The sequence below is a fragment of the Coffea arabica genome, chromosome 8e, assembly GCF_036785885.1.
Source record: "Coffea arabica cultivar ET-39 chromosome 8e, Coffea Arabica ET-39 HiFi, whole genome shotgun sequence".
NCBI classification, from domain to species: Eukaryota; Viridiplantae; Streptophyta; class Magnoliopsida; order Gentianales; family Rubiaceae; genus Coffea; species Coffea arabica.
In genome coordinates this window covers 5,846,533-5,918,621 of record NC_092324.1, presented here as the reverse complement: position 1 = coordinate 5,918,621, position 72,089 = coordinate 5,846,533, and the positions used below count along the sequence as shown (strand labels likewise).

At 37.3% G+C, this 72,089-nt stretch overlaps 2 protein-coding genes, 2 non-coding genes and 1 pseudogene across 4 annotated transcripts; 3 read left to right on the top strand and 2 right to left on the bottom strand.

Annotated features, from left to right (window-relative positions):
- Positions 1 to 2,497: 2,497 nt before the first annotated feature.
- LOC113704447 (putative disease resistance protein At4g19050) lies at positions 2,498 to 4,222 on the top strand. The gene has a single exon (XM_027226348.1). The coding sequence runs from the start codon at positions 2,498 to 2,500 to the stop codon at positions 4,220 to 4,222; it is 1,725 nt and encodes a 574-aa protein (XP_027082149.1).
- A 21,954-nt stretch (positions 4,223 to 26,176) lies between these two features.
- Positions 26,177 to 26,283, top strand: LOC113705100 (small nucleolar RNA R71). Its single transcript, XR_003451748.1, has one exon. It is a non-coding gene; the product is annotated as a small nucleolar RNA R71 (small nucleolar RNA).
- A 5,642-nt stretch (positions 26,284 to 31,925) lies between these two features.
- On the bottom strand, positions 31,926 to 32,032 carry LOC113705102 (small nucleolar RNA R71). Its single transcript, XR_003451750.1, has one exon. It is a non-coding gene; the product is annotated as a small nucleolar RNA R71 (small nucleolar RNA).
- A 10,008-nt stretch (positions 32,033 to 42,040) lies between these two features.
- LOC113703207 (uncharacterized) lies at positions 42,041 to 44,182 on the top strand. The gene is made up of 2 exons (XM_027224497.2): positions 42,041 to 42,944; positions 43,108 to 44,182. The coding sequence occupies exons 1-2, from the start codon at positions 42,166 to 42,168 to the stop codon at positions 44,180 to 44,182; spliced, it is 1,854 nt and encodes a 617-aa protein (XP_027080298.1). The 5' UTR covers positions 42,041 to 42,165.
- Positions 44,183 to 48,759: 4,577 nt separating this feature from the next.
- LOC113704445 (anamorsin homolog) lies at positions 48,760 to 65,139 on the bottom strand (annotated as a pseudogene).
- Between the last annotated feature and the right edge of the window lie 6,950 nt (positions 65,140 to 72,089).

Sequence of the window (72,089 nt, the reverse complement as noted above, 5' to 3'; positions counted from 1 at the left end):
AACTAAAAGTAAAATAATAAAAATAAAATAGCCAACTAGAAATTAAATAACAATTTACTAAAATCAAAGGATCTAGCCAAGGAATAACTTCAACAATGGTTCACCTAATTGATCATCGAAGCAAAGGCAATCCCAATTATTTATCAATAAATAGGTTATAACTGCCAAACAAGCGATGACAGTCAACCCCTCCTTACTGTGTCGGTGATCAAGGTACGCCCGTTAATCACTGCTCTAATTAGAAAATAATCCTAAGTACGCCCGTAAGATTTAATTTTCCAATTGTCTTACGTATTAGAGGAGCCCTATTCTAATCAAATAACGCACTACCAGGGTTATTTCAGATTAGCCCGCGTATCCCCCTGACACAAACCTAATCGTGCCAGTTGTCACTAATTTAAGGCAATTAAACAATTACGGATTTAATACCCTAATTGACAATAGATTATCAAATCAATTAATTATCCGGATCTAAGACAATCAATTAATTAAATAACCATAAGCATAGCAATCAAGGAATATGCAAATACCGATAAATAAAAGAAAAAGATTAAATTAAATCGATCTCATAATTTTAGGCGATCCAAAGCATCCGTTGTTTCCTGACTAGAGAAAAGGGATTTAGTTCATCCTTGACAAGAAAGACCCACGCAAAATTGATGCAACATGCGCGGCCATCGCCTTCGTTTGGGAGAACCCAGTTCGTTCGAATAAATGAAAGGAAGAGCAAGCCACGGCAATTGATTCAATTGTTTCTAATTGTCCAGGCATGCGAGAAGAAAACTACACCAGGATGGGAAATGGAAAAGTCAAAGTGAAACAACTACAGAGATTCATTCAATTCTCCATTTGCTCCTAACATCCACGAGAGAAGAAAGAAAACTACTAAGAGGCCCCACTAAAAATGAAGAAGAAAAGTCAAAAGCTAAAAACTCCAAAGTATTGCCTCCTCTCTCCTGTGCGGCAGCCTCCCCTCAGGGGGAAGAAGAAGCAGAAGCCCCCGTGCGGCGCTCCAGCCCCCCCAGTAAAAATAGAAGACTCTCCCCTGCTCTCTTCTTTTGAAATTACCAAAATGGGCAAAAATCTTCCTTTGCCAATAATGCCCCTGGGATAAGCTCTGTTATTTGGGCTCTTTTCTTGTTAAATTGGCACTTGTTATCATATTTTCGTTCTACTCCCTGAAATAAATGTAAAATATCAAAAGTGAGTAGAATCTAATAATGAATCCACATCGGGTCAGGTAATAGGGGAAATTAATAATAAAATAAATGACAAAATCGCACCCTATCATAATGTTGGAAAAGATGGCCATTAATCATGTAACCTTTCTTTAATCTTAAATTAGTGCATTATTAAAACATAGGCAATAGTGGTCATTTGAAACAAGAATTAGTTTAGTTTTTGTTGTGGTACTTATTCGTATCTCCTGCACCACTTTCCCTCGAGCCTTGAAGTCACTTGCTTTAGCTATGCTAACAATTATATCCGGAATCCATGAGCTAGTGGAAAAGTATTCATTGCATTGATTTAGCATCAGTAGTTTTATCTTTTACATTATAATCTTCCTCTGTTTAAGAAGTTGATTAGGGGCATGATCCATGACTTTTATAAGGAACTGGGGAATATCTATACCAGATCGATGGATAACCAAAAGGTGCATGTGCAGATAAATAAAGGGGAGAAATAAAAACTTGGCATTTGATTTTTGTTCATGTACACACACTCATGAGCTAATAGGTATGTACTTTATGTTAATGTGCACATAAATGTTAGCATGTTACAAAGTATTGGGTGGACAAATAACTTGTATCAATTGGTCAGGCACTTGATCTGATGGTGATAATATTATTGTTTCATTCCTGAGCAGATTTCAAATTCATGCTATAGTATTACAATTACTTTCTTTCTTTCTAAAATGAGTAATCATTTATACCACCAAACAGGGGTCTTGCAGCGGCAATTAGGCCTGTCAATGGGTCGGGTCTAGACCCGGATCCGGACCGGATCCGTGAAATTATTACGGGTATGGGTAGGGATTTAATTCCGTTTCCCGGATCCGGATCCGGATCCGTTTTGTCAAACAAAAAAACGGGTCGGATACGGAATATAGTATTCCGACCCGTATTAGACCCGGATCCGGATATAAATGAATTAATAATTTAAAAAATATATATTTATCAATATAATTTGATTAGGGTGATGTATTTTAATAAAGTTAATTTGATTTCTTTTCTTATTTGGTTTTTTCTTTGCATTAGTTAGAAATTAGTTTACAAATATATTTTTTTCTCATTTTTATTAGAAATTATAAATTTTGGTAAATTTGTTCGGGTAGACCCGGATCCGGATCCGGGACCCGTCGGATCCGGATCCGGAACATATAATAAAAGACCCGTCGGATAAACGGGTCGGATCCGGATCCGGCATAGTAATTCGGGTCCGGGTCCGGAATAATGAATTCCGGCCCGGACCCGACCCGTTGACAGCCCTAGCGGCAATGGACCAGAATAGTGTGGAACTGCAGGCAGAAAGAATTCTTGAACTTCTCAAGGAAAAACATGTGTCAACAATTGTTCTTTCTGGGAAATCAGGAAGTGGGAAAACATGGATGGCAAGAAAAGCTGGTCTGCTGGCAGTCAAAAAGAAAGTAGTTGACATTACACTTTGGATTTCTCTGAGTATTAGGCATGATGAGACGTCTCTTTATGAGCATATTGCTCATCAGTTATCTCTACTTTCCACTTCTGTGGAGCTGGAAAACTATGATATCCAGGAGGTAGAGAATAATGTTGGTAAGGAGGAAACCTTGGAGAGCTTGAAAGAAAAGGTACGTGCAAGACTTTCAACTGATAATGTTCTTCAGGGGGTTCTTGTAATTTTGGATGATGAAGGAAACAAAATGAGGGAAGGGGATGGAGGCTTAGAACAAGTCCTTCACTCTATCCAGCAGAATTCCCACAACCATTCAACAACAGCTGCTGATGGAGATGGACAGCAAAAACTTAAGGTGCTGATAACTTCTAGAAATGAAGATGGAAGGCACCAAACCCAGGGAGGTAAGGAAGTGGTTGAAATGATGCCTCTAACTCCAGAAATGTCAATTATGTTGTTAAAGCAAGGAGCTGTGGCAAAAGTTTTTGAAATTCCAGGTGTAGAAAGTGTAGTTGCAAAGTTCATCAATAGAAAAACAGATCTTGCACCTGGTGAAGTATCCTTGCTAGCAAAACTATTAAGTTACCATCAACAAGTTTCTGAACTGCAGGGTCAGGAACACACTTTGGAAGAAGCATGGTATGGTGATAACTACAACTGCACCCAGCTGCTCTTAAGTGGATATGAAAAGGTGTCAGATGGTGTTTTAGTTGACTTTTCTGGGCAGGGCAGCCATTTTTTCCGTGATAATGGATCTATTCACTACAGTGAGTTGATATCATACTGGATACTGGAAGGATATCTTGGTCCTGTTAATAGTCTTGAGGAGGCTTATAAGGAGGGGCACCGCATTTTGATGCACCTCATGGACTGTCAAATGTTGAAAGAAGTGAATGATGATTTCGTCCACATGGTGAGAGTAACTGGAGATGTTTCTTATCGTCATCGTCGTGGTTATGGAGGAACAACTAATCTGGGGTTGGCTAATGTGCTTGTTAAAAGTAATGATTGGCAGGGTATTGGAAAACTCACAAAGGTGGATGGTATGATCAGAACACTTGGCAGTTATAAAAGAGTGCAGCAATCATTAACACTTTTACTAGATGGCAACTGTCTCAGCAGGGAAAACCCAAATAATCTCTTACTCAGCAATCAGGAGCTGCAAATTCTGGGTCTTTTCAGTCTCGAAATTGTATCCTTACCTCATTCTTTCAACAACTTCAAAAAACTGAATGTTCTTGTGCTCAGGGACTGTGATTTCTTAGAAAAGATCGATGACATTCGAGAACTAATGACATTAACTGTCCTTGAAGTATCTAGTTCTGGCTTGGTGAAAAGTATGCCAAAAAACTTTTTTCAGCACCTGAAGAAACTTCGTAGCCTCCACTTCTCCGACTTTCAGATTGAAGTCATGCCTGATTCTTTTTATCACCTTACAGAACTCAGCTGGCTCATTCTGAAAAGGTTTTCTCATTTAACAAAGTTGCAGAGCCTGAAAGAGTCTCAAAACCTTATGGTTATTGATCTTTCTGGTGCTGCCTCCTTGCCAACTTTTCCAGAAAGAACGTGAAATCATTGCCGAAACTTCAAACATTAAATCTTTCAAACTCCAAGATCAAATCTTTGCCTATTTTTCATGAAACTGGAGAGCTTACTCATCTATCAGTTAGCGGTTGTAGCAACATGGATAGAGTGCCCGGCATTCTGTCTCTAACTAATCTGCAAGTTCTTGATCTTTCATGGTCAACCATAGTGGAGTTCCAGGACAAGTCATTTCAAAATAATACAAGTCTGAAGGTCCTTGATTTATCTGGAACTGCTATTCCTTCATTACCTGTTAACATCGGTAAACCTCGTCAGTTCTATTTGAAAAATTGCTCTGAGATAAAATACATGAATTGTATTTGAAAAATTGCTCTGAGATAAAATACATGAATTGTGTGGAATCTTCCGAAGAACTAGAGATACTTGATTTTTTAGGTGCCTGTAATCTTGTAAAAATTGAAGGAAAGTTCTTTGAATGTTTAGAAAATCTCCGAGTTCTCAACCTGTCAGGAACAAAAGTCAAAGATCTACCATCCCTTTCTGCTCTCCACAACCTCCATCAGCTGTTACTTTCATCTTGTCTGAATCTGGAGAAGTTGCCAAGGTTGGCTTCAAGCAAACTGGAAGAGCTCGATCTATCTGGCTGTAAGGCAATGACAATGATAGAAGATAAATCTTTTGAGCACCTATCTCGCCTTCGTCGGCTTGTCCTCTCTCAAACAAAGATTGTACACTTACCAGAACTCAACTCCCTCTCAAATCTTGAGGAGCTAAATTTGAGTGGTGTGACAGGGTATCGAGCCTGTGCAATAATAATTACCTACTCAAGAAAAATACAAAATCTGTATATAGCGGTGAGCAGGGTCGAATCCACAGGGACTGGGGATAATTCGTTTCTTTTAGAGTCCAAAGTATGGGGGGTTTTTGGAGAGTATAAAATATCTAATTAACTAACTAATAAAACAACTAATAGAAATAAATAGAAATTAATCAATAACCAATTATGACTCTAGCCAAAAGTGCAACTTTTCAGACACGGTCCATGCAACTGATCATCGACGCAAAGATAATTCAATTACTCATTAATAGATTGGTTATAGTTGCCATACACGCGATGAACAACCAGCCTTTCCTTAATTTCTCGATAGTTAAGGTACGACCGTTAACTATTTCTCTAACCAAGAAATAACCCTAGGTACGACCATAGGATTTAATTACTTGACTGCATAAATAATTAGAAAAGCCTAATCCTAACCAACAAACACGCTACGGGGGTTTGTTTAAGTTAGATCATACGTTTTCCTAACATGAAACCAATCACGCTAGTCGTCACTGGTATTAATCGATAGAACAATTACAGATTAAATCAATTAATATGACAGTAGATTATTAGGTTAATTCGAATATCGGGCCCTTGACATTCAAATAACAAAACAATCATAAGCAATTAAATCAGAAAACGTACAAATACCAATAAATAAAAGAAATAAATAAAATAATTAGATCTCACAGATGTTCGGAACCGAGTTCTCAAATTGACCTTCAACTAGAAAAACTTAGCCACGCCTCATAAGAAAATCTCCAAGTAATTTAACTGAGATCCAGGCCATCAAAAGAGCCAAGAAAGAAAAGAAAACTAAAACTATGCTAAAAACTCCGATAAGAACTAATGATAAAAACTATTGATTCCCTGATCTCTATACGTCTGCTTCTTTTTAAAGCCAAAGAGGACTAATGCCTCTCCTAGTGCGTGGATCCCGCCGAATTAAGAGTCAAAGTCCAAGAAGGAAACTCTGCCGAATTGAGAGAAACCAAGTCCACAAGGTGTGTCCTGCCGAATTGCTTCTTGTTTCCTCTTGCCAGTAGGACTCCTACACGTACAAGTCAACTACCAATAAATAAGAGCTCTCCATCAGCACCCGAAAATGGAGTTTTTGTGGCACCATGCGGGCCCAACTTGTATATCCACTGGAGGCTCTAGTGTGTGCAGGATTTTCCTTAATAAAATCTCCTTTTTATCATTTGTCAGTTCCACTTCCTGTAGATAGGTCCAAATACCAAAAATAAGTATATATTAACAACTAAAACAATATTTGGCAAGGACAAAAGGGAAAATTAGCAATAAAATTACTAACAATTAGCACCCTATCATGGTGTTAAATCATTTACCGGAGCTGATTTCATAGAGCACATGAGCAAACTTCCGGTTCTAAACCTCTCCGAGACCTTGCTTGAAGAGCTACCGGCCTTAGCGAATCTCAAAAGCCTTAAGCATCTGTTTTTGAGGGGCTGTGGACAATTAGAGGTTCTCCCTCTCTTGGAAGAACTTCACAACCTTGAGACTCTTGATCTTTCTCAAACAGCACTGAGGCAACTGCCGTTTGTAGGAAGTTTGAGTAACCTGCATAAACCGTTTGACAGGTTGTCAGCCTGTGCAATAATAAAAACCTGCTCAACTAAAGTAAATTTCTGTAGATAGTGGTAAGCAGGGTCGAATCCACAGGGATTGGGAGTACTTGTTCCTTTCCAAATTTACAGTGACAAGAGGGATGTTTTTATATCAGGGGTGACAATTGAAACAATTCAACTAAAAGTAAAATAATAAAAATAAAATAGCCAACTAGAAATTAAATAACAATTTACTAAAATCAAAAGATCTAGCCAAGGAATAACTTCAGCAATGGCTCACCTAATTGATCATCGAAACAAAGGCAATTCCAATTATTTATCAATAAATAGGTTATAACTGCCAAACAAACGATGACAGTCAATCCCTCCTTACTGTGTCGGTGATCAAGGTACGCCCATTAATCACTACTCTAATTAGAAAATAATCCTAGGTACGCCGGTAAGATTTAATTCCCCAATTGCCTTACGTATTAGAGGAGCCCTATTCTAACCAAATAACACACTACCAGGGTTATTTTAGGTTAGCCCGCGTATTCCCCTGACACCAAGCCAATCATGTCAGTTATCACTATTTTGAGACAATTAAACAATTACGGATTTAACGTCCCAATTGACAATAAATTATCAAATTAACTAATTATCCGGATCCAAGACAATCAATTAACTAAACAATCATAGGCACTGTAACCAGGAAATATGCGAATCAATAAATAAAAGAAAAAAATAAAATTAAATCGATCTCACAATTTTAGGCGAATCAAAGCCTCCGTTGTTCTTTGACTAGGAAAGAAAATTTAGTTCATCCCTGATGCGAAAAATCCATAGGAAATCGAAGCAACAGTAGCGGCCATCGACTCCGAAAGTTGAGAAAATTCAAATCGTCCCAATCGATAAGAAAAGCAAACTACCAGAAGTGATAGCTAATTCCTAATTCTCCCTGACATGCGCAGGGAGCAAAGCTACTAAAGGACAAAAAATACCGAAAAAGAAAAGTCAAAGAGGAAAGCCTCCAATCTCCTGACATGCGTGAGAGCAAGCCAAAGGAATTCTAAAGGAAAGAGTTAATGAAATGTTAAGCTAGTACTCCTCATTGTTCTTCTCACAACCGTGGAGAATGCCTACAAAAGACTAAGAAGAAAAGTCAAAAAGTGGGCCTAAACTACAGGACGAAAAGCTCAAAAAGTGACCGCCGCCCTCATCCGCTGCAATCCCCCCTTTTGTATCTGATAGTCTCCCTTTCGCACTGTGCGGCGGCTCCCAGGGAAAGCAAGACGTCGGTCAAATGACCGAAAAGGGCTTGTGTCCATTTTTTCCAAAAATGCCCTTGCAAGCCTTCTATTTTATTTTGTTCCCGATGACGGTCAAAATAGCAGTAATTGTGGTAGTTTTGATCTACTCCCTGAAATAAGTGCAAATTAAGACAAATGAGTAGAATCCAGCAATTAATCCATATCAAATCAGGTAATAGAGGAAATTAATAATAAAATAAATGAATAAATTGCAACCTATCAATTCCCCCCACACCTAAACCATACTTGTCCTCAAGCATAAGAATAGTAAACAGATACCAAAATTTGATAATGGTCATTACTCTTTCTACCAAATTGCCAAGACACCAAGAAAAATAATAATCAAGCATCAATGGTCAAGTCCAAGAAACATCACTCCGGTTAGTTTCTAAACCACAAACTCCTCTAATTTCAGGTTAACTAATCTAAGAAAAAGGAATGACACACAACATTTATCAGCAAATGGTCCAACTATTAACCAAAATCTTAACATTAAATCCATAAATCGGCAAGCTGACTTTTATTATACACTAACACAACATTCACTTTTTTTCACATTTTTCTACTTTTCTCTTTTTTCTTTTTTTGATTTTTTTTCTTTTCTCCCTTTTTTTTTCAATAGTAACAAAAGACTAAGTCGCTAGCCATTGGAGTCTTTTGACGCGAACTCTGACATTTGTTAGATGAAAGAGTCCAGTTACTCAACTTCTATCGCCACGTGACTACGCACTCATAGCAATTACCATTTTTTGACGCGAGAATCAACACTTTTGGTGAAGATCCCCGGTTACTCGGTAGTAAATACTAGCGGAGTACAGTCAACTCTTATTCACAACCAAATAACACAGAAACTCAAAAAAACACAAAAATTAAAAGAGAATTTACATCAGCTAGCCTCATTTTCAAACATGGAGAACTAAGGTTAATAATCGGATCAACTCACATGAAAATGCCAATAATCATTCTCTATGCCTAGAAAAGTTAACCAAAAATTATAAGAGTAAAACAATCACCGATATTCACCAAAGAAATATTTTTGGACTCAATCACAGTAACTTGATACACTTTTATTATTAAAATTTGGCAATAGCAGAAATAGAGGCAACAATCCAACATCAAACTTGGCAGTCATAGGAGAGCTAGACAGATAAATGACAAAAAGTAAGCGAAAACTAGACAAATAACAAACTAAAAATAAAAGAAAAATATCTGAAAACTAAGAACTAGAAAAACTAATACCATAACTGCTCCCCCCCACACCTAAATCCTACATTGCCCTCAATGTAGCAAGTAAGCATCAAAAGTAGAAGAAAGTGCAACAAAACTCCCCTGTAATCGGGTCAAATGGGAGAGTGAGGTGATGCTGGGGACGGAAAACCCCAGTGCTGCATGAATGCCGCCACATTTCTGCATAAAAGCTGACAAAACTTGCCCATCCCAAAATCTCAATAAACGTCTCCAATTGGACACTTAATTTCTTAACTCAAAATCGGCAATTCCAGCAATAGCAGTATAGAAATTGGACAATAATCACACAATCACAACCAGGTAGCCAACCAAAGAAAATGAATAAATGTTAGGCAAACTATCACAACCAGTACCACTGGTGTACGCACAGGTAAGAAACAATTCAAACATGCAGTCCAAACGACTAAGACATCCCAACCAACACCACCAAAGATTAGAAGAAGCCAAATTGGGAATCAATTTGCAAAGAACTCCCAAATCAACCCCAACTAGCTCCCAAATAAATTAACTATCAGAGATGCTCCCAAATACCCGCCCCTATACCCCAAACATCAAAAATTTCAACAAAAATCAACGGAACTTGGGGCATATGATCTCTACGGGCTATATTACCTACCCTTTGATAGCGATCACTGATAGGGTGTTAATTGTTGGTTATTTTATTATTAATTTCCCTTTTGTCCTTGCCAAATATTGTTTTAATTATTAATATTTATTTATATTTGGTATTTGGATTTAATTTCAGGGAATGGAACAGAAACTACAAAAAAGGAAGGACTTTCTGAGCAATTTACTGCACACATGGGAGTCTTCTGCAAGGCTCACTCAACGTGGCCCACAAGAGAGGAAACAAATGGATTTCCCTTTGACCCTTATGGAGCTGATGAAGAAAGGGTTATGGGAGCCCTAGGAACCGAGGAAACAAAAAGAAAATTGAGCCGCAGCTTGTGGATTGCTTTCCTTGGCTTTCAATTTTGGTGGGGACCACGGAGTAGGAAGCATTATGTCATTGTTCCCTTTGGCTTTAAAAAGAAAAACGTAGAGAAGGTTTTGGGGATGAATTATTTTTATCTTTAGTTCTTATCGAAGCTTTAGGATAGTTTTAGTTTTTTCGTTTTTTTCTTGGCTCTTTTGATGGCCTGGATCTCAGTGGAATTACTTGAAGATTTTCTCATGAGGCGTGGCTAAATTTGTCTAGTCAAGAACAACGGAGGATTTGGTTCTACTAAATTTGTGAGATCGAATTAGTTTTTATTTATTCCCATTATTCACTGGTATTTGTCTATCTTCTGCTTTATGTTAATATGGTTGTTTTATTATTCGATTATCCAGGGCCCGGATTCTAGATTAATTCAATAACCTGAAGCCAATTAGGGTAGTTAAATCCGTAATTGTTTAATTATTCTAAACTGGTGGCAACTGGCATGATTGGGTTTGTGTCAGGGAGATAGGCAGGCTAACTGAAAGAGACCTCGTAGCGTGTTGATTGGTTAGAATTAGGCTCTTCTAATTATTCATGCAATTAGGGAATTGAACTTCTATGGTCGTACCTAAGGTTATTTCCTGATTAGAGAAATAGTCAACGGTCGTACCTTGGCTATCGACAAATTGAGGAAGAGTTGGTTGTTTATCGCGTGTATGACAACTATAACTAATTTATCAGATAGTAATTGAAATAATCCTTGCATCTGTGATCGAATTAAGTGAACCATCTCCGAAATTGTCTCTTGGCTAGAGTTCGTCCATTATTATTTTTATTGTGATAATTAGTTATTTGAGTTGTAGTTATTTTATTTTAATTAATTTATTCCAAGTAATTTAGTTACTATCATTTTCAAAACCCCCCATATCTGGAACTTGAGAAGAAATTAAATTATCCCCAATCCTTGTGGATTCGACCCTACTTACCGCTATATACAAAATTTGTATTTTATTTAAGCAGGTATTTATTATTGCACAGGTTTGACTCCTGTCAATTTTCGGCGCCGTTGCCGGGGACTGGTGCCAGATTAATTTGTTTCTTTTTTAGTTCATCTTGTTTTTATTTTTTATTTTTTATTTATTTTTCTCTTATTTTTTTTATTATAGTTTATGGCTTCTAACACTCCGTATTTTGGTGATAGACTGGATTTTGTTTCCCGGGAAGGCGATGAGACTAGTTTTTTTGCTAAGTTTGCATATTCAGAGGCAGTAAACTCTATTAGAGAAAGAATGGCTGCTGCAATCTGTAAAATTTGTTATGTCAGGGATCATTCGACCGGTATGTGCCCCGAATATCAAGATAATCTGAGTGTCCCACTCAATAATTATGGAAATTTTTCACCATGGTCTCAAACGTGGTATAACCCTAATCCAAACGGGTATGATCAAGGATGGTGGGATAACTCCAGTTATAATTATACAACAGGGCCACTAGATTTTCAACAGCTAGAGTCTCAAGAGCCGTCATCCATGTCAGGTATTGATACGAAATATGGGCCGCTTATGGGCCATGTTTTGGGCTGCAAGAGATTGAATCTTTTAGTAATAGTTAGTAGTTTATTTTCTAGATTTCTATTTTATTTGCTAGGAATAAATTCGGTCCAAGACCTCATGTTGAGTTGGATTCGATTTATAGAGTCTAGGCTCACTATAACTTAAGTTGGTTAATTAGCTTTTATTGGGTTATGTTGGGCCAACTTAAAGCTTTCATTGGATCGATTATAAGCTGACCATTAGATAGTGGATTTGAGTAGTGGAATCGGGCCAAAGGCCTAGCCTAGCCGAGTTAGGGTTTTCAAGTCACTTTAGGTTTTCAAGTTGTAAGGCTATATATAGCCTAGGTTTTCATTCATTAAAGAACAATTCAGATTTTATAAAATATATGTGAGTTATTTCACTCTCTCTTGCCTCAAGAGAATTTCCTTTGAATACTTGAGAATTAATCTCAAGCTGTTCATTGAACTTATCAATCAAGTAGTCTCCTTGATTGTGGCGTTCTTCTATCCATACTTTTGGTTCACTAAATTTGCTAGTCGTGGGTTAAGGAATCTCCTTAGTTCATGGCTCGTGATTCTAGAAGGGTCAAAGTTCCGCAAATCATCACAACTTGGTGTTCGTCTAGATCCGTCTCACATCAGTTGGTATTCAGAACTAGTCGACGACATCAAGTATATCCCGTTGAGTTTGTTCGTAAGCTTTCTAGTCAATTTTATTTTGCAATTCTGGTCGTGTCTTCCTTTGTGTCAAGTCCGGTCATTATTACAAAAAAAAAAAAAATTCTGTCCGCCTTGCTTGTTCTTGTTGCATCGCTCTTTGTTTTCTTTTGCTTCGTGTCCACTTCGTGCATTACTTGTGGTGTGATTCTGTCTTGAACCCTGCCTTCAAGTGTAACCGAGTTGTGTGCCTTGCATATTCTGTTTGGATAAAAAAAAAAAAAAAAACATTGTGACGGCTAGGGTTTCACTTGCAACTAGGGTTTCCTTGGGCGCAAGTTTCTTGCCAAATCTGTCCAAACTTTAGTTTATTCCACCAAGTTGTTTTCATTAATTTCCTAAACTGATTTTTGTGGTTAAACTTGTTTGGGGTTGGAATCTTGAAGAGGAACTACAATAATCTAGGGATTCTTGAGTTTCTTGAGAACAATCTTGAAGTCTCAAAATTTTGATACATGTTTTGATAGTTATTGGAGGATTGAAGGAGAACATTGGAGTGACATTAAATTCTGGAATTTTACCCAAGAACAGCCGAGTAATTGTGTGTTCTTAGAGTCAAAAAAAAAAAAAAAAGGGCATTCGGGTAACAAACCACAAAGGAGGAAGCCGCACTTTTATTTGCCAATTCTGTCTTGTTGCAATTGTTCCAACAAACCAGAAAATTATATCAAGAAAGGCATACTCAAAAGTTTTGACCAACCTCCTCTTGAAAATCTTGCACACCTTGGGTCTTGATCACTTGTATCACCCGTTGAGATTTTTGAGGAACTTGACCATCTTGGTTCTTGAATATTTGCACCTCCCTACGTATAAACAGTTTCTTGTACGTCCTTGCGGGGCTTTCTTGGCTTAGGAGTAAACCTCTTGGGAGTTTCTTGAGCAGGGCGCTTGGGGTATTCTTGGGTGACGTTGCTTGTGTCATCTTGTGAAGCCATTGTTTAGCACCAAGCGTCAAAACTGTCCTTGTGTGGAGCAAAGAGGGGAGGGCCAAATTGTTGTTCTTGAGGGAGAGTAAGGGACGAAAATTTTGAGGGGATTTAAGAAGAGGTAATTCTGGAAAATTTTGGGGTTAGGAAGCTACCAAATCTGGAAAAATTTTTAAGAAATTCCAGCCGACTTTGAGGGGAATTCAAGAAGACAAGAAATCTGGAATTTTTTCGTGGAAGCAATTCTGATTTGATAAGGTAACAAATCTGGAAATTTTCAGCGGTTAGGAAGCTACCAAATTCTGTTTTGCAGCCGACTTTGGAAGGTTTAAAAGGAGCAGAAATCTGGAAATTTTTTAGCTACCAAATTCTGTTTTGCAGCCGACTTTGGGAGGTTTCAAAAGAGAAGGAAATCTGGAATTTTTTTTGGGAACAATTCTGATTTGTTATAGCCGACTTTAGGAAGGTTTTTGGAGAGGGAATCTGGAAAAATTTTGGTAATAATTCTGTTTGGTTAGCCGACTTTAAGGAAATTTCCAAATAAGTCCAACACCTAACTTGTTTCCAAAAATCAATTGGGCAATTAAGTAAAGCACTTGGGAACTCCATCATCGTACTTGGACTTTCTTTTTTTTTCTTTGTACATCAATTCTTTCCTCTTCCATTCCTTATTCATTACTTGAGCTTTCCATTTCTACTTTTTGTTTCCTTGTTCTTTTGATACAATTGGGAGCTATTTTGATTAAAGTTTGATTGAACTTCCTTGAGAAAATTTCTGATTTCTTCAAAGGAAACAAACAAGTGGTTTGAGCAGTGAATTTGTGAGATCATTAGAGTGACATAAGCACTTGAGTGAAAACACGAGAGGAGTGAAACACGTAAGGGAGCGAGTGAGAACTGTTCTACTAATTTTTGTTGAGTTTTGCATGTAATAAAAGTATGAGACAAACGAATGCTCAACTGGAGCTCCACCATCTTGTGCCTAAAGGAGTAAATACTGTGGCATTGCGTGAGATAACTGAGCAATTGGAAATCATCAAAGCTCAAAAAAATGATTGGTTTTATACACGTTGCCATATCAAGGATAAAGTTTGCAGCTTAGCCATTGATAAGGGTTGTGAAGTTAATCTCGCAAGTACTGTCTTGGTTGAGAAATTGAATCTTCCAACCATTGATCATCTTCGACCTTACAAGTTGCAAAGTGATAGTGGTGATATTTGGATTACTAAGCACACACTTGTTCCTTTTCGTATTGGTCAATACGTGGATGAGGTGTTGTGTGATGTGGTTCCCATTCAAGTGACGCATGTGCTGTTGGGACAATGGTGGATGTTTAATCGAGAAGTCAAATATGATGGATATACTAATAAGTATTCTTTCACATTTAATGGCCGTCGTACCAGGTTTGTGTCGCTTAACTCTAAGCAACTTTGTATTGATCTAGCATACATGAAGAGTGAGCATGAGCGTTATAGTATGAAGAAAGAGCTGGAGGAGAGAATTGTGACTGAAGAGGTAAAATTCGAGGGAGTTGAAAAGGAGAAAGAGGTTGAGAATAATGAGGGGAAAAAGTCAGCTACTGAGCATGAAAAAGAGATTAAAAATTCTAAGAGTAAGCTGATTGTGAGAAAGGATGTGAGATCATATGTTTTTTCTAACGATCTTGACTCTACTTTGTTTAGTGTTTCTACTTTTATGCAGGTTAAGCAAGGAAAAATTGAGTTGATCTTGGCATGTTCTATGCCTAAATCCATTGGTGAATATCAAACTTTTCATGGAGTTTGCACCTTAAGTGTTGTCTCTCTTTGTCATCCACTTATGTTCAACATCAACCATGAGCCTGATTTGCTTGTTGGGAGGAATAATGAAGTTTCAGAGGGAGTTTCTACACTTGAAACTTGTTATAAATTCCCTTCTTATTTTGTTGGTGACAATCCTTTCCTCATTGGTCCAAATTCTGATTCCTTACAACCTGGTTTTATTCTTCAATTTGAGGGTTCAAAAGTTACCTATCTCGATCTTGTTCCATTTGTGCAAGATAGGCCATACCCACAACAACTTGCAATGAATTTTATAACTTTGCACAATCATGTCCGAGACTTTTCTAACCTGATTGAGTATCACTACGAAGATCCTTATCTTGTGAATGTGAATGGTAAGCTGTCAAGTGATTTTATACCTACAAATCCTAATCGTGTGATTTCTTGTGTAGGTCCAAATTCGACCATTCATGACACAATGCTGATTAGAGAGCTTTGGAGTGGTTGGAGTAAAGCCTTGAGTTTCCCATGGCGGATTGTGAGCATTTTCAAGCTAACCAAGAGACATGTGCAGCGAATTACAATAATCACGACGTATGCAAGTATCATCCATTCTAAGAGAGCCAATATGTGGATATTTGAAGTTTCATACTGCCAACTCTTGTAGTACCATTCATTTCCAAACACGATTTGAGGACAAATCTTTTTTTAAGAGGAGGGGAATGATACGAAATATGGGCCGCTTATGGGCCATGTTTTGGGCTGCAAGAGATTGAATCTTTTAGTAATAGTTAGTAGTTTATTTTCTAGATTTCTATTTTATTTGCTAGGAATAAATTCGGTCCAAGACCTCATGTTGAGTTGGATTCGATTTATAGAGTCTAGGCTCACTATAACTTAAGTTGGTTAATTAGCTTTTATTGGGTTATGTTGGGCCAACTTAAAGCTTTCATTGGATCGATTATAAGCTGACCATTAGATAGTGGATTTGAGTAGTGGAATCGGGCCAAAGGCCTAGCCTAGCCGAGTTAGGGTTTTCAAGTCACTTTAGGTTTTCAAGTTGTAAGGCTATATATAGCCTAGGTTTTCATTCATTAAAGAACAATTCAGATTTTATAAAATATATGTGAGTTATTTCACTCTCTCTTGCCTCAAGAGAATTTCCTTTGAATACTTGAGAATCAATCTCAAGCTGTTCATTGAACTTATCAATCAAGTAGTCTCCTTGATTGTGGCGTTCTACTACCTATACTTTTGGTTCACTAAATTTGCTAGTTTTGGGTTAAGGAATCTCCTTAGTTCGTGGCTTGTGATTCTAGAAGGGTCAAAGTTCCGCAAATCATCACAACTTGGTGTTCGTCTAGATCCGTCGCACATCAGGTATGTCTCTTGAAGAAATGGTTGAATTAATAGCTACTAACACATATCAAATTCAACAGGAGGTACATCAACTTCAACAGGAGACACAAAAGATGAGTGAAGAGATGAAAGAAGCAAGGCTTGAATGGGCATTTAAAACGAGCAAATTGATTTCTCCAGTTTATGAAGAATTGTCCTCACCGACTATTATCGACCATGAGGAAGATGAGAGTGCAATTATTCTGACAAATGATATGGTACTGCAAGAGTCTCGAGAAGAAGAATCTAAAGATGTAGTTGAAAAGAAAGTTGAAGAGCAAGAATTGAGACCCCAACATCAAATGGTTCAAGTGAATGAATCCAGTGAACTATCTCCAAATGCGGTGACATCTCCTCCATTTCTTGATCAATATTTTCCTGACTCTTATTCTTTAATTCCTGTTAGTGAGATTAATTTTATTATGCCAGACGATTTTGAATTTCATGCCAGGAATAAATTAAGAGTCATGATGGCAAAATATCTCGAACCAATAAGTGCTCTTGATGGAGGAGTGAGTGAAGATTTAAGATCATCACTTGTTTGTTTGGTGCCATTTACTAGTCCATGGAAGCCCGTAGCTCGTGTGCCCAAGAATTACTCTATTTACGAGGGCTATCAGGATTACATAGAAGATGAAGCACTGAAACGAGCCATAAGATTTTATCCTCCATGAATACACATGCAAATGTCTAGCCAAAGACATTAAAGAAAGGCGCTACTTGGGAGGCAACCCAAGACTATTTGTTTCAGTTTTCATGCATTTTTGAAGTTTTAGTTAGGTGTTGGTAGCAATTAATAGTTTGATGTTTGGTGACAGGGAATTCGCATTTAGGCGTGCCCACGCCAGGTGGTCACGTCTGGGGAAAAGGGTTGGAAGGCGAGAATCTGCGGACTCTAAGGCAGTTAGACGTGCCCACGCCAGGTGGTCACGCTTGAGGGAAAAAAATTTTCGTTCAAGATCTGCGGATTCTATAGCAGTTAGACGTGCCCACGCCTAGGACAGGAGTTCTTCGTTTACAAAAAAAAAAAAATTAAATTAAATTAAATTAAATTAAATTTTAAAAAAAAATTTTAAAAAAATTTTAAAAAAAAAAATTTTTTGTTTCACCGTAGCTTAGATTTTCAAAGTATAAAAAAAAAAAAAAACAATTTCTCTTTCTTTTTCTTTTTCTTTCTTTCTTTCTTCTTCTTCTTTCTTTTTTCTTTCTTCTTTCTCCCCTGCTCTCTCTCTGTTGTCTGAATCCCTTTTGCCACCGCCCACTCGCGCCGCCCACCTCACTCACGCCGCCACCTCGCGTCTCGCGTAAAGGACCAGCCAGCCATCCACTTCGCACCTCGCAGACCCTCGATGCTTCCACTCCAGGCCGCTCGCCGCTGCTGAAGCTCCATCGCCATCGCCGCTGCCACTCGAAGCTCGCGACGCAGCAGCCCACGGCTGAGCCCACATCTCCCCTGTCCGCCGCAGCCCGCATCCACGAGGAGCAGCCGCCGCCAGCGCCGACGACCACCACCATCCACTTCGCCCCTCTCACCAGCTCCCTGACTGCCATCGCCGCTCGCCGCCATCTCCCTCGCGCGCAGCTCCTGAGCTCGCGCAGCCTCCAGCACTCAGACGCCGCAAGTCCCCTCCGCTGCCAGCGCGCGACTTCCCTCTCTCTCTGCGCAGCCAGCGCGCGGAAGCTCCAGCACCAGCAGCCAGGCTGCGCGCCGCCGTGCGCGCGGGCCGCCAGCCGCAGTTCCAGCTCCTTAGCTCCACCGTGTGCGGATCCGGAGCCTCCTTCACCAGCCAAGCTCAGCAAGTAGCTGCAGCAGCAGCCGGGCGCCCTTTTGCGTTTCAGCCACTCGCGTGAGGTCCACGCACATCGCCTCTGCCCCTCCACTGTACCTGTTGTTGTGGCCGAAACACCTCCGGTGATCTCTTTCTTTAATTTACTGTCACTAATTAGCTGAGGCCAGATTATTAGTTCTAATTAGCTGAGGACAGATTTTTAAATTGTTAACTGAGGCCAGACATTTTTGTGGTTGATTTGAGTGCTGTGATATCATCTGTGGTTGGTTGACGGCTATTTGTCCAATTTTGGGGTGGAATCTGAAGTAATTTGGGGAAAATTTCATTGTTTCCATGTTTAATTAGTTTTTGAGTGAAATTTTTATGTGTTTATCTACTTAATTGATTTTTGGGCTGTTTAGTTTCTATTTGTTCAATTGTTGGTGTTTGGACCTGTGTTCGGAGACCCCTATTGCACCCTTAGTTGAGTAATTTTCTGGGTTGGTTTGTTGAATTAGTATTGCCATTGGTTGACTCTAAGTACCTTGTTTGGGGAGTATTCGGTTTTGTGATTTTAATTGCTAAGCTCATTGGAGCACTTGCCGAGATTTTGAGTTGCATGATTTCTGCATTGACTAATATTCGGACCACCACTGCTTATTGTTTGTAATAGCTGCTTTGTTGAGACTTTTGCCTAGTCCTTAGGTGCCTGAAGTTTCCATTTTCTTGATTGGGATGGCCGTTTATGTTGTTTCATTATCTGTGGGATGCACCAGTGGTACTGGTTGGGGTATTATAACTACATTTGTTGCCACTTGGTTCTAGTTGGTGGGCTACTTGATCGAAAACTGCCAAACGTTTTGATTTAGTTGTAGTCCAAAATTTGAACTACTATTGCTGGTTTTGACGGTTTCTTGGCTCATTTGCTAATTTCGGTTGGTTGAGTTGTGTAATTTCTTATCCAATTGGAACCATTTGGACAGATTTTGGGTGGGCAATTTTTGTCGTTCTCTGTTGATCTTTGGGAGGCATTTCTGACCGTATTCTACGTATTCAAATTGGTTGAATTCACTGCTTTGTCGGGGTTATTTTTGGTATCACTTGAGTTCTACTTTGCTGATTTCTGTCTTGCGTCCCTTGAAATGCCTTTGGTTGGGTATTTTCTTCATTTGTTTGTTGAATTGGAAGGCTACTGTGCCACTTCCATTGCTTATTGCTGTTGGTGGCGTCTAATTGACTTGCTGGAGTATTTTACCTATTGATTTCAATTGCTAAATCTTTAGGGCATTTGTTGGGATTTTGGGTGGCTATGAGTCCATTTGCTGAAATTCGTTGCTTTGTTTAATCAGTCGCATTGCTCCTAGTTTGCTTGAGTGAAATTGGTTGGACGTCCTTTGCCTGTGGAGTTTAACTGTTACATTGTTTGGAGTGGTTTTCTGGTACTGATTGACTTGTTGGGTTTAAATTGCTCAGGGCTTTAAATTGCTAATTTGGTGAGCCATTTATTATGCATTACCCTTTTGAATTGGGAGATACCTGTGCTTATTGGGTTGATTGTTGACTTCATTAGAGGATATGGATTTCTACTGATCTGCATTTACTTGTTCCTCTATATGTTGGCAATTTTGTTTCTATTGATTGGGTTACTTGTTAGCGGCAATAGTGAGATCAAGGTTCTCTTCTAGGTCCAGAATCTCTTGACCTTAGCCTACTCCAACCCAACTCAACCATTCCCCGCCTCACTCACTGCTGTGGCCCCGCCATGGTCCCCGTGATTTCAGGGAAGTACCGTTGCTCTTTTGCTTACTATTATTGTTTATTTATCACATTGAGGGCAATGTGTGAATTAGGTGTGGGGGGATCAGTTGGGGTGCTAGTATTTTTGTTTTTAGTTTCTAGAGGTTTTTCCTTTGTTTTAGTTTGATATTTATCTCCTTTTTCGTTTGTTTTCTTTTCTTTTCTTTTTCTAGTGGTCAGTCTTCATATGAATACCAAGTTTGATACTGGATTGTTGTCTCTAATTCTGCTATTGCCAAATTTTAGTAATAAAAGGATATCAAGTTGATGTGGTTGAGTTCAGGAACATCTCTTTGGTGAATATCAATACTTGCTTAACTTTTCCAATTTTTGGTTAACTTTTCTAGGCATGGGGAATGATTGTTGGCATTCTTCATGTGAATTGGTCCAATTATTAATTTTAGTTCTCCATGTTTGGAAATTTGAGGCTGGCTGCTGTTATTTTTGTGATATTTTCTAGTCATTGTGGTATGTTATCATAAATAAGAGGTGACTATACTCCACTAGTTGTTACTACTGAGTAACCGGGGATCTTCACCTAAAGTGTCGATTCTCGCGTCAAAAGGTAGTAGTTACTATGAGTGCGTGGTCCCGTAGCAATTAGAACTGAGTAACCGGGCTCCTCCATCTGTCAAATGTTGGAGTTCGCGTCAAAAGGCTCTAAGGGCTATAGACTAAGTCTTTTGTTACTCAAAAAAAAAAAAAAAAAAGAAAAGAAACAAAAAAAAAAAGAAAAAAAAAGGGAAAAATAAAATAAAGATTGTGTTAGTATGTGAATAAGTCAGCTTTCCGGTTTGTGATTTTAATGTCGAGATTTTGGTTAGTAGTTGGGCCATTTGCTGATAAATGTGAGTAACCATTCCTTTTTCTTAGATTAGTTTGCTTTATATTGGAGGAGTTGGTAGTTTAGATGCTAACCGGGGCGATTTTTCTTGGATCTTGACCTGTGTCACTTGATATATGATTTTCTTGGTGTCTTGGCAATACGGTAGTTGGAACAATAGTCATTGTCGAATTTTTGGTATTCAATTGATGTTCCCATGCTTGAGGGCAAGCATGATTTAGGTATGGGGGGAATTGATAGGGTGTTAATTGTTGGTTATTTTATTATTAATTTCCCTTTTGTCCTTGCCAAATATTGTTTTAATTATTAATATTTACTTATATTTGGTATTTGGATTTAATTTCAGGGAATGGAACAGAAACTACAAAAAAGGAAGGACTTTCTGAGCAATTTACTGCACACATGGGAGTCTTCTGCAAGGCTCACTCAACGTGGCCCACAAGAGAGGAAACAAATGGATTTCCCTTTGACCCTTATGGAGCTGATGAAGAAAGGGTTATGGGAGCCCTAGGAACCGAGGAAACAAAAAGAAAATTGAGCCGCAGCTTGTGGATTGCTTTCCTTGGCTTTCAATTTTGGTGGGGACCACGGAGTAGGAAGCATTATGTCATTGTTCCCTTTGGCTTTAAAAAGAAAAACGTAGAGAAGGTTTTGGGGATGAATACTTTTTATCTTTAGTTCTTATCGAAGCTTTAGGATAGTTTTAGTTTTTTCGTTTCTTTCTTGGCTCTTTTGATGGCCTGGACCTCAGTGGAATTACTTGAAGATTTTCTCATGAGGCGTGGCTAAGTTTGTCTAGTCAAGAACAACGGAGGATTTGGTTCTACTAAATTTGTGAGATCGAATTAGTTTTTATTTATTCCAATTATTCACTGGTATTTGTCTATCTTCTGCTTTATGTTAATATGGTTGTTTTATTATTCGATTATCCAGGGCCCGGATTCTAGATTAATTCAATAACCTGAACCCAATTAGGGTAGTTAAATCCGTAATTGTTTAATTATTCTAAACTGGTGGCAACTGGCATGATTGGGTTTGTGTCAGGGAGATAGGCAGGCTAACTTAAAGAGACCCTCGTAGCGTGTTGATTGGTTAGAATTAGACTCTTCTAATTATTCATGCAATTAGGGAATTGAACTTCTATGGTCGTACCTAGGGTTATTTCCTGATTAGAGAAATAGTCAACGGTCGTACCTTGGCTATCGACAAATTGAGGAAGAGTTGGTTGTTTATCGCGTGTATGACAACTATAACTAATTTATCAGATAGTAACTGGAATAATCCTTGCATCTGTGATCGAATTAAGTGAACCATCTCCGAAGTTGTCTCTTGGCTAGAGTTCGTCCATTATTATTTTTATTGTGATAATTAGTTATTTGAGTTGTAGTTATTTTATTTTAATTAATTTATTCCAAGTAATTTAGTTACTATCATTTTCAAAACCCCCCATATCTGGAACTTGAGAAGAAATTAAATTATCCCCAGTCCCTGTGGATTCGACCCTGCTTACCGCTATATACAGAATTTGTATTTTATTTAAGCAGGTATTTATTATTGCACAGGTTTGACTCCTGTCAATCACATAACTTACAGAACACATAGGCATCCTTAAACAATGAAGGCCAATAAAATCTACTTTCTAAAACCTTATGAGCAGTTCTCTTGGGTCCAAAATGACCTCCACAGGCAAAAGTACGACAAAAAGTTAAAATCGATTGAAATTTCACTTCACTTACACATCTCCTCATCACTTGATCTGCACATCTCTTCCATAAGTACGGGTCATCCCAGACGAAATACTTGGCGTCGCTCTTCAATTTATCCCTGTTCGGATTTGGCAAACCTGCAGGAAAATTATCCGTTACTAGATAATTGACTAAATCAGCATACCAAGGCAATTGAGAATTTAAGGAAAATAAATGCTCTTCAGGGAATGCATCTTTCAACGGTTCGTTCTCCTCCCCAACTGGTATGCGACTCAAATGGTCTGTTACCAGATTCTCTGAGCCTTTTTTATCCCTTATCTCTAAGTCAAATTCCTGTAGTAGCAATATCCACCTGATGAGCCTCAGTTTGGCATCTTTCTTGGTCATTAGGTACCTTAATGCTGCGTGGTCAGAAAATACAATTACTTTAGCACCTAGCAAATATGACCTGAATTTTTCTAAAGCAAAAATAACTGCAAGAAACTCCTTCTCAGTGGTGGAGTAATTCAATTGGGCCCCATTCAAAGCTCGAGATGCGTAGTAAATGACGTGAGCTGCCTTTCCTACACTTTCCCCCAACACAGCCCCTACATCATGATCACTGGCATCGCACATAATCTCAAATGGTAGACTCCAGTCTGGGGGCTGGATGATTGGGGGTGAGGTCAACAACTCTTTCAACTTGTCGAAGGCTTTCTCACATTTGTCATCAAATTCGAAGGTCACCTCTTTTTGTAAGAGTTGGAACAACGGGGCTCCAATTTTTGAAAAGTCCTTGATGAACCTTCGATAAAACCCTGTATGTCCAAGAAAAGAACGTACCTCCCGCACACTCATGGGGTAAGACAGAGCAGATATAATATCTATTTTCGCCCTGTCAACTTCAATACCCTTAGACTACACAACATGACCTAAGACTATCCCGTGGTCAACCATAAAGTGACATTTTTCCCAATTAAGCACAAGATTAGTCACTATACACCTTATCAGGATCAATTTCAGATTATCTAGACATGTATCAAAACTATCACCATACACACTGAAATCATCAATGAAAACTTCAATTATTTTCTCCACATACTCAGAAAAAATACTTACCATACACCTCTGAAATGTTGCAGGTGCATTGGACAACTCGAATGGCATTCGTCTATAGGCAAAGGTCCCTAACGGGCACGTGAAGGTCGTCTTCTCTTGGTCCTTTGGTGCAATTGCTATCTGAAAATATCCTGAAAATCCATCCAAAAAATAATAGTAAGCTCTACAAGCCAATCGTTCAACCATTTGGTCAATTAAAGGAAGAAAGAAATGGTCCTTTTTGGTGACGGCGTTTAGCCTACGGTAGTCAATACACTGCCTCCATCCAGTGGGTTTGCGCACTGGCACGAGTTCACCCGTTTGGTTGGCTTCCACCATCACTCCTGCCTTCTTTGGGACTTCCTGGACCGAACTCACCCAAGCGCTATCTGATATTGCAAAAGTGATCCCCACATCTAGCAATTTTAAAATTTCTTTCTTTACAACTTCCATCATTAGGGGGTTGAGCCTCCTTTGAGCCTGCCGAACAGGTTTAGCATCCTCTTCCAGTCTGATCCGGTGCATACAGATGGCCGGGATAATCCCTTTAATGTCTGCAATTGTCCAACCTATCGCCTCTTTGTGCTCTCTAAGGACCCGGATCAGTTTCTCCTCCTGGATTTTTGACAGTGCCGATGAGATAATCACCGGGAGTGTCTCGTTGTCACCCAAATATGCATACTTCAGGTGCTCTGGTAAGGGTTTCAACTCCAAAATAGGCGCCTGCACCACCGATGGCAATACCCTCTGGTGAGGTTCGGGAATGAATATAGGTGAAATTTCGTACCTTTTTGTGGAGGATGGCAATGAGTGTAATGCTCCTATCGTGCATTTTAAATCTTCACTCCAATCCACCTCAGGAGTTGTCTCCAACTCGAGGTGCTTGGTCATAGCTACCTCCAACTCATCCCTGCCAACAGTTTCAAACACTTCCTGCACCGCAGGGTCAATAGCACTCACAGAGAAAACTGAGCTAAAGTTGGAGTTTGAGAGATATTCATAGTATCAAAGATATTAAAGTGCACAATTTCCCCATCAAATTCCATAGATAAGGTACCCTTATTAACATCAATTTTTGTTTGTACTGTGCTCATAAAGGGTTTACCTAATAACAAAGGTGAGGGATCGGGTGAGTGATCATCATCCATATCAAGTACATAAAAATCAGCTGGAAATACCAAATCATTAACTTTTACCAACACATCTTCAAACAACCCATCAGGATATGCATTGGTTCGGTCAGCTAATTGAATAATTATTTCAGTTTCTTTTAATGGATCTAGTTTTAGAGAAACATAGATAGATTTAGGCATGACATTAATTGATACTCTTAGATCCAACATGGCCCTTCTAATCACAGTGTTGCCTATCCTACAGGGGATAGTAAACATACATGAGTCTCCGCACTTTGGTGGAAGTTTTCTCTGCAGGACCGCTGACACATTCTCCCCAACAATGACCCTTTCATCTCCCCTCAACCGCGTTCGATTGACACACAAGTCTCTTAGGAACTTCGCATATTTTGGTACTTGCTTGATTGCGTCTAAGAGGGGGATATTTATCTCTACCTTACGAAACACTTCCAAGATCTCCTTCTCCTTATCCTGCTTTTTTGATTTTTCCAACCTGTTAGGAAAAAGAGGCGGGTTAGTTTTAACTGTAATTACTGGGTCTGGAAGTACCTTTGGACCTGCACCATTGCTGTCCTCCCTCTCAAGCTCATTTTCGATCTTTTCCTCATCCTTATCCTTAGGGATCACAGGTTCAAGCCCTTGAATTTCCTTCCCGCTCCTTAGGGTCATTGCGCTCACGTTCTTCGAATTTAATTCAGGCTGAGATGGCAATTTACCTTGGTTTTGGGAATCCAAACGGTTGATTGTTGTGGCCATTTGACTCATCTGATTTCTTATGTCCTGCATTTCGGAGTCCGTCCTTTGCTGATTCTGCGTAATGGTTGCCATCATTTGTTTCATCATCTCCTCCAAAGATGGACCAGAGCTTGGGGGCGGAGGTGGTCGGGATTGGTATTGCTGCTGGTACCCTGGTTGCTTATTTGGCACGAAGTTAGACTGCCTGTTTGGTGCAAAGTTGGGCTGTCTATTTCCTCCATAACTGAAATTCAGGTGGTCCTTCCAGCCGGGATTGTACGTATTCGAGTACGGGTCATAGGGCCTTCTTGGCGCGGGCCCGTGACCAGCCATGTTCACCTGTTCTGCAGTTTCTTCATGAATCATTGGGTACATGTCTGCAGAGTGACCCATACCAGTGCAAACCCCACATACCTTGGCTTGTGATGCATTTTCCACAGCCAGTTGCCTAACAAACGAGGTCAACTCAGTTAGCTGCTGCTGGATAGAGGATGTCTCAACCTCATTCACTTTGCGTACTGGGACATCCTCCCTCGTACCGAACTGTTGTGAATTCTCTGTCATCCCTTCTATTAGCTCTCTTGCTTCCCGAGGGATTTTGTTCACCAGTGCCCCTCCACTTGCAGCATCAATTATGCTCCTGTCTCTGAAAAGAAGCCCCTCATAAAAATACTGTATGAGCAACTGCTCACTTATTTAGTGATGGGGGCACTTGCTGCACAACTTCTTAAACCGCTCCCAATACTCATATAGTGACTCTCTTAGGTGCTGCTTGATCCCGCAAATTTCTTTCCTTAGACTTTCAGCCCTGGACGCAGGAAAATATTTATCTAAAAATTTTTTCTTCAACTGGTCCCACGTGGTGATGCTACCTGGTGGTAGGTAGTATAACCAGTCCTTTGCAGAGTCCTTCAAGGAAAAGGGGAATGCCCTCATTTTTATTTGCTCTTCTGTAACGCCCGGGGGCTTCATACTGTTGCACACGACATCAAACTCCTGCAGATGCTTATAAAGCTCTTCACCTGGTAAACCATGAAAAGAGGGTAAAAGATGAATCAGTCCAGATTTTAGTTCAAATGGAGTGTTATCATTCAAGGTGGGAAAGGTAATGCATAAAGGCTGCTGATTTAAATCAGGAGCAGCCAACTCCCTTAATGTTCGTGCATTAGCCATAGTTCCTTCCTCCTGGTCAGAGTCATTCGAAGTGTCTCCAAACGAATCTGGTGGTTCAACTTCTGGCTCAGGTCTCTGAGATGTAGCACTGGAGTGCTCCTCTCGGAGCTATCTGGTCTCTTTTCTTGTCCTACGCGCAGTCTTCTCTACCTCTGGATCGAAAATTAATTCACCTGTACGAGAAAAACGAGGCATACACTTGAAAAGCATCAGAAAGTTAGATCAAAAATGAATTTAAAAAGAAACAAATAATAACGCCAGTCCCCGGCAACGGTGCCAAAAATTGACAGGGTGTCGAAGTCTGCACAATAATAAAATTAAACCTAATTGCCAGTTAAAATGACCAAAACCCAATTTCAAGTACTGGAGCAGGGACTCTAGGTGTGCAATGGGTTACTTGATTCACCCTATTCCCGAAGAGTTTGATTGATCCGATATACCCGAATGGGATGGTTATTTTTTCACAAATAATTATGAATTTGTAGACAGGGCAAGTAGGGTCGTATCCTCAGGGACTGGGTATATTTGTCTCTTAAGAAATCCAAGGTAACACAAGGGGTGATTTTGTAGGAACGACGACAATCAGATAAATTCAAATAAGGAAATAAAAATAAATAACTAACTAGAAATTAAACCACAATTCACTGAACTTAGAATAACAATAATTAAAGGCCTAAATCAATTAAGACAAGGAAACAATTAAAAATAAAATAAAGTAGGCAACTAAAAGTCAAATGGCAATTCACTAAAATCAAGGTAATATTAATCAAAGATCTAGCCAAGAAGTAACTTCAGCAATGGTTCACCTAATTGATCATCGATGCAAAGGCAATTCCAATTATTTACTGATAAATAGATAATAACTGTCAAACAAGCAATGACAGTCAACCCCTCCTTACTGTGTCGGTGATCAAGGTACGCCCGTTAATCACTGCTCTAATTAGGAAAATAATCCTAGGTACGCCCGTAAGATTTAATTTCCCAATTGCCTTACGTATTAGAGGAGCCCTATTCTAACCAAATAACACACTACTAGGGTTATTTCAGATTAGCCCGCGTATCCCCCATACACAAATCTAATCATGCCAGTTGTCACTATTTCAGGACAATTAAATAATTACGGGTTTAATTGCCCTAGTTGACAATAGATTACCAAATTAACTAATTATCCGGATCCAAGACAATCAATTAATCAAATAACCATAAGCATAGCAATCAAGGAATATGCGAATACCAATAAATAAAAGGAAAAGATTAAATTAAATCGATCTCACAATTTTCTAGGCGAACCAAAGCCTCCGTTGTTTCCTGACTAGATTGGAGAAATTAGTTCATGTTTGGTGAACTAAGTCCACTGGAAATTTTAGCAAAAGTCACTGCCATTGTCTGCATTTTAGGAAGCCGCAATTCGTCGAACAATTAGAAAGTAAATGAAAATCACAGGTAACAATTGAATCTCTTTATTGTTCCTAGCATCCGTAGAGCGAAGCCACTCAAAAGGTACAAGGTGAAAAAGTCAAAGAAGAAAGCCTCCAATCTCCTGACATGCGTGAGAGCAAGCCAAAGGAATTCTAAAGGAAAGAGTTAATGAAATGTTAAGCTAGTACTCCTCATTGTTCTTCTCACAACCGTGGAGAATGCCTACAAAAGGCTAAGAAGAAAAGTCAAAAAGTGGGCCTAAACTACAGGACGAAAAGCTCAAAAAGTGACCGCCGCCCTCATCCGCTGCAATCCCCCCTTTTGTATCTGATGGTCTCCCTTTTGCACTGTGCGGCGGCTCCCAGGGAAAACAAGACATCGGTCAAATGACCGAAAAGGGCTTGTGTCCATTTTTTTCAAAAATGCCCTTGCAAGCCTTCTATTTTATTTTGTTCCCGATGACTGTCAAAATAGCAGTAATTGTGGTAGTTTTGATCTACTCCCTAAAAGAAGTGCAAATTAAGAAAAATGAGTAGAATCCAGCAATTAATCCATATCAAATAAGGTAATAGGGGAAATTAATAATAAAGTAAATGAATAAATTGCAACCTATCACTGTTGCTCAGAGACTGTTCAAAATTGGAAAACTTTAAAAACCACAAGCTGCTTGACATGTCTGGAGTTGAAAATCTCCCTTGTGGAATCCCGAGATTGACACAGCTGCAACATCTTGCTTTACCCAGTATGAAGGAAGACATCCAAGCAGCTGACACTAATGAGGTAACTAGCTGGATGCAAAAGCCTAGTGCGTCGCATTGGTCCTTCTCTATTGTGGATCGAACGGTACCAAACACTAGCAGAGTTTTACTTTCTTATAACGGTTCACTATTTCTTGAATTTCTGGACAGCAATCCTTCTGTATTGGACTCAACCTCAAATCATTTCCATCTCTTTGTTCATCCTTCTGAAGTGGCAAATGGTGTAGGGGACATGCTCTTCCACAAGGATGAATTGGTTTTTAGAGATGTCTATCTATTAACTAGGCATTGCTCTAAATCTCAAGGGCGGTTAGTGGAGATTCATCATCTGAGTGCTTTTTCCGAGTGCATTGAGGCTGTACTTCATAATGCTGAGTATATATTCTTGTTTGATAGTTTGTTTTTCAAATCATTTTCTGATTTAGGTGCTGGCAACATCAAGACGTTGAAAGGTTGTTGGATTGAGGGATGTGAAAATATGGAGTTCGTTATAGAGACAAATGACTTAGTAGACAGTAGCGAACGGGGGATAGAACTTGAGATTTTATGGATTTCAAATGCATCAAGTTTAAGGAGCATATATAGTGAAAACCTGCAGTTGGGGAGCTTTCAGAATCTGAAGTGCTTGTATCTAGATTGTTGCCCAAAGCTGTCGAGTGTTTTCTTTTCATCCCACCTGCTGCAGATGCTTGAAATTCTTCATGTCAGATTTTGTGAGAATTTGGTGGCTTTGTTTGGAGATGATGTAGAAGAGCATAAATTGCCTCATCTAGCTGAAGTTCACCTGTGGGGATTACCAAAGCTGACAAGAATTGGGATTGAATCACCCTTGTTGAGATCTTTAGAAATTGGAGATTGTTCTGTGCTTTTACATGTTAGTTCTCTAACGGATATGCCAGAAAACCTGGTGATAGAGCAGTTATTTGGCACATTTTGCATTGTCATCTTGTTCTAATTTTGGCTATTCATGGTGCTAAGAAAGGAAATTTCACTCATATTTGATATTTGTGTGAATTGTAGGTGGTTAGTATTAAAAATGATATCTTGAGGTGAATTTCCAGAATACTTCTCATTTCAGGGCGTGGTCACGCCTTCAAAGGTAGACATTATCGAAAGCCGGACTCCGGTCCACGTGAACCGCGAGAAGCATGGGATAAAAACTCCAAAATGCTAGCTTTGCTTTTGTTTTCAATCAATTGGGTCACGTTTGAGAAGCTCCTGACGGCGGCTATATAAAGAATAAAAAGGGAGATTCAGAGGCATCAATACCTTAGCTTTAGTTTTCTTTTCCCAGGTCTGTCAGACGCACTTTTTCTCTTTTGTTCTCCGTCAGCCGCAATTAGATTAGCTTTGAGTTTTCTTTTGCTTTTCGGTCAGGCGTATTTCGTTCCTTTAGCTTTTGTCTTGTACGGCTTTGACTCCTGGGTTGTTACTCTTGTTTGAGACAATTCGCGTTGGTTTTCTGCTTTGCGATTGCGACCCCAATTCTTCAGCAAATAATTGAATGAACTCAATTAAACCACGCGGGATTGACACGATGAGGAACGGCTAATTTTCTCCTCTACCCAAAGGTTGACGCGAAGACGCGGTCCATAATATCTGTGAGATCTAATCGAATCTTCATTATTTCTCCCAATTTATTGCTATTCGTGCGTTTCCTGAATTAATTGTTCATGGGTATTTTATTAATTGAATATCAACGGCCGGGTATTTGATTTAATTTAATAGTCTACTGTCACGTTAATTAAATAGAATCCGTAATTGTTCATTTAGTTAACACCTCGTGGCAACCACCATAATTGGTTTTATGATGGGAAAACGCAAGATCTAACTTAAATAAACCCTCTTAGCGTGTTTATTGGTTAGGGTTGGGTTCTTCTAGCTTTAATGCAATTGGGTAATTAAATTCCTACTGTCGTACCTAGGGTTGTTATCTGGTTAGGGAAGCAATCAATGGCCGTACCTTGACTGTCGAAAAGGTAAGGAAGAACTGGTTGTCAGAGCTTATTGATAACTATAACCAACCTAGTGATGAATGGGTGAAATATCTTTGCATCGATGATCATTTAATTGAACCGTGCCTGAGCAGTTGAATCTTTGGGTAGAATTTTATTAATTGCTATTTTTAGTGAATTGTGCTTTGTGAGTTGGTTTTGAATTTAGTTTGCTTTATTGTTATTGTTATTTTTCATTTACCTCCCATTAAAAATCCCCCCATTCTATTGATTTGGAAAGAAATAATTTCCTACCCGCTCCCTGTGGAATCGACCCTACTTGCCATTGTACGCAAAATTAATATTTTTATAGACAAATCTGGTATATCGGATCAAGCAAACTCTTCGGAAACAGGGTGAATCAAGTAACCCATTGCACACCTAGAGTCTCTGCTCCAGTACTTGGATTTGTTTTATAATTATTTAATTGAGGTGGTAATTAGGACCTTTTAGTAATTATTATTGCACAGATTCGCCACCTGTCAATTTTTGGCGCCGTTGCCGGGGAGTTGGCGTTTGGATTATTTGTTTCTTTTCAAATTCAGTTTTTATTTTATTCTATTTTTCTTGGTATTTTTGCTAGTTTATGCCCCGTTCTTCTCGCACAGGTGAATTAGTATACGATCCTGAGGTTGAGAAGGCAGCGCGTAGGCGGAGGCAAGAGACCAAGAGGCGAAAAGAAGAGCCCTTATTTATTGCAAACGAGTCGGTAGAAGACGAAGTAAGTATGGCCAACACCCAAACATTAAGGGAGCTGGCTGCCCCGGAGCTGACTCACCAGCCCTTATGCATCACATTCCCCACTCTGGCTGAGAATACTGCTTTCGAACTGAAGTCGGGGCTGATTCACCTCTTACCTTCTTTCCATGGTCTTTCTGACGAAGAACCCCACAAACACGTTAAGGAGTTCGAGGTGGTTTGCTCTAGTATGAAATCTCTTGGGGTCACTGAAGAGCAAATTAGACTGAGAGCCTTTCCTTTCTCCCTTAAGGATGCAGCAAAGGATTGGTTGTACTACCTACCAACAGGTAGTATTACCACATGGGCACAGTTGAAAAAGAAATTTTTGGAAAAATTCTTCCCTGCATCTCGAGCTGCTAGCCTGAGAAAGGAGATTTGCAGCATTAAGCAATACCCTGGAGAATCCCTATATGACTATTAGGAGAGGTTCAATAAGTTGTACACTAGATGCCCGCAGCATCAAATTAGTGAACAACTATTGATCCAATACTTCTATGAGGGACTACAGACGTCTGACAGGAGTATCATTGATGCAGGAAATGGGGGAGCATTAGCGAACAAAACACCAAGGGAAGCATGGCTACTCATTGAGTCGATGGCAGAAAATTCTCAACAGTTTGGCTTCCGTGAGAGCAACCCTACCCGTAGGGTCAACGAGGTAGAGACGTCGTCCATTCAGCAGCAGATGTCGGAGCTGACATCTTTTGTACGACAATTAGCCGTGGGAAACATGCATCAAGCAAAGGCCTGTGGAATGTGCACAAATGTGGGCCACCCCACTGACTCATGCCCTATGTTGCAAGAGAATGGGGCTGAACAAGTGAACATGGCTAGAGGCGTGCCCGCGCCTCAAAGACCGTACGACCCATACTCCAACACGTACAACCCTGGTTGGAGAGATCAGCCCAATTTCAGCTATGGTAATAGGCCACAAAATGCATTCCCCAATCGTCCACCAGGATTTCAGCAACCTTGGCAACAAAAGTCCCAACCCTCGTTCTCCAATTCAAGAAGTTCTTTGGAGGAAATTATCAAGAGTTTGGCCACGACTACCACTCAACTCCAGCAAGAGACTAGAACCCTAGTCACGACCACTGCTCAACTCCAGCAAGAGACTAGGTCCTTGGTCGCGAGCACTACTCAGTTTCAACAGGACACCAAAGCAGGCATGAAAGATATGGAGACTCGCATGAGTCAAATGGCAACTGCCATTAATCGCCTAGAGTCCCACGCTTATGGGAAATTGCCATCGCAACCTGAGGTAAACCCCAGAAATGTAAGTGCCATGACATTAAGGAGTTGCAAGGAGGTGGAGGGATCTAAGTTGACGATTTCGAAAAGCAAAAGTGAGGAGCAGATAGAAAAAGGGAATTGAAGAGGAAGGGCGCATTCGCGAAGAGTCTCAGGTAACATCTATTCCTTCGATCCCTATTAAATCTAATCTAGCTCCTTTTCCTTGCAGGTTGGAAAAGACAAAGAGGGCAGAAAAGAAAAAAGAAATCCTGGATGTCTTCCGCAAAATTCAAGTAAACATCCCCCTATTGGACGCGATCAAGCAGATACCCAAGTACCCAAAGTTCTTGAAAAACTTGTGCGTTAACAAAAGAAAGTTAAGGGGTGATGAAAGAGTGATGGTAGGAGAGAATGTATCAGCTGTACTTCAAAGGAAACTCCCACCCAAATGCGGAGATCCAGGTATGTTTACTATCCCCTGTAAGATTGGCCATTCTAATATCAAAAATGCCATGATAGATTTAGGGGTTTCTATTAATGTGATGCCTAAATCAATCTATGATTCCCTAAATTTATGACCTTTAAAAGAAACGGGGATAATAATTCAATTGGCTGATCATACATGTGCTTATCCGGATGGGATAGTTGAGGATGTTTTAGTGCAAGTAGATGGATTAATTTTTCCTGCTAATTTTTATGTGCTTTACATGGATGATAGAAGTGCCTCAAATCCATCACCCATTATATTAGGAAGACCATTTTTGAGTACTGCCCAGACTAAAATTGATGTTAGTAAGGGTACTCTCACGATGGAATTTGATGGAGAAATAGTCCATTTTAATATTTTTGATATAATGAAACATCCTGTTAACTCTCATTCTGTGTTTGCTATGTATACCACTGATCCCTCTGTGCAAGAATTTTCTAAGTTTGCTTGTAGGGGTAAATTCAAGATTGCTGCGAACAAGTCCTATAGGATGAAAGCAATTCATGATGTGAAAATGGAGAGAAAATTTAGGAAAAAGGTTGCACTCAATGGCCACATGAATCCCGGAGGAGGGCCGCCAATTACAAGAAAGATTCAATTACATCCAAACTAAAGAGTGGTGTTATGTCTAGCCAAAGACATTAAAGAAAGGCGCTACTTGGGAGGCAACCCAAGGCTTCTTTTGTTTTTAGTTTTCTTATGTTTTTGAAATTTTTGTTAAATGTTAGTGTCATTTAGTGGATTGTTGTTTTGTGACAGGAAGCTGGCAGTTAGACATGCCTACGCTAGGTGGTCATGTCTAAGGAATGAAGTTTTGGAATTGACGGTCAGAAGACTATAGCTTCCAAGGCGTGCCCACGCCTTCCTGCCTTTGCGCCAACGACAGTCAAAGATTGACCAGGATCATCTCTAATCCCACTTTCTACTTTTCTCTTTTCTTGTCTTGTATGGTCTTATCAATTTCCATTGTTTCAGCTTCTACTTTTCAATTTTCTTTATTTTGTCTTAGTCCAAGGTTTCCCCTTTGTCTACCGTTGCTAGAAACTCTCTCTCTCTCCTCCTTGCGCCATTCATCGCACGTCGCTGCCCGCCCCACCGTCACTATCTCTCTTATCAGACAGCTTTCTTTGCTCACATTGGATTCCAGCCACCTCACCCTCCTCCGCCTTAGTGTCTCACTGCACCCTCTCGGTGGTCAGGGAAGTTTCTCTCCTTTTCTCCTTATACTTCATTCATCTTTTCTACATTGAGGACAATGTAGGTATTAGGTGTGGGGGGATGGCTTCCATTATTATCTCCTTTTGCTTTGCTTTTAAAACAAAAAAAAAAGAGAAACACAAAAAAAAAAGGAGAGAAAAGGGGAAGAGTTTCGACACTTGCACAGTGGAAATGGCAAATGAAAATGCCTTGCTCGTGAAATTTCTCTGATGAAACGTTGTGGTTATATGGTGGATATCGGACATTCTCTTGACACACTACACCCTATTTTTACCTTCTTATCCCGCCTTTTACCTAAACCCCATTACAACCTTATGAAAGTCCCTTTGATTTGTGTATTTAGTTCACTTTTGAGTGGTGGAGATATGATAAATGTGCAAGCCTATGGTAATGCCATTCTGTGATGTTGATTTGAGCGTTCCTAGTATTCATATATTTTCTTTGAATTACAACCTGTCCGGTGTGTTCTCATTTTGGCGACACTGTCAGGGATCAAAGGTGCTTGTGTTAGTATAGCTTATTGCATGACCTTTGCTCTTTCGGTTGCATTTCTGAGCTCCGAATTGCTTGAGGGCAAGCATTGTCTAGGTGTGGGGGGATTTGATAGAGCAGTTATTTGGCACATTTTGCATTGTCATCTTGTTCTAATTTTGGCTATTCATGGTGCTAAGAAAGGGAATTTCACTCATATTTGATATTTGTGTGAATTGTAGGTGGTTAGCATTAAAAATGATATCTTGAGGTGAATTTCCAGAAGACTTCTCATTTCAGGGCGTGGCCACGCCTTAAAAGGTAGACATTACTGAAAGCCGGACTCCGGTCCACGTGAACCGCGAGAAGCATGGGATAAAAACTCCAAAAGGCTAGCTTTGCTTTTGTTTTCAATCAATTGGGTCACGTTTGAGAAGCTCCTGACGGCGGCTATATAAAGAATAAAAAGGGAGATTCAGAGGCATCAATACCTTAGCTTTAGTTTTCTTTTCCCAGGTCTGTCAGACGCTCTTTTTCTCTTTTGTTCTCCGTCTGCCGCAATTAGATTAGCTTTGAGTTTTCTTTTGCTTTTCGGTTAGGCGTATTTCGTTCCTTTAGCTTTTGTCTTGTACGGCTTTGACTCCTGGGTTGTTACTCTTGCTTGAGACAATTCGCGTTGGTTTTCTGCTTTGCGATTGCGACCCCAATTCTTCAGCAAATAATTGAATGAACTCAAATAAACCACGCGGGATTGACACGATAAGGAGCGGCTAATTTTCTCCTCTACCCAAAGGTTGACGCGAAGGCGCGGTCCATAATATCTGTGAGATCTAATCGAATCTTCATTATTTCTCCCAATTTATTGCTATTCGTGCGTTTCCTGAATTAATTGTTCATGGGTTTTTTATTAATTGAATATCAACGGCCGGGTATTTGATTTAATTTAATAGTCTACTGCCACGTTAATTAAATAGAATCCGTAATCGTTCATTTAGTTAACACCTCGTGGCAACCACCATAATTGGTTTTATGATGGGGAAACGCAAGATCTAGCTTAAATAAACCCTCTTAGCATGTTTATTGGTTAGGGTTGGGTTCTTCTAGCTTGAATGCAATTGGGTAATTAAATTCCTACGGTCGTACCTAGGGTTGTTATCTGGTTAGGGAAGCAATCAATGGTTGTACCTTGACTGTCGAAAAGGTAAGGAAGAACTGGTTGTCAGAGTTTATTGATAACTATAACCAACCTAGTGATGAATGGGTGAAATATCTTTGCATCGATGATCATTTAATTGGACCGTGCCTGAGCAGTTGAATCTTTGGGTAGAATTTTATTAATTGCTATTTTTAGTGAATTATGCTTTGTGAGTTGGTTTTGAATTTAGTTTGCTTTATTGTTATTGTTATTTTTCATTTACCTCCCATTAAAAATCCCCCCATTCTATTGATTTGGAAAGAAATAATTTCCTACCCGCTCCCTGTGGAATCGACCCTACTTGCCATTGTACGCAAAATTAATATTTTTATAGACAAATCTGGTATATCGGATCAAGCAAACTCTTCGGAAACAGGGTGAATCAAGTAACCCATTGCACACCTAGAGTCTCTGCTCCAGTACTTGGATTTGTTTTATAATTATTTAATTGAGGTGGTAATTAGGACCTTTTAGTAATTATTATTGCACAGGTTTGGCACCTGTCACCTGGAGGTGCTCAAGGTCAGATTCTGTGACAACTTGGAAGCTATATTTGTTGGCATGACATCTGAAAATTTCATACTGCAAAGCTTACATACAGTTCATCTTTGGGGTTTACCAATGCTGGTCGGCATTGGTGCCAGATTGCCACCTCTGCAGAAGTACATTATCAAGGACTGTCCCAAACTAGCTCTCCCGGTGTCATGATTGGCCAGCTCTTTACCCACATCGCAGGATTTGTATGGCATAATTTCCTGGCAAATGCTAAAGGGAAGATGTTAGCTGCACTGTGAATGGTAGAGGAATGTATTCTTAACATGGTACAAGCTGTTCCAAACCAGATTGCTTTGTTTGCTATTAACGTGGGCAGGAATTGTCCCAAACTAGATTTCTTTGTTTGCTATTAACACATTTGTGGTGAAATTTTGGAGCATTGTAAATTATTTTAGAGTTTTTGAGTGCTTTCATTATTTTGTCTAAACCAATTTAGGTAATTCCTGGTCTCAACATATTTAAAAGATTTTTTTCTCATTAATATTAAAAAAATATTTCTTCTGTTAACATACCTTGGGTGTAATTTAGGAGCATTATAAATTGTTTTAGATTTTATAGTTAATTTTTCTGAATCGATAGCATGCAAGCTAAGGTAGTTTCACCCATAATTTTGTCTTTAAATTGCACTAATAGTAAGTTTTGTGACTAGCTATTATACTATTTTATGCATATAATCACAATATGTTGGCGTATTTCTTTTAGTCATTTCAAGTCGAAATTTGGTTGAAAATAAGTTTGAAAATGATGATATGTGAGAGATCGAACTTATATTATTTGTGGAAGAATGCAAAACACCGAAAAAAAGGGGCAAAAAAAATGTCAAACACGAGGAACCAAGGTGCATGACCTTAGTAGTGAGGGGAGGACTCGACTAGTGTAAAACTAGTTAAATTTAACTTGCCCGATTTTCCTATTTCAAATGCATGATTTCTTTTAACATCACAAACTGCTTGTCTTTTGAGTAGTAAATTTAGTTCCTTCCATTAAAGGGACCCCAAGAGCCTGACGTGAGAGTTCACGATTCTCACTTTTATTTTTCACAATTCTCAGTTCTTATGCTTAGATTTGTCCTTGTTAGATATCACTCCATATTCCTTCACCTTTATTTTATTCAAGCAGTTAAAAAAGTATTCTTTCACTACTTCTTCTTGACACCTTGTACATTCTGCACTATTTGTACAATAACCCTTAAAAGTCTAATTATTTACAATAATTATCACTTTTTCTCATCCGATAAAAATTTCTCCAATCAAATTCTCTTTTCCTGCCATTCACATGAAGAAACTAAACTAAAGAGAGAATAAACAAATTTAAACAAGGGATAATTTCAGAAATCTCCCCTGAGTTTTTTGACAATTTCATTCGACTCTCTTGAAGTTTACATAATTACAGAGACCTCTCTTGGTGTGATTAAAAAGACTACAATATCCCTCATTAATTGTCAACTCATTTAAAAACTCTATCAAATATTAAATATCTCTCATCTATTATCAACCAATAATTCAAACTATAGTCATTCCCATTTAACTATCTTTCTTCTTCTTTCTATATCTATTTTTCTTTCAAACTCATTTATTTAATATTATTAACAAAATGTGTACTGTTGCCATTAATAAAATTACCATACACACCAAACCACCAATACTTACCTATCGTGGTATCTATTCCTAATTCTCAATTTTTCATTATTATTAAATAGTTTCCTTGCCCCCATTTTTGTTTCCAATTTTTGATAAGCATTGGTAAATTGAAATTGTCAAAAAACAAATTGAGTACTAATTTCATTGTGAAACTAGATGGAGATGAAGATAATGACAATGATAAAAAAAATTAAATATAGGAAGTTGAATAGGAACTAAATAAAAGTTATTTTTATATGTTGCCATAAAAAAAGTGTTCTTGGTATATATTTATAAATGCATTGTGTTTCTATTTTTTATTTACAATTATTGACGTTATTCCTATAGAGAGAATTTGATTGATTTTGAACTCTATACCAATGGAGTATATTGGATATTGATATTAGTAGTGATGATTTAATTTATTTTGTATTAAAAAGGTGGCAACCATGGAATTAAAATTTAGGGATATCGATGAATATTGTTGTGTATTAAATAAAATCTAATATTGATATGAGATTGTAGGTGAGTTTTTGGGTATCTGATTTAGCATTTATAGTTGATACAATGGCCTACATCATAAATTTTTAGGTAAAAGAGAAATATTAAAATAGAGATAAGTGTTCATTTAACGGTGATTTAGATATTGATGAGTAGGTAATAGTGATAACAAATAAAGATAAATGAAATAGAGACTATAAACCATTTTTTTCCTTTACATTTTTGTTGTGAATTATAACCTAAGGGCATTATAGGAATTTTGAGAAAAAATATTACCTTTTGGGCCTAAAATGTTACTTAAATAGTGAAAATTGGGGAGGTAAGTGTAATTTTTAGAATTTGAGAGGAGCTTTTTGCAACTGTCAAAAACCTCAGGGGAGGTATTTGAAATTAACCCTTTAAACAAATAAAGGAAGTATGCTTGGAATACCATAGAGAAAAAGATTAGATAAAGTCAATGCAAATCAGGCAAGAGAGACAAAAGAACAAATGAAATCATATGTTGCTTGGTACTATAGGAAAGAAAGTAGCATCAAACATAAATTGGTTATTTCAAAATTGTCATTTTGCTATCTTCAAGTAAAGAATAACAAACTACCATCGCGTATGAATCTGGAAGAAATGAAGGCTAAGAAAGCAAAACTAATTGTATTTGTAGTCTCTAATTATTTCAAAATTTTGTTTTATCCATTGAACTTGTTTGTGTCGATTCATCCATTAAGTTTCAAAATATGCATTATTAACTCGATCAGCTTGTCAGTTAGCTCTGTTTGGATTATAAATTATTTGAGATATTTTTACTATAGCACTTTTTGCGATGTGATGTATGTGAGATGAAAAGGTAATTGGGAAGATAAAAAGGTGTGTTGAAAATTGTAATGATGCTATAAACAAATAAATTTTGGCTAATAATTCTCTATCCAAACGATCATCTTTAACAGAAGTAAATACTAATGAGATGCACACCATCTCAAAAAAAATCCATATCAAACAATCATTTCAAAGTTTTATTTTACCAATTGGACCTTATGTCTTTTTGTTTTTATGTCATTTCACCCGCTGAACTTCTAAATATATTCCATGATTTCTAGAAAATAGAAAATTTGTCCTTGGATGATGGTATACGTGTGACATGTAGTTAGGTAGCATAAATGAAGAGAATGACCAATACAAAGAACATTAGTTATAAGTCAATGGAAGAAATTGACATTTTCAACAAAAAAAAAAAAAAATCAATGGACAAAGTAAAATTTTGAAACACGTTGCGGAGCTCAAGCACATACGTGAACTTTGTACTTTATTCTCTTGCTTTTGAAATGATACATTTTGGTCCCTACGTTTTTCTTTTTCTTTTTTTTTTTTTTGTACCTTTTCACGTCTCTTACTCTTAAAATAATAATTTGGTCCATCACATGTCCAAAATACACCAAAATGCTTGATCTTAAGAATAGGGAACTAAAAAAGTACAAAAGTAATTACATGTAACTGGCATGATTTTCCCATTTCGAATGCATTATTTCTTTTAACATCACAAACTTTCAAAGACATAAAAAATAAAATCAAGTAAGAAATGAAATGCATAATATGAACCTTGTTTTCTTGATTGGTCTAATTTTTAATTCCTCAATTAAAAAGAGCCCTAGTTCCTGAGGTGGAAGATTTCACGATTTTCACTACACTACTACTCCAAATTTGCCTTATTAGATATCGCTCTCCACATTCATTTAGCTTATTTTTTTCAAGCAATAAAAAATCATCTTTCACTATTTCTTCTTGGTACCTTATAGATTCTATACAATTTGCACTATAACTCTTGCAAGTCTAATTGTTTTAAAAAATTCTCACTTTTTTTTCGTCCAATAAAATTTTTTTCAATCATATTCTCTTTTCCCAACAAGTTACATGAAGAACCTAAAGTCAAAAAGAGAATATACAAATTTAAACAAGTAAAGGAAGTTTGGCTAGAATGCTAGAATACCGTAGAGAAAAGAGTAAATAAAGGCAATGTAGAATAGCCAAAAGAGACAAGAGGAACGCATGGAATCATACCTTGCTTTTGTAATCAAGTCAATCAAAGTACCAACAAACATAAATTGATTATTTCAGGATTGTTATTTTGCTACCTTTAGGTAAAGAATAATAAGTTGCCTTTGAATATGAACTTGGACTAAGTGAAGACTAAGGAACCAATTCAATCGTATTTGTAGACACCAAGTTATTTCAGAATTTTGTTTTGCCCGCCCAATGAATATGTTTACCCGTGAATTTATCCATTAAATTTCAAATTATGCACTTTTTGGTCATTTAGTCAGTTTGCTTGTATCATCTTTGACAGAAGCAATTATACAATTGAGCTAGATTCGCACACCATCTTGGAGCATAATCCCTCCTTGCCCAATGCCAGCACATTTTTTCAAAAAATTTCCTGTCACCAAATCATTTCAAAGTTTTATTTCAGCTACTGAATTTTGTGTAATTTTCTTTTTATGTCATTTTATCCACTGAAATTCAAATACATAAATATACTCACGGTAATGTTGTACAGGGGACATTTAATTACACATGATGAATGAAAGGAATGACCGAAAAGAAAAAACATTTGAAAGTAAATGGGTGAAATTGACAAAGTAAAATTTTGGTGCGGTTTCAGGTTTTTAACCTTTTTAAGTTCCTTACTTTTAAAATGATACTTTTGGGGAAAAAAAAAAAGGTTCAATGGACAAAGTAAAATTTTGGTGCGGTTTGAAGATCTATTGTGCAAACTTGAACTTTTGTACATTAGTTCCTCGCTTTTGAAATGATAAATACACCATCACACCTGTAAAATACACCATTTTGTCCGAAAATTCATTTTTGGTCACATACTCAATTTGTGATTTTGACATAATTTAGATCAAAACTCAAACTATAGTGCTTGAGGCACTTAAGTTGACTTTCCAAATTCTAGAGTGTAATTCTGAAAGCTGGGAAATTTTCCAGCTCGATTGGTATCTTTGTACAAAATATTTTGACAAGGTAAATGTAAAATGATCAATTTTATGTTTAAAATTTAACTTGAGATGATTTCAATGGAATGAAATTATGCCAAAAGCAATTAAAGAAAAGAATAAACAAAGGCAGCGTAAATTAACCAAAAGGAACCAAAAAGAATGTATGGAATCATATGTTTCTTGTGTATTCTGGTTATAAAAAAGTTGTCATTTTATGTGGTAGGACACATTCACCACCAATCATTCTTTTCTGCTTCTTATTTTGCCCTCTAATTTCAAAGTCTTTCAATAACCATACCAGACACAAGATCCTAATAGTTATTAGACATATGGAAGAAAAACAACTTAACCATTTCAGTCATGAGGAACACCCTCTCATCCTGAGTGAGTTGCGGAAGGAAAACGACGACGGTAGTATTGATCGAAAGTTTGTAGTCTGTTATGGGTGTCAGGAGCAAATCTTGGATCCTGCAGCGTACTGTTGCTTTGCTTGTCATTTCTTTCTTCACAAAAGATGTGCGGAGCTTCCTCGACAAATTAGGCATCCGATGCATTCTCAGCATGACTTAGTCCTCCTTGGGAAGCCACCTTATTATTCTCGTAGTTGTATCTGTGATGCGTGTGGCCAAGATGATTGGAAGTTTTTCACCTACCACTGTTCCTTGTGCGAATTTGATCTCGATGTGTCGTGTGCTATTTTGGATCAGCCGGAAATTTTGGAGCCGCGGGAAATTGAGCTCGATTGTCATCACCACCGTCTTATACAACTAGAAAAACCTGCTTCTTTCTTGTGTGATGCTTGCGGTAAGGTTGATGAAGATTCATCATATCTGTGCACTATTTGTCCATTTTGGATCCACAAAAAATGCGCCTTGCGACCAACAACTGTGAAGCACAAGGATCATAATCACCCACTCCATCTGGCTTATTCTCTTCCGTCTGACTACCGTAAATTTTCACAACAATGCTCTGTTTGTTGGAAAAAGGTACGTCTGCGTGATTGGGTCTATTATTGCGGTCCTTGCAGATACTTCGTCCACATTACATGCGTTGTGATCTCTCAAAAGGATGAAGAGCAGCTAAGTGAAGATAATGAATATCCTATCTCGTAAGAGCTTTTCTTTGTCTTGCTTGCTATTGTTAACGCAATGGTTGATTCTTTAGCGCCTTTTTCCCCTAAAAAAATTTAGTTTTTTGCCCTTTTACCATAATCATGATGAAATATTTTTTGGCATTCTATCCTCTGAATTTCTTGTCTTATGGGTTGTTAGAGGAGAACAAGATCAAAATGTGGTGAAACTACCATCTAGTAACGCGGCTCAGGAATTGATCGCCCGTTTTCTTCTCAGGGAAGATGAGATGAGTAGCAGTAATGACTCAGACAAATCGAATATTCCAGAAAAGATATTTCTGATATCGCACAGGAAGCATCCGCTTGTTCTTTCAGAGAAAGTACAAAACTTAGATGAGATAAAGAGTACTACTAGTGACGATCAGGAAGAAGCAAAAGCATTATTGTTAGTATGTGACGTGTGCATTGAACCTATTTGCTCATCTGATGATCTTCAATACTATGCTTGTGCCGAGTGTGGTTACTTTGTCCATTTAACTTGTTCTAAGCTTCCCCCTGAATTGCACATTCCAAAGCATCCCCAGCACCCATTCTCCTTGACTTGTAAATCGAGTGAAGTTGGTCGTTTTATATGCGGGGCATGTCATTGGTGGACCAATGCTGCCTGTTATAATTGCAAACCTTGTGAACTAAGCATTTGTATCAAGTGTGCGAGTGCTAGCATGATCACTAGTAGTGTCAAGCACGATGGTCACAAGAAGCACCTCTTGACTCAATTTCACAGTTCAGATCCCATACATTGCACAGCATGCGACTTCCTAAGTGGTGGTTTTCGGTTTGCTTGTGAGGATTGCCATTTCTATGTGTGCTATGACTGTGCTCTGCTGCCCCCTACAACCACACAGAGATGGGACAAGCACCCACTTCTCCTGATATATCCTCCGTATTTTGAGCATTCTGAGGAATTCTACTGTGTGCTCTGTGAAAGAGAAATCAACCCAAATTGTTGGATGTATCACTGCCGTGAATGCGACTACTCATTGCATCCACTGTGCGTTCCCCAAATTGGAACGTTCAGACGTAAGAAATATGGACGCTCCCTAAATGTGAATAATCATTCTCATCCTCTCACTCACGTTCCCGAAGCAAAATACAAATCCTTTTGTGGGAGCTGCGACAACAAGAGGTTGGATTGGAAACCGGCTTTCGAATGCGAATCTTGCAGATTTTATCTCTGCCCAGATTGTGCTTTCAAAAAGGAATTGACTTATTGATGATGAAGAAGAATAACACTTTCGTGTTTTTGTAACTGATTTTCACTTATATATTTATGAATTACTTGGATGTTCAAATAAAGTCATTAGTCAACTTGCAGATCACACTAGTTTTTTGGTGTTGTCTTTTGTTAATCTATTATTTCCATAATTTATGCAACAGATCTCGTTTTAATACCCCAATAATTGGTAATTGCACTAGCCATCTTTCTTTCCTATCCGAGCCACTCAATATTTAATAAAATACAATAAGAATAAAAGGTAAAGATAATTGATTAAAAAGTTCAAATGAAATGTTATTTCAAGCATGAAAATGCAATTATTAACTTCCACTATATGTATAAGGTATAGAACTTTCTGATTATTCTTTGAAGGATTGTTGTTCTTTTTCCTTTTGTTTCTTCGTTTTTCATTTTATATATAGATAAATATAGATACAGCATTTACATGCTTAGAATTGAAGTTAATTTGAAACAAATCTCTATACTTGCATTATGGAATTAACATTACAAATTTTCCCAAAGAGAGACAACTTCCCCACTTTCAAATTCCTCCATTGCCATTTCTACTAGCTAAATTTCAAATTTCAACAATGCATCAAAGAGGAGTGTTGCTGGAGGTTCAACTTCCAGATTTTATATTGTTATGTCAAAGTTTTTTTTTTATTTAATGTCAAAGTTATCCTTCTCTAGTTGATTTGTAACTTAGACTTGAAATTGAAAGGAGAATTTTTGTCATCTTTACAAAAATTGCTGGGAAATAAAATTGGAATAATGGCAGCATCATTTACCTTAGGCCAAAATTGGAGATTTTGGAAGAGTATGAGACAATTGGAGATTTTTCATTCATACTTGTCTACACTGAATATTCCGACTAATCATAGTTTCAAGTATCTTATCACTTTGATAAGATTTTAGCCAACAACCTGAGTTTATGCTTGTAGCCGCATGTCATCTCAAAGCAAAAAAAAAAAAAAAAAAAAAAGGATTAAGTCATGTTATTTGATTTGGGTGATTTCACAAAATATTACTTATTCTGTTTAATGATAGTTTCAAGTAATTTATCACTTGCATAAATGATTTTAGCCAACAAAACCTAAGATTATTTTTTCAAGCAACAATATAATGCTTGTAGCCACACGTCATCTAAAAGGAAAAAAAATGAACAATTATGGATCACAACCATTACTTAACTGAGTATGATTATCTAATTTATCTCTGATAGGAAAATGAGGAAATATATATTTCTCATGTCACACTATTTTTATTCCTCTTTATAGATGATTATAATTAAACCCATTGATGGGATCAGCACATACGCGAATTATAACTCAACAACATTGCAATTAAAAGAGAATCGAGTTCAATCAAACTACTCACCAAGTTGTGCAATTAAAATTCAAACTCCAACTCACATTGATCACATATGAGCCAAATTCGTAATGCTCGAATATGTCAACAAGTTCAAGCTCAAACTCTATATGCTAGGCTCAAGAGCTCATCAAGGATTTTGCTCCAAGAGCAAGAAGAGGGATGGAGAAATTTATACTTAAAGCTCGTCACACTATATATGTTGGATATCATTGATTATAACCCTTGCCTAAAATTATATAAAATACTAATCTATATTACTTAACCTTGGTTGAATTCAATTGAACCAAATCTAGTCGAGTTTAAATTTGAAAGCTCAAATATTTTAGATGAAGTTCAAGTAATCCACAACTTGAGCTCGAATTGGCTCATTCATTTGCACCCCTAATAGCAATAGTTACATCTAATAATTCAAAAATAACATATAAATATGACATACTCACATTCAGTGGCACTCCAATCTAAGACCTCTAACATCTGTGCACCACATCAGTGAATTTTAACTGATAGAATGTTAATTTATGTTAGCAACTCAAAAGAAATAAATTTTTCAATTTTTTCAAGCCCAAGCAGATTACAGAAGATGTCATGCCAACGAATTTGAAGCAATTGTAGAATTAAATGAAGCCAAAGAATCTCATTTAAAAAACTTAAAAAAGTACTCTGGTAGAAGTATTCTTCGGGTTTTCTAGCAAAATGTCGCATCACCAGAACAAAACTATGAATAAATTGCCCGAACAAGCCACCCCAAGGCTTAATCTTTCTCTATCGTTTCAACAAAATATGCACCAAACAAAAATTAGCCTCAAGAAAAGGTAACCGCAGAGCTATCAACATCTAAGCATTGGAAAGATGCACCGTAACAACATGATGTCCAGCCTCAATTTCTTGACATTTAAATGTCAGCTGCAAGAAAGTTCTGAGATAAAGTAACCTGCCAAAAAACACTCCAGTAAGTGTCCACTTCCTTTTCTGATGCATTGGGAAGTTATGTTGATTTTCCGCCAGCCAATAAGCTGACAACGATCTAAATTTTTTTTTTTTTTTTTTTGGTGAAAACGGCTTAATATAAATTAGGTTCTTCATCTGGTTAGTGAATCACAATAGACTAGCCACCAGACAACTTCTCCATCAAAGGAATATTCTTCCGGACAACACCTGTCAACTTTGCTCCTTGCACTGTGACGACACAGACCATACCCTTAGGAAGTGCAATTCAGCAGTGCACTTCTGGACAGGTCTTAAACCACCATGGCTCCACAATATAAACCATCTCCCTTTCATAGGCTGGCTCAAAAAAATCTGCACTGACCCTTCCCCATCCCCTTTTCTCTCTATTCCTTGGGGAGTCTTATGCACTTTTGCTCTTTGGGTTATTTGGAATACTCGCAACAAAAAAATTTTTGAACCTCACAAATTAGTCTCAAATCCAGTGAAGTGGTGTATAGACCTGGCTGTCGAATTCACGACTCTAGGCCCACAATCTCAGTCCTTTCCCTATAAGAAATCCCAAGTGCTAGTAAGATGGATTCCTCCACCTTGTGGATGGATTAAACTCAACTCTGACGGCTCTGCCCTTAATAATCCCGGGATTGCAGGTGCTGGGGGGATCTTTCGTGACTCCTCTGGCTGTTGGATTAAGGGTTACAGCAGAAACTTAGGCATCGCGTCTAACATCCTAGCTGAACTATGGGGAGTTAGAGATGGACTCCAACTGGCTATTGCGCTAAAAATCCCCTGCTTAGAAGTTGAAGTTGATTGTGCTGATATGATTTCTCTCCTTAATTCTACTGTGAATCCTGATCATCTTTTCCATCCAATTATCATGGACTGCAGATGCCTGCTTTCGCAGCTCCAGCATGTTAAACTCAGGCATGTCTACCGTGAGGCCAACAGATGTGCAGATGTCTTAGCGAAATTGGGCAGCAAGCTAGATCAAAATTTTATGATTTTTGAATCATGTCCTCGAGAACTCCTTTTTGCTTTTGATGAGGACACCAGGGGCATCTGTTATCCCCACAACGATCTAAATGCTCATGTAAAAGATTTTTTATGTTCAGCCAATAAGTTATGTTGATTTTTTTTTTTCTCATCTAAATGCTCAGCCAATAAGTTATGTTGATTTTTTTTTTTCTCATCTAAATGCTCAGCCAATAAGTTATGTTGATTTTTTTTTTTATCAAACAGCAATATTTACTTTACTCCTATTCCTAGTCAGAAGTGCGCGCCCTGGTGTGAGGCACAGGAAAAATGCCCCCGGGCAGCAGCGGGAGACAGAGGCATCCTCTAGCGTACCCCCAATGAATGGGGCGCTCCCCCTAGCCTCCAGGACCAATTTTTGGACCTCTTCTGCAAAAACTCCTTGGCACCAAAGTATATTTTTGACACACCAAAGAAACTCTCAAGAAAAGAATGTAAAATTTGAAATTTTACTCATAAAAGATTTCATGTACATAAAGTGTGGGAGATTATGTTGGTGAACCATGAACACACAAAGCATTAGCAGAAGGAATATTTGAAAAGCAAAGAAGAGAAGAATAAGTAATTGTCCGACATTTTTGAAGATTTGAGGAACGGCGGTGCTTCTCAATTCTTATGAACAGGTATTCTATGGATTCTTTTTCAATTTCAAAATTCAGTGTAATAAACTGTTCAGCAAATAAATAACTATGAGAAAAAACAGTGAACAACTTAAGAAAAGTTGGAGAATTCACACACATACTTTTCTAAGCTCTAACAGCAAAAAGATAATACAACACAGAAAAGCTGGTAAGCAGGCAAAGAGTACAATAGTGAATCCAAAAACATGGCTGACACATATAAATTTAAGTTCTATTAAGGTGTTCCTAGAAATTATTTGAACTACCATTGAAACAAATAAAAGCACAAGAAACAATTCTAAATGTTAAGCAATACAACAAAACTCATTGAATATCTTAGCATGATCTTAAGTTCCAATACACAATGAGAAGGACCATATGAACTGCTACCAATTAGATAGAAGTCCACCAAATGTAATGAATACACCCAAGAAAATATAACAAGAAGACCTCATGGAAAGTGTTATTTCAGTGTAGGAATGGCAAAGAAAGTCTTCTAGCCAGAGAGAATACTGTTGCAACATCCTCAGAAACAATTCAATATTCACTCAAATTTTCAGCTTTCCTCTTTGCAAGTATCTAACAAGTCATATTTCTATGAACAAAATTTTGTAAGGCATGAAAATAACTCAAACTAACCATATTATTCACTAACTTAATTAATTCCATAAACAGTTCCTCTCAATTTAAGCTGCTAGCTACATCTTCCTGACCATTGCCTTTTACTTACATGGTTGCAGTGAATATTTAGGACTTGAAAAGTAGAATAGCTAACATTAAGCAGGGAAACGTTTTTGGATCATCTAATTTGACGAGAAAATGAGGTACATGAGAAAAAACTTTATGTAGGAGAAAGATGTATATATATCTTTTCAAATGTTCCATTTAAGGAGTTTCGCATAATTTTAATGCAGTCCAAAATCCACGAATTCCATTATTGACAAAGAATAACATTCTTCACCTACTAACTGAGGAATTGGTTCTCCAAGTATTTGAAGAAGCATCAAGAAGATAAGCCTAAACAACTACTCTTCTACGCAAGCAGAATGCTCTTCCGTTCTAACAATCATGTTAAATTGCAATAATACAGAAGTAAGTTAAATAGACCACCAGGCTTAAGATGCAGGACCTTCACTTTGACAATGATGTTCTCAAGAAAGGTCAACTAAAATCAGTTGCAATTGCTCAAATTAAACAATATGTACATACATTGCCACAGGCAGACTGAGGATTGTTCAGCTGGTCCATACTAAGTCCCAACTTCACTTTCTCTTCCACTTCAGCCCGCCCACAAGTGCAATTTTTGCAGGCTTTCCTAGTTTTTCCAACTTCACAATCACCTACAGCATGAAATTTTTGGCAGCTCAGTGTGATATCAGAAACGTGGATAAAACATTTTAGAAGCCAAGTCAGAAATGCCGCAGCCAGAATAAAGCTGTCTTACCCACAGGCAGCTGAGGTTTCTTCAAATCCTCTTCACTTAGCAGGGTGTCGTCATCTATCAAGTCCGTATCATCATCAATGTGTACTGCAGGGAAACTTTTTGTTTGTTTCTTTAGAGAAAAGGATGAACCAATCTTCGAAGAAGATTTTGTGCCCGAAATCTGTTCAAGAGCGTTACAAAACCTCCGATGCACAACTTACACAGCAGAAAGCAAAAAGCTTGCAAACAAAGCCATTGGGCACTAGAATCATTCTGTAAAGAAGTTGCAGGGACAGGAGAGAAGGTGGAAAAAGACAAAATGGAGCGGGAGAGAATAAATCGAAACAGTACAAGGACACTATCCCCAATAGACTAACCTGCTTCAGATGATTTTACATCCAAAAGTCCTGCCAACAATAACTTGCGCTCAGGGAAGACTTTGTCTGCAACACTTCCAGAAAAATCATCGTGAGCAATCACTTACTAATTCAGAATTTGCAAAAGATGAATGAACAGTCCAGAAGTATTATCAAGGAAATGAAAATTGGAACCAATGGGTGGCTTACCTCTCGCAAGGGAATAGATTGAGAAGTCAGGTGCACCAGCACTGATCCACCAGGCATTAAGATTCTTGAGATCTCCAGAAACAATGCATCATCTGGGAACTCAGATGACTTGCTGATGACCGCAACAACATCGGTAGATGAAGATTCAACTGCCACTGCACCTGTTATACATAAAAATTAAATAGACCAAGTGAATTACAGCTGCAACTTCAAGAGTGATAGCTTTGGTTCTAGTTGGCAAATGCTAGATAGCCCAGAACTATCAGTTAAATAATTCCAGATAGAGCCCAGAAGAACTGGGAAGGTAACAACAACAAATGGATTTACAACGCGTTTGTCAAAGATTTAAGTTACCACATGACATTGGATTGGAATAACAATATAGCGCTATGGAATCAGCAACTACATCAAAAACAATCTCTGTTGGGATATCAAGTGTGAATCAATGTCCCACATCGGAAAGAGATGAGTAGAATAAGGAACATATAAGTGGGAATGACCTATAAACTCAATGCCTTAAGGTTTTGGGTTGGATGTGGTGTCAAACCCATGGTTGTGGTTCCCATTCTAGCTCATGGTTTAATTTCCCTCGGGTTTGACTCTCTCTGAGCCCAACAGTGGTATCAGAGCCAGGTGGTTCGACTGGGCAATGACTCCAGGATAAAAGCCAGTGGGAGGGGTAAGGCGTGGCTGGTTTGGATAAGAGCAGGGAAAGAATCATGCGGACCTGCAGTGAGGCAAGGCATGTGGGCTCTTGAGCAAGAATCGCACACTCCTGATTGAAGTGGGCTTGATGGAGTGGATGGGCTAGAGAGAGAGGTCCGATGTGGAAGAGATTCACACTTGAGGGGGAGATTGTTGGGATATCAAGTGTGAATCAATGTCCCACATCGAAAAGAGATGAGTAGAATAAGGAACATATAAGTGGGAATGACCTATAAACTCAATGCCTTAAGGTTTTGGGTTGGATGTGGTGTCAAACCCATGGTTGTGGTTCCCATTCTAGCTCATGGTTTAATTTCCCCCGGGTTTGGCTCTCTCTGAGCCCAACAATCTCTTCTAACATAATCATAAAAAACAAACCTGTACAACATACTCACTTCTTTACACCCAAATTTTATTTTAGCGGCTGGTTTTTGAATAGAAAACAAAATCTCACTGCGTTTAGAAGATGCCATTACATGATTACAAGGCCTGTCCCAACTCTCAACCATCATCTATTACAATCAGATGTCCACTTAGGACAACAAGTCTCTTGCTGGAAGCCTTGCTTAAATTGTATAAATTGATAGGTTGCAATTTTATCATTTATTTTATTATTAATTTTCCCTATTACTTAACCCAATGTGAATTAATTATTAGATTCTACTCACTTTTAGTATTTTACATATATTTCAGGGAGTAGAACGAAAATACCATAATAAGTGCCGATTTGACAGTTATCAGGAAAGAGTTCAAGTAGCAGGCATCCAGGGCATTTTTGGAACAAGGAGATACAAGTCCTTTTTGGTAATTCGCAGAGCGCAGCATTAAAAGGAGGAACGAAGGGCTGAAGTGGGGGGTCTTCTTCGTCCTCTCCGGAAGGGGGCCGCCGCGCAAGGAGAGCAGTTTTTGAGCATCAGATCTTCACTTTTCCCTGGGAGACAGCGGATGAGGCAGCCGGCTTCATGCTTAGTTTTTCGTCTTTAGCTTAGCACAAATTGTTGACTTTTCCTTGAAGTTTTACCTTTTGCTTTTGGGACTTACGAATGTCAGGAGCTTAGCCATTGCTGGCTTTGACTTTTCCTCTCTAAATGCTGGTTTCTTTTCCTTTGTGCGTGAGACGAAGTGAAACTATGAATTGCCTTTCGTAGCTTTTCTATTTATTCACATTCGGACGAGTTGGATTCTCCAGAATTTCAACGGACAATGGCCGCTGTTCCCTTTTCAATTTCCCGTGGATTTAGTTCATCAATTATGAGCTAATTTTCCAATCCTAGTCAAGGAGCAATGAAGGCTCTGGCTCGCCTAAAAATTGTGAGATCGTTTTAATTCAATCTTTTCCTTTTATTTATTGGTATCCGCATATTTCCTGATTGCTATGTTTATGGTTATTTAATTCATTGATTGTCTTGGATTCGGATAATTAATTGATTTGGTAACCTATTGTCAATTAGGGCATTAAATCCGTAATTGTTTAATTGTCCTGAAATAGTGACAATTGGCATGATTAGATTCGTGCCAGGGGGATACGCGGGCTAATCTAAAATAACCCTGGTAGTGCGTTATTTGGTTAGAATAGGGCTCCTCTAATACGTAAGGCAATTAGGGAATTAAATTCTATGGGCGTACCTAGGATTATTTCTCAATTAGAGCAGTGATTAACGGGCGTACCTTAATCATCGACACAGTAAGGAGGGGTTGATTGCCATCGCTTGTTTGGTAGTTATAACCTATTTATTAATAAATAATTGGAATTGCTTTTGTTTCGATGATCAATTAGGTGCACCATTGCTGAAGTTATTTCTTGGCTAGATTCTTAATTATCACTCATTTGATTTTAGTAGTTTGTTATTTAATTTTTAGTAGTTTCTTAGATTTTATTTGCATTTATTTGATTGTCACTCTTTACACAAAAACACACCCCTTTATCACTGTGAATTTGAAAAGAAACAGTTACACCCAATCCCTGTGGATTCGACCCTACTTACCACTATCTACAGAAATTTAAATTTAGTTGAGCAGGTTTTTATTATTGCACAGGCTTCGACAACCTGTCAATTTTTGGCGCCGTTGCCGGGGACTGGTGTCAGATTAATTTGTTTCCTTTTGAGTTCATCTTGTTTTCATTTTTTTTATTTATTTTTCTCTTATTTTTTTTTTATATAGCTTATGGCTTCTAACACTTCGTATTTTGGTGATATACTGGATTTTGTTTCCGGAAAAGGCGATGCAACTAGTTTTTTCGCTAAGTCTGCATATGCTGAGGCACTAAACTCTATTAGAAAAAGAATGGCTGCTGCAACCTGTAAAATTTGTTATGCCAGGGATCATTCAACCGGTATGTGCCCCGAATATTAAGATAATCTGAGTGTCCCATTCAATAATTATGGAGATTTTTCACCCTGGTCTCAAACGTGGTATAACCCTAATCCAAACGGGTATGATCAAGGATGGTGGGATAACTCCAATTATAATTATACAACGGGGCCAATGAATTTTCAGCAGTATGAGTCTCAAGAATCGTCATCTATGTCAGGTATGTCTCTTGAAGAAATAGTTGAACCAATAGCTACTAACACATACCAATTCCAACAGGAGACACAAATGAGGAATGAGTTATCTGGCAGATCAACTATGTCTATTGACATCCAGAATAAATCGATTGGCTTCTCAAATGGAAGAATTGCCCTCGGAAACCATTGTTGATCTAGAAGAAAATGAGAGTGCAATTTGCTTGACTAGTGATGAGGAGATGCAAGAGTGTCAAAATGAGAAATCTACAGATGCAGTTGAAAAAGAAGCCGAAAAGGAAGAAATGAAACCACAATCGCAACCCATTCAAGTGAACGAATCCAGTGAACAATCTCCAAATGCGGTGACATCTCCTCCACTCCTTCATCAATATTCTCCTGACTCTTACTCTTCAATTCCTGTTAACGAAATTGACTTTATTATACCAGACAGTTTTGAATTTCATGACAGGAATAAATTAAGAGTGGCGATGGCGAGATATCTTGAACCAATAAATGCAAGTGAGGGAGGAATGATTGAAGAATGCAAATTATCATCGACTCGTTTGGCGCCATTCACTAGTCCATGGAAGCCCGTAGCTCGTGTGCTCAAGGATTATTCTATTTACGAGGGTTATCAGGATTATATAGAGGATGAAGCATTAAGAAGAGCCACAAGATTTTATCCTCCATGAACAAAACATGATAATGTCTAGTCAAAGACATTAAAGAAAGGCGCTCATTGGGAGGCAACCCAATTGTTCCTTTTAATTGTTTGTTCAATTTCGTGTGGTAGTTTAGATGTGTTCTCCTTGAATTCGACTGATTTTGGGTTTCAGTTTTCGTTTTTGCTGATTTATAGGTGCCCTTCAGTCATGACGCGCCCGCGTGGTGACGTGCAGGAAGCTCACGATCAGAAACTTCTGGAAGTTCTCTTGCCCTCGTGACGCGCCTGCGTGGTGACATGCAAGAAGCTCACGATCAGAAACTTCTGGGAGCTCTCTTGCTCTCTTGACGTGCCCGCGTCACGTTCGCGGGACAGGTAAGGATTAAAAAAAAAAAAAAACCCACACAGAAACTCTTTCTTATCAACGTAGCTTTAGTCTCAAATATTAAAATAAAATAAAAAAAAATTTTGTGAATTAAATTAATTTCCGAAAAAAAAGAGAAGAGAAGAGAAAAAAAAAAAAGGGGACATATTTTTCACCGCAGCTTTGGTTTCCAAATTTCAAAAAAAAAAAAAAACGAGAATTCCTTTCTTTTTCTTTCTTCTTTCTTTCTTTTCTTTCTTTCTCTCTTCTTCTTTCTTTCTCTTTTCTTTCCCCGCTACTCCCCTTCTCTCTGCGCACGCCGACCGAGAGCCGCGCCACCACCAACTGACGCATCCACTGCCGCCAACTAGCAGAGCTCCACCAGCCCACTTCGCCGCCGCCGCCTTCCACTCCTGCCCGCAACTCCACGCAACTCCTCGAAAAGGCTCGCGACTCCAGTGGCCGGCGCAGCCGCCACTTCACCTCACGCTCCAGTCGCGGCCACACTGCGAGCCACCGCCGCTCCCTCGCGGCTGCCCAGCTCTTCCCGCCAGCCACGCGCGCTCTGCCTAAGCTGCCGCCATCGTTGCTGGAGACGCGCGCCGCCGCTGCTCTGTCTGCTGCCTGGAGTAGTACCAGTGGAGGTATTTGACACTTGCTCCCCAATTTCTCAGTGTTAATCGGTGCTATTTGGGTCCCTGCATATTTGGGTTATTTCCACCAGTGGTACTGGTTGGCCTGCTTTCACTTGGAATTGCTGCTTATTTTGGGTTCATTCTACTCTATGGGTTGGTTGATTGGAATCTAAATGCCTGAGATTAAGTTGTTCTTGCCCGATTGCGGCGCTATTATTACTTATATTTTTTACTGCTTGGTCTCTTGCTACGGGACAGTGCTGGGGCCATTTGTTCAGAGCTTTGGGGGGGGAATTGTTTAGTTTTTGGGTGGGTTGGATTTTCGCAATTGTCTGTGATATTTTGGGAAGAATCTCGGCCAGTGTTGTGCTTGTTGAAATTTTGGTTGATTTAATTCGGCAACTGCATTCCTTGTTGGCATTAGTAGTTTTTAATCGAGTTTTTGAGGACATTTTGGATGTTGGTTTATATTGCTGATTTGGAGGAACAGTGTCTGTGATTTTGGTCTGATCATTTGTACAATTTGTTGATTCATTTGCGGACTTATTTGTTTCCTGGGTTTGTTTATTGACTTCGGTGGACTGGGTTCCTACCTACGGTTCCTCTACTTGCTCTATTCATTGGAATTCTAGTCGTCTGTTGCTCTTCTTTAGAGGTTTAGAATCTTTCTTGTGACTAGATTAATACTTGGGGCTATTGCTTTACTACTGATCTGCTCTGCTATAGAACTTCATTGATTTTGAATTGCGATTTGCACCAATGGTAAGGGTGCGAGTACTTGTTAACTCTATTTGGGTAGAGATCTGATTGACTACCAAGGGCTTGTGACTGCGCTGCTATTACTAAAGTCCTAAACTGATATTGCTGGATTTAGCACATTATTGGAGACTTTGTTGAGATTTTGGGTGGACAGAGTTTTGCATTTGCTGGTTGAATTGAATTGAGATGTCTCAGACCTTGGCCGCGTACTTCTATCACATCGGTTTCCGTGCACCGTTCCCGCCTACCCTTTCGCCACTCGTGAGGGAAGTTTCGTTGCTCCCTTCGTTTTAATCGCTTTAATCCCTCCATTAAGGACAATGTAGGATCTAGGTGTGGGGGGGGGACAGCTGTGCTAGTTTTTTTCTAGTTTTAGTTGTCAGATGTTTTTCTTTTATTTTGAGTTTGTTATTTGTCTAGTTTTCGTTTACTTTTTGTCATTTATCTGTCTAGCTCTCCTATGACTGCCAAGTTTGATGTTGGATTATTGCCTCTATTTCTACTTTTGCCAAGTTTTAATAATAAAAGGGTATCAAGTTAATGTGGTTGAATCCAAAAACATCTCTTTGGTGAATATCGATGATTGTTTTACTCTTATAATTTTTAGTTAACTTTCCTAGGTATAGGGAATGATTATTGGCATTTTCATGTGAATTGGTCCGGTTATTAACTTTAGTTCTCCATGTTTGAAAATGAGGCTAGCTGATGCAAGTTTTCTTTTGGTTCTTGTGTTATATTGAGTTTTTGTGATTTTTAGCTATGCATAAACTTGACTGTACTCCGCTATTAGTTACTACTGAGTAACCGGGGATCTGCACCTAAAAGTGTTGATTCTCGCGTCAAAAGGTAGTAATTCCTATGAGTACGTGGTCACGTGGCGATAGAAGCTGAGTAACCGGGCTCCTTCATCTGGCCAATGTTAGAGTTCGCGTCAAAAGGCTCAAATGGCTAGCGACTAAGTCTTTTGTTACTATTGAAAAGAAGAATAAAAAAAAAAGAAGAGAAAAGTAGAACAAAAATGTAAAGAAAAAAGTGAAGGTTGTGTTAGTGTGTAATAAAAGTCAGCTTGCCGAATTATGGATTTAATGTTGAGATTTTGGTTAATAGTTGGACCATTTGCTGATAAATGTTATGCGTCATTCCTTTTTCTTAGATTAGTGATAGGGTATTAATTGTTAGTAATTTTATCGTTAATTTTCCTCTTTATCCTTGCCAAATATTGTTTTAATTGTCAATATATATTTATATTTGGTATTTGGATATAATTTCAGAAAGTGGAGCAGAAAAGTGCTAAAAGGGGACCTTCTTGAGAAGATTTCTCCACACGTGAAAGCTTCTAAAAGCTTTCCACCATCAGCCCAAATTGTGCAAACCAACGGAATTGCTGATGAACGGAATTGCTGATGAAGAATTGAATTGATATGATGAAATCCACTAGCAATAAGAAATCAAAGCGGGGACCACGTAGAAAGTTTGTTCTTATTGTGGGAGATATACTCATTAGTCAAGGTGTTGGCTTTGATGATTGAGCTTTTCCAATTTGCTTCCTACGTCACTAGTTCTCTTAGGAAACTAGTGCTAAAATAAAATAAGGGAAAGGCACTAGACGAGTGCTATATAAGACATTAGATTAGTTTCTCTCTACGGAGAGGAAGATAGGTAGTTTTAGTCATAAAATAGGATTTTGTTCTTTCATGTTTTGTGTGGTGTGAAGATCTCTTCAGTTGGTTTGTTTTGTATTTTTCTTCCGTCTCTTCCTTTAGACTAGTTTCTTTCATGAAACTAGTTCTATTTCATTAGATTACGGAGAATCAAATTTTCATTTTCAGTTACTAGCAAGAGTTATTTATGTCTTCGAATTCAATTAAATTGCGTGGGAATTTTCTTATGAGGCGTGGCTAATCTTTTCCTCTAGTCAAGGATCAACGCGAAGACGCAGTTCCAAATATCTGTGAGATCTAATTAATTTTACGTGTTCCTTAATTTGTTAATATTTGCATGTTTTCTATTTTAATTTCCATGGGATTATTTTGTTAATTGGATATCAAGAGCCCGATGTGCAATTTGACTTATTAATCTCCTGTCAAATTAATCAATTAAATCCGTAATTGTTTAGTTGGTTAATATTAGTGACAACTAGTATTTTCACATACTAGGGGACATGCAATCTGATTTAAATAACCCTCGTAGCGTGTTATTAATTTGGGTTAGGCTTTTCTAGTTTTTAATGCAATTAGGAAATTAATTCCTACGGTCGTACCTAGGAGTATTTCCTGGTTAGGGGTAATCAACGGTCGTACCTTGGTTATCAATAAATTAAGGAAAAGCTGGTCGTTAGATTTTATCGGCGACTATAACTAACCTATTAATAAAATTAAGTGAACCTTCTTTGCATCAATGATCGGATGAATGGACTGTGTCTGTGTAGTTGTATCCTTGGCTAGAATTTATTTATCATTTATTTAATTGCTATTTACATTCGTATTAATTATTTATTTATTTTTGGTTAAATTGTTTAATTATTTTTAGTTTATTTCTGATAAAAATCCCCCGTGTCCCGAACTTGAAAAGAATCAAATTTTTCCCAATCCCTGTGGATTCGACCCTACTCACTACTATATACAGAAAATTTATTTTTCTCGAGTAGGTATTTATTATTGCACAGGCTCGACACCTGTCAATTAGTTAGCCTGAAATTGGAGGAATTTGTGGTTTAGAAGCTAACCGGAGTGATGTTTCTTGGATCTTGATCACTGATGCTTGATATATATTTTTCTTGATATCTTGGCAATATGGTAGATAGAGCAACAGCCGTTATCAAATTTCGGTATCTGTTTACTGTTCTTATGCTTGAGGACAAGCATGGTTTAGGTGTGGGGGGAATTGATAGGTTGTAATTTTATCATTTATTTTATTATTAATTTTCCCTATTACTTAATCCAATGTGAATTAATTATTAGATTCTACTCACTTTTAGTATTTTACATATATTTCAGGGAGTAGAACGAAAATACCATAATAAGTGCCGATTTGACAGTTATCAGGAAAGAGTTCAAGTAGCAGGCATCCAGGGCATTTTTGGAACAAGGAGATACAAGTCCTTTTTGGTAATTCGCAGAGCGCAGCATTAAAAGGAGGAACGAAGGGCTGAAGTGGGGGGTCTTCTTCGTCCTCTCCGGAAGGGGGCCGCCGCGCAAGGAGAGCAGTTTTTGAGCATCAGATCTTCACTTTTCCCTGGGAGACAGCGGATGAGGCAGCCGGCTTCATGCTTAGTTTTTCGTCTTTAGCTTAGCACAAATTGTTGACTTTTCCTTGAAGTTTTACCTTTTGCTTTTGGGACTTACGAATGTCAGGAGCTTAGCCATTGCTGGCTTTGACTTTTCCTCTCTAAATGCTGGTTTCTTTTCCTTTGTGCGTGAGACGAAGTGAAACTATGAATTGCCTTTCGTAGCTTTTCTATTTATTCACATTCGGACGAGTTGGATTCTCCAGAATTTCAACGGACAATGGCCGCTGTTCCCTTTTCAATTTCCCGTGGATTTAGTTCATCAATTATGAGCTAATTTTCCAATCCTAGTCAAGGAGCAATGAAGGCTCTGGCTCGCCTAAAAATTGTGAGATCGTTTTAATTCAATCTTTTCCTTTTATTTATTGGTATCCGCATATTTCCTGATTGCTATGTTTATGGTTATTTAATTCATTGATTGTCTTGGATTCGGATAATTAATTGATTTGGTAACCTATTGTCAATTAGGGCATTAAATCCGTAATTGTTTAATTGTCCTGAAATAGTGACAATTGGCATGATTAGATTCGTGCCAGGGGGATACGCGGGCTAATCTAAAATAACCCTGGTAGTGCGTTATTTGGTTAGAATAGGGCTCCTCTAATACGTAAGGCAATTGGGGAATTAAATTCTATGGGCGTACCTAGGATTATTTCTCAATTAGAGCAGTGATTAACGGGCGTACCTTAATCATCGACACAGTAAGGAGGGGTTGATTGACATCGCTTGTTTGGTAGTTATAACCTATTTATTAATAAATAATTGGAATTGCTTTTGTTTCGATGATCAATTAGGTGCACCATTGCTGAAGTTATTTCTTGGCTAGATTCTTAATTATCACTCATTTGATTTTAGTAGTTTGTTATTTAATTTTTAGTAGTTTCTTAGATTTTATTTGCATTTATTTGATTGTCACTCTTTACACAAAAACACACCCCTTTATCACTGTGAATTTGAAAAGAAACAGTTACACCCAATCCCTGTGGATTCGACCCTACTTACCACTATCTACAGAAATTTAACTTTAGTTGAGCAGGTTTTTATTATTGCACATGCTTCGACAACCTGTCATAAATAGACTGCCAAAACTTCCAGCCCAGAGCACTCTGCACCCATATACTCAAAGACGCCACCACTAGTGCGTCGTCACAAGGAAATACATAGCATTCTCCAAATGACAAACCTACACAAAGCTATAAATAGAGTGCAGAAAAAAAAAAAGAAACATACAGAAAACAGTGTATTACTTAACCAAAAAATCCCAAAAAAAAACATTGCATAGATAAATATACTTGAAACAGGGAGGGGAACAAGAAAAAAGCATCAGCAGGAGTCAACTATGGTGCACAACCATCAGTGAGCAAGTTCAAGCAATACCAAGCTTCAGTGAAACTAACTAATTTAATGGAATCAATAAAGAATGAATATAGTCTAAATCACTAGGTATACTACATGAGAGGTACGCATCATCTGCTGTATAGAGGTAGCAGAGTAGTAGAATTGGAAGTTACCAAAGAACGAATAAAACTAAACAGAACCAACCAGATATACAAATACTAGATGCAAAAGAGAAATAAGTGACTCTGTAATGAAGCTTGAGCGATGATCAGAGGATCAATTTGAGTAATCCCTTCTTTATTCATCGTCCTTAGTGCATTCGAAATTTCACCAACCCGCAGGACCACTTGCTCTGTAAGGGCTAGTATATTTTCATGACCCGATGTCTCCTGTGAAGAAATTGATCAAATTTAGAGGTCACAACTAACACTTCAAACCCAGTATTACACTCAAACAAAGACATGTCCCAACATTAATAGCATTAGAAAGCAATCTCAAGCTTTCAGACCTTAAACCCATCTTCTGACTCTGATGTCTAAACTTCTAAAGAAAGAAACAGAGAGAATTCCAAAAGGTACTATACACATTTAACCATATCTTTACCATTTTCATTGATTCGCAAAGAGAAAGGAAAAGACAAAAAGATAAATTATTTCCATTACATGATTCCACACATGAATCAAATTTTAGGTTAAGTACTTTTGTCATTCAAAAATTCAACAAACTCTAATTTCCGGATTCAAGCATTCCTTATTTAAGGCAATGTTATCAAAGGATATGACTAAGAGATAGGATGATGAAATTTTAAATTAATTTGTCCTTGCAAATAATATAAAATTTATACTCTTACAATTATATAACCTTAATATAACATGAATAGAATATATTGGAAAATAATTCTATGCTGTGTTTGGTTCGAGATTGGATGAGATAGGATTACTAGTTTAATGACCAAAATATCCCTTAATTTGTAGCATCATTTTAATAAAATAATTTAACAATTTATAACTTTTATTAAAATAAAGTAATTTGAAACTTTAGAATTATAAAATAAATCAAAGGTTTTGATATATAAAAATTTGTATTCACTTAAACTTTGCCCATTTGGGCCCTTAAAAATAGGTGTTAACCTAATTTTTGAATCTAAATTTGAAATTCAATTAAATAATAGGCCGAGTTTGGTTTAGTTAAGGTTAAATTTAATAAATTCAACCTATTTAAGAGTTTTAAATGAGCCAAGCTCAACCCAACATAGAAGATTTTTCTTTCCGCCGAACTTGTACTCATTGAAACCCTCATTCGCAAAATCCAATTGATAAGATTATTTATTTATATAGAATTTGATTGAGAAAATAAAGTTAGTAAGGGAAATTTAGTCCAAGGCAAAATATTCTTTTTATTATGATGTACTTAGGGGCAAATTTGTCAAAAAATTTAAATTAATTAATAGGGGTAAATTTGTCATAAAATTTAAAATAATGAATAGGTGCAAAATAGTAAAAAAATTTAATATAATTAGTAAGGGCAAATTAGTCCGTTTATTATCATATTATTATATGAGAGTATGGTTATATAATATTCAGGATGTATTTGTATCATTTGCAAGGACAAAATAATCCAAATATTGTTATGTTGATAGTAGGAGCAAATCAGTCAAAAAAAGACTTTAAATTAATTAGTGGGGGTAAATTAGTTCATTTATATTATATTATTATGTTAGGGCAATGTTATATAATTATGAGAGTATAAATTTATATTATTTGTAAGAATAAATTAGTTTAAATTTTTATCATCCTATCTCTTAATCATGCGGTCAAATCTGCTGCAGAATTCCCTTCTAGCAATACTTTGATCAAGTATTATAGAAATCCACACTTATCGGAGATCATTTGCACTAGAACATTGGAATCCAGCTCAATTTCAATCTTTGAGATTCACATTTGAAAACAAACTTGTAGACTGTGAATCAAAGTGTGAAATTCAACTTGTAAACTTGACAAGTATCCCAACCTGATAGAAAAAACTAGAACAAAATTCCCTCCTGATTCCTTAACACAGCTCCTCCACCTCTAATTCTCGAATTCCCTTTAGAACTGCCATCCGTATTAAGCATAAACCAATGGGGTGAAGGGTTCAAACACCTTACATCCGAGTAACACAACAGATTTCAAATTCCAAACAGCTAAAAATTTGTGTTTATTAGATCATTCTAGATTTATTCACCTGTATTTTATGCAAACAGTTTGAAAATTGGCTTTCATCACTTCTAGGTAACTTATTGATTTTGTACTAATAGTTCAACAGCTCTTTCAAGACTAATTATTCATTAAAATTCTTACTTTTTTCTTGTCCAATAAAAATGTCTCCAATCATTTTTTTTCTAGCAAGTCATACGAAGAAACTCGAGTAAAGAAAGAATAAACAAATTTAAACAAACAAAGGAAACTTGGTTGGAAAAAGATAGAGAAAAGTATAAACAAAGGCAACGTAAATAGTTTAAAGAGACAAAAAGAACGCTAGGAATCGTATGTTACTAGTGCACTCTAGTTAAAGAAAGTAGTATCAAGCATAAATTGGTCATTCCAAAGTTATAATAGCAATGCAGTGCACAAAATATATATTTTAGAAATGTTTGCCAAACTTTTTTAACTAACTTGAACTTTGTTCTTTAGTCCCTCACTATTGAAATGATCTATTTTGGTCCCTATATTTGAGATTTTGTCCCCACTTAAGACTCTTATAAAATATGGGTTTGGTCCATCACATGTCTAAAATACAGCATTTTTACCCAAAACTCATTTTTGGTGGCATACCTCAAACTGTAATTTGACATAATTTGAATTAAAACACAAAAACTAGTAGTTGAGGTACCTGCTTTCATATTCAAAATTCTGGTAATTTTTAAATGTCAAAAATTTTGAGTTCGATTAGAAAATTTTTGCAAAATATTTTAATTACGTAGAAGGGAAATGCTATGCTTTATGTTTAACATTTAACTTGAGGTGGTTTCAGAATGCAAATGATTGTTTTCTCATTTAACATTAAAAGAATATTTTCTTCTGTTAACATACTTCGGGTGAAATTTAGGAGCATTATAAATTGTATTAGATTTTAGAGTACTTTGTCTAAATCGATTGCATGCAAGCTAAGGTAGTTTCAGCCATAATTTTGTTTTTAAATTGCACAAATAGTAAGTTTTATGACTATTATACTATTTTATGCATATAATCACAATATGTTGGCGTATTTCTTTTAGTCATTTCAAGTGAAAATGTGGTTGGAAATAAGTTCCAACATGATGATATGTAAAGGATCGAACTTATGTTATTAGTGAGAGAATGCAAAACATTGAAAAACAGGGACCAAAAAACAAAAAAAAAAAGTCAAACATGAGGAACCAAGGTGCATGACCTTAGTAGGGAGGGGATGAGAAGGGTGGAGGAAGAAGGGGGACGAAGAATGAGAGGAGAAATGAGAGGGGAAGAGGAAGAAAGAGGGGGAGGAGAAGGGAAGAGAGAAGGGGGAGTGGGATAGCTGGGGCTGGTTGTGAGACTTTACAAAATTTTAAAAATATTCTATTAAAATTTTAAATTTTAAAAGTACCCAATAATGTATTTTCAAAAACACCATTAAAAACATCTACAGTGAAAATTTTTTACATAAATTGCTACAATAAAATATTTCAAAAACACCCACAAAAATATCTAATCCAAACAGAGCCTGAGATATTTGCGCATTCTCTAATTTATGTGCCTGCAATACTGCATAACTGTTTGCATCAACATTGTGCTTTTGAACCACTGAAGAAGAATATAAGCGATGATCATGCAAAGGCATAAATCCTATATCTTGCTCTAAGACATATTTTTCACCATACAACTCGTCAGGAGTAGCAATATAGGAATAAGATTCCTCATTCGATCAACAACATTAAATTCTTCTTTCTCTTTACTAACCCTTAAAGTTAATTTTCTTTCAAGTAAATCTATATTAACTCCCTCCGTAGCTAAAAACCCTCTACCAAGGATAACAGATATAGAAATATCATCCTCGATCAAGAACAATAAAATCAGCAGGAAAATAAAATTTACTAAATTTAACCAATAGATCTTCTACAATATCCATTGGATAAAGCACTGTACGATTGGCCAATTGCAAAATCATTTGAGTAGGCACTAGGTTGGCAAACTTCAATTTCCTGAAAAATGATAAGGGCATCAAATTAACACTAGATCTAAGGTCACATAAACACTTCTCAACAAGAATATGTTCAAATTGACAAGACACAGTAAAACTCCCTGGATCTTTCATCTTAATTGGAAGATGATTTTGGAGCACTGCACTGCATTCCTCAGTAAGAGACGCCTCTGCAAAGCCCTTCAACTTCTTTTTATTAAACACTATCTTCTTTAAGAACTTTGCATAAGTAGGGATATTTGCCAAAATTTTGGAAAAAGACATATTGACTTGTAACTTTCTAAGCATATCCATGAACTTCTGATATGGCGCATCAGTTGCCTTTTTTTTAAGCCTTTGCAAGAAGGAAATAGGTAGCACATAAGCTTTAATTTTAGGCAATTTTGTTGGGGTATTATCATTTGTAGCATCTTCGCCTGAATTGGGTGCCTTCTATTCACTTTTCTCATCAATTAACTCTTCCTCCTGCTTCTTTGATTTTCTCCTGGATATTTGAATAGGTTCATCTAACATCCTCTCCGAACGAAGTGTTATTGCCATTGTAACCTCCTTGGGATTCACCTCAATGGTGTTTGGCAATTTATCTTGCCCCTTTTTAGTTATCGTCTTAGCTAATTGGCCTACTTGTCTCTCCAAACTTTGCATAGAAACCTTTAGGGACTGGACCATTTGATCCATCTTTTGTATATATTGAAATATCATCTTTTCTATATTAGGTTTCTTCTCTTCCAAGCTTCTTCTCGCTTAGAGTTGGCATTCGCTCGATCACTTCTATTTTGGCATTGTCCACCTCAATTCCTTTAGAGGAAATATTGTACCCTAAGACGATTCATTCTTAAACCATAAAATGGCACTTCTCCCAATTTAACACAAGGTTCATCTCTTTGCATATCTGTAAAATCAAATCCAAATTATGAAGACAATGGTCAAAAGATGAGCCAAATACTGAAAAATCATCCATAAAAATCTCCATAATTTTCTCAATATAATCAGAAAAAATTGCCATTATGCAGCGTTGAAATATGGCAGGGGCATTACAAAAGCCAAATGGCATCATTCTAAAGGTAAAAATGCCATAGGGACATGTGAATGTTATCTTCTTTTGATCCTCAGGAGCTATCGCTATTTGATTGTACCTTGAAAATCCATCAAGGAAACAATAGAATTCATATCCCACTATATGCTCTAATAATTGATCAAGAAAGGGTATAGGAAAGTGGTCTTTTTGAGTAACCGTATTTAGCTTTCTATAATCTATGCACGCTCTCCAACTAACCACAAGTTTAGAGGAAATAAGTTCATTAATTTTTTCCTTTACTATGGTAGTTCCACCTTTCTTTGGGACAACATGAATTGGACTAATCCATATACTATCCAAGATAGGAAAGATTATACATGTATCAAACCACTTGATAATTTCTAATCTTACCACCTCTTTCATGTTCAGATTAAGCCTTCTTTGCAACTCTACCAACGGTTTGCAATTATCCTCCAAAAGAATGCGATGCATGCATATAGATGGGCTAATTCCTCGAATGTTGGAGATGGTCCATTCGATAGCCTTTTTGTGCTTCCTTAAAACTCTTAATAACTTATTACATTGCTCTTCTTCAAGGTAAACATTGATAATCACTGGTAGAGTTTCATTGTCACCAAGAAACTCATAATTCAAATGGCTAGGAAGTGGTTTGAACTCAAGGGTTGGAGCTTCTATCTCCGAAGATGGTGGAAATCCCTTTCCTTATCCGAAACTCTCATACACATGCCCTTTTCTATAAAGGGGTTGAGCATCTAAATATTGAGCCAACTCTTTGATGTCCTTATTATCTCCTTCTTGCCATTCTACATACACCAAACAAAACTCAAGAGGATCTAAGCTAAGATGAACTTGACTCATCTCTTATGTTAGTTTATCAATAGTGCTAACAGAACAAGCATGATCGGTAAAAGAAGGATATTTTTCATTGCATTTAAGTTAAATTTTACCTCTTATTCACCTACTTGAAACTTGAGTTTGTCATTTTTAATATCGCTAATAGTACTTGCAGTTGCTAAAAATGGTCTACCAAGAATGATTGACATAGACATGTCTTCTTCTATATCTAATACCACAAAATCTACGGGAATAATAAATTTTTGCACTTTGATCAACACATTTTTCAAAATTCTCATTGGATACCTGATAGACCTACCAGCTACTTACAAGGTAATATGAGTACGTTTGAACTCATGCAAACCTAATTGTCTTGTTACAATCAAAGGAATTAATGACACACTGGTACTAAGGTCACATAATGTTTTGAAAAATTCAATGTTACCGATAAAGCAGGGTATAGAAAAACTTTCCAGATCCTTCAATTTTAACGGTAGCTTGTTTTGTAGAATAGCACTACATTCCTCCGTTAGTGCTATTGTTTAGCAATCCTCCAATTTCCTTTTTCGATTCATGATCTCCTTGAGAAATTTAGGGTGTATGAAGGAATATGCAAAGTAGTATCAGCAAAAGGAATATTAATATGCAATTGTTCAAAAATTTTCACAAATTTCTCAAATCTTTATTAAGCTTATTTGACTTGAGCCTTTGAGGGAAAGGAACTGCCGGAGGTATTGGGACGGTAGTGAAAGACGAAGGTTTATCTCTACCTTACTTTGTTCTACTCTCCTCCGCCCACACTTGTCTTTTGGTCCTCCCTCTCACTTTCTTTTTCTTCACTCTCATTTTTCTTCTCACTTGCAACTACCGGAGGATCTTCAAATTGTCTACCACTACGAAAGGTAATGGTCTTAACATGTTCCCTCGGGTTCACTTCCGTTTTACTAGGTAATTCACCCTAGTTTCTATTATTGATGGAATTGGCGATTTGATCTATTTAAACATCTATATTTCTATACATCCCGATCAATTAGACCAATCTCCCCTCAATTCGATCAAATCTCTCCGAAGTGCCCTTGACTAATTTTTTCACTGCTATCTCCCAACCCGGTTTAATATTCACCTATGGTTGCCTTGGTTGAAATTCCGGCGGGTTAGTTGGTCTTTAAGGGTTTCCTTGATCCTTCCATTCAAAAATTGGATGATTTTTTCATCCCGGATTGTAAGTGTTTGAGTATGAGTTATTTTGATAATTTCTATTGTAATTATTGACAAATTGAGCATGTTCAGAATCAACACACTCGTTAGCATTGTGTTCTCCTCCACATATAGAACAATAAGTAACATGTACATTGAAAGAAGAACTTGGACCAACTCCGGCTTGCTTTCTTAACAACTTTACTACATTATTCATTTGAGCACTTAACATGTTGAGAGTGTCCATTTCAATCATACCTGCTTGACGCCTCGAATTACCTCTCTCATTTGCCCATTGGTAGTTGTTTGTCGCCATCTCTTTTATCAAACTTTGGATTTTTTGGGGTGATTTACCCATTAAAGCACCACCTGCAGTTGCACCACTAGTAATTTTGTCGCATCTCATTTTTGAAAAATAAAATCTAAGTATTTAGGTGTTAGAAAAAATGGATTTTTGATTACCTGTGGCTGCATCACTAGTAATTTTGTCGCGTCCCATTTTTGAAAAATAAAATCTAAGTATTTAGGTGTTAGAAAAGATGGATTTTTTATTTAAAGATAAGTGAATTGAAAAAATGAGTTTCTGATTGACAAGTGTCGAGCCTATGCAATAATAATTACCTACTCAAGAAAAATACAAATTTTGTATATAGCGGTGAGTAGGGTCGAATCCACAGGGACTGGGGATAATTCGTTCCCTCTAGAGTTCAGAGCATGGGGGATTTTTGGAAAATATAAAATAACTAATTAACTAACTAATGAAACAACTAATAGAAATAAACAAGAATTAATCAATAACCAATACGACTTTAGCCAAATGTGCAACTTTTCAGACACGGTCCATTCAACTGATCATTGATGCAAAGATAATTCAATTACTCATTAATAGATTGGTTATAGTTGTCATACACGCGATAAACAACCAGCCTTTCCTTACCTTTTTGATAGTCAAGGTGCGACCATTAACTATTTCCCTAACCAAGAAATAACCCTAGGTACGACCAGAGGATTTAATTCCTCGATTACATTAAGAATTAGAAAAGCCCAAACCTAACCAACAAATATGCTACGAGAGTTTGTTTAAATTAGATCATACATTTCCCTAACATGAAACCAATCACGCTAGTCGCCACTGGTATTAACCAATTGAACAATTACGGATTCAATCAATTAATCTGGCAGTAGATTATTAGGTTAATTCAAATATCGGGTCCTTGACATTCAAATAACATAACAAGCATAAGAAATTAAATAAGGAAACATACAAATACAAATGACTAAAAGAAATAAGTAAAATAATTTGATCTCACAGATGTTTGGAACCGAGTTCTCAAATTGACCTTCAACTAGAAAATAACAATTTAGTTCTTCATTATTGAGAAAATTCCCAACGTGATACTATCAAAAGCGGGACCAAGACATGCGGCTCATTAGCCCCCCTTTTTAATTCTGACGGCCAGCCCACTCAAAGAAAAGAATCAATCTCCTAAGCTAAGTCTACTTCCTTTTTCTCCTAATTGTTTTCTTGTCTTATACGGCCATACGAAGACTAAAGGAAAGAGCCCCACTTTGACTCCACTTTCCACTTCATCCGCACCAATCAAGCTAGGAAATCTCCTAGTTAGTTTCCCATTTGTGATAAACTACCTTTATTAATTCAAATTAAGCAAACAGCTACTGGAATGTCTGCGGCTCCACGTTGCACTTCCAATTGACAGTTGGTGTTACGCGTCTTTCCCTCATCTTCGGATACGTTAAGGCCTGATTTGACGTGACTACGCTAAACAACAATTGGAGTGGGAAATTTGCACAGTTTCACCACATTTTTGTTCCAACTCCCTGTAATAAACACAAATACCAATAGTGAATAGAATCTGTCAAATAATTCACATTTGGTAAAGTAATAGGGGAAATTAATTACAGAATAAATAACAAAATTGCAACCCATCACTAATTTTTAGAAAATAAATAAAGAAAGAAAAGGGCCTTGAATAGGACATATAAAGTGCGATGATTTGGACCCAAAATAATAATCTAAAAAGGGTTTTTTTTAAAGAAAAATAGAGTCGCTACTTGGTAGCGAGTTTATGTATACCAAATCACCTAAAAATGTATTTTCAATAAAAAAAAAAAGATAAAACCCCTTTTAGACGACTCCAAGTTTTTAGAAACAAGAGAAGAGAGTTCAGGAGTCATGGTTGAAGAAAGGGAAGGCAAAAATTTGATAGAATCAAACCTAAGACTCCCTTTCAACCTAACTAGGGTTAGTTGCGAGATTTAATCGAAAATTTTCTTAATCTAACGTATAAAACTTATCACATTAGGATGTTTCTACATGAATGCGAATTTAGACCTAGGGGGTATCAAAAGGGTCAAGATGTCATTGAAACAAATCACATTAATTGTGATGTCTAAAATGATTTTTAGAAGAGATCACGAATATGCAAAAGATGAGACTTTAAGAAAAGAAGAATTATATTATATAAATATACGTGACCTAAAAGAGAGAAATGCAACATAACGGGTACCGGAGAAACTAAGATTCGTGACTCAATTTTCCTTTCTATAGAGGAGATATGAGCATGCTAAAGTTAAGAAACCATACTCATTCATTTCCCATATTTGAAGGGTGGCTCTCTTAATCTAGTCAGGCGAATGGACTAGCCTACTTCTAATTTTGTAAATAAAATGCAAGTTTAAATGTCATATTTCGCGCACATAAGGATAAGGGAGGTAATATATATAGGAAATATGATGCAAGATGAGAAAATATCCTAAAAATGAAGAATATGTATGAAATGCAATGAATGTCACACAAAAATATAAATCTAGCGTGAAAACAGGTTAAAGGATTTAGCGTTGGGCCAACCCATTTCTACAAGTTTTCACTAGCGTTGGACTAGTAAGAAATCGGGGAGAATGGCCACAACTAACGTTGGACTAGTGTGGTGATATCATACATTTATTATAACTAAATAAATCATATAAATACATAATCAAAGCAAGTAAACACATAATATACATATGACACATAACACATAGGCATAATGTCTAGATGCAAACCCTAGTGAAAGCGAATAAACACGTAAGCACACAAGTATGTAAGCATACAAGCAAATAAATACAAATAAAGCCTAACTATTACATTCGGGATCCTAATTACAATCTAAAAGGGGGGAATTTTAAAAATAATAACCTAACTATTATATTTACCTAACTAATTACATTCTTAACAAAAATTAAAACCTATCTATTACATAATTTAGCTAAATACATAACTTGAGCGCCTATCTATTATATTTTAACATTTAAATGCCTCACAAATAATCATCAAAATTAAATAAAATAAATGTAATTTAAAATGAATAAAATGAGTAATTAAAGAAAAAAGCACTCAAAATATGTAATTACACATAAAAAACACATAGGAACACATAAGAGGATTTAAAATAATAAAAGAAGGTACCTTCCTTGAAGTGGTAATTAAATGGGGTGAAATTTATCCTATTTATACTCCAAAAATCAACAAAATGGTCAAGACAACAATTTAATTAATAAATAAATTATAAAGAAATGAAATAATCATAAAATCTACCAATTAAAAGCATTTAAATGAAGTATAATTAACAATTAAAGAAGATAAGTAACTTATATTTAAGAAGCCAAAACTGTCAGGCACCTAATTACAAAAATTAAGAAAGTTTTTAGGGTCAAATTATAATTATTACAAAAAATAGGAGTCCAAATCAAAGAAAAATAAAGTCTAGGAACCAAATTGCAATTAAATTAAGGTCCCAATTGAACGAAAATCAAAGTTTTTAAGGCCACAGAAAAAATACTCAAAAGACCAAGGATGGGAATGCAATTCCCATTTCTGGTCTTGCGAGGTACAAAGGCCTCTTGGAACCTTTTCACTATTTCTTGGGCCAAGGCCATTTGGCCCAACGAAAAGCCCCAAGAAAAGAGCGGGCCAAGCCTACTCTTTTTACCAAATAAATCCAATCAAATTGAATGGACTTTCATCCTCCAAACCCAAGTCAAAACCCAGAAAAAGAAAACAAAAGCCACTATCATAACCCAAGCAAAAAACCCCTAACCCTAAACCTAAATTATTTTACTAAAACCCAATAAGATAATAAATCAACTAAAAATTATTAATGTCTAATTATACCCTAAAATCCAAAAATTATCTACCCAAAAACCTACTTAAAATATAAAAAAGGAGGATTAAAACTTAATAGGGGCAAAATTGATTCAAATTTTTCAGATTTTGGGCTGTAGTAGAATTATTTAAAAATTGGGGGGCCAAAATGCAAATTTTCTAGATTATTCATGCAAGCTTATCGCAGCTTTCTTCTACCTTTTTTCTTCTGCAACTTTGCAACCTATTCTATCACAACAATTCCTACTTGAACTCAAA

Bases quoted from the DNA above. Each gene is read 5' to 3' on its own strand.
- LOC113704447 (XM_027226348.1), top strand. From the start codon at position 2,498: ATGGACCAGAATAGTGTGGAACTGCAGGCAGAAAGAATTCTTGAACTT.
- LOC113703207 (XM_027224497.2), top strand. From the start codon at position 42,166: ATGGAAGAAAAACAACTTAACCATTTCAGTCATGAGGAACACCCTCTC. The intron at 42,945-43,107 runs GTAAGAGCTTTT...ATGGGTTGTTAG, and splicing joins GATAATGAATATCCTATCTC to AGGAGAACAAGATCAAAATG.